Source organism: Bos indicus x Bos taurus, chromosome 11 (assembly GCF_003369695.1).
Source record: "Bos indicus x Bos taurus breed Angus x Brahman F1 hybrid chromosome 11, Bos_hybrid_MaternalHap_v2.0, whole genome shotgun sequence".
NCBI lineage: Eukaryota > Metazoa > Chordata > Mammalia > Artiodactyla > Bovidae > Bos > Bos indicus x Bos taurus.
The window spans coordinates 6,643,998-6,695,401 of NC_040086.1; the positions used below are offsets into that span (position 1 = coordinate 6,643,998).

General features: G+C 47.3%; 1 protein-coding gene across 2 annotated transcripts; it reads left to right on the top strand.

The window, feature by feature from the left end:
- Nucleotides 1-4,283: 4,283 nt before the first annotated feature.
- Nucleotides 4,284-43,364, top strand: IL1R2 (interleukin 1 receptor type 2). 2 transcript variants are annotated; one of them, XM_027554751.1, is made up of 9 exons: nt 4,284-4,585; nt 23,676-23,803; nt 24,743-25,001; nt 26,977-27,157; nt 30,607-30,778; nt 33,710-33,772; nt 37,425-37,560; nt 39,105-39,247; nt 42,620-43,364. In XM_027554751.1, the coding sequence occupies exons 2-9, from the start codon at nt 23,737-23,739 to the stop codon at nt 42,799-42,801; spliced, it is 1,203 nt and encodes a 400-aa protein (XP_027410552.1). In that variant the 5' UTR covers nt 4,284-4,585; nt 23,676-23,736; the 3' UTR covers nt 42,802-43,364. The 2 variants fall into 2 exon arrangements, with proteins under 2 accessions (XP_027410552.1, XP_027410551.1); XM_027554750.1 differs by having other exon boundaries at nt 4,285-4,606.
- The last annotated feature ends 8,040 nt before the right edge of the window (nt 43,365-51,404 follow it).

Below are 51,404 nucleotides of genomic sequence, written 5' to 3' on the forward strand. Positions count from 1 at the left end.
ACAACCTGGACCCATAGGTGTGATGGGAACCGCGTTGTTCCAGGCCACACGTGTGCAGACCAGTGTCCCACACTGTATAGCGTCATCAGGCACAGACTCTGAGAACGGAAAGGAACCTTCGAGCTTGTTGACGGTGAGCCATGGTCCCCAAAACACGCCAGCATCCTCCTCCCTGGGACCTGTGATTTTGATACCTTCTATAGCAAAAGGGATTTTACGGGTGTCATTAGGTTGTGGACTTTCAGGTGGGAAGATTATCCTGGATTATTTTAGTGGGCCCCCAATAGAGTTGGGGCTTCCCAGGTGGCTCAGTGGTAGAGATCCCACCTGCCAGTGTAGGAGATGTAGGAGACTTGGGTTCTGTCCCTGGGTTGGGAAGATCCCCTGGAGAAGGAAATGGCAACCCACTCCAGTATTCTTGCCTGGGAAATCCCATGGACAGAGGAGCCTGGCAGGCTACAGTCCATGGGGTTGCCAAAAGTTGGACACAACTGAGCCACTGAGCATGCACACACAAATAGGGCCGAGAGAGTCCTCAAAAGTGAGAGAGAAGGTCAAGAAAAATGGCCGCCTGCTGCTGGGAGCAGGGAGGAGACGGTGATGTGCTGGGGAGAAGTGAGGACCACTACGGAAGATGGGAAAGGTGAGAGAAGGAGCGTCCCCTGGGCCTTCAGTAGGACCGCGGCACTGCTGACCCCTTGACTGCCACCTCCTGGAGCCCACCGTGGACTTCTGACCTCCAGAGCGGTTAGAAGATCAGATGGTTTTTTTTTAGCCATAGTTGGTGATGACTTAATATAGCAGATGAAGTAAACTAATAACAGCACTCACTGAACTCAGCCCTCTCTTTTTGTAGCAGAGGAGGCGGAAGCCTGTTTGCAGTATATATTTTCATTTTTAGTTTGCTAACTTGTAAAGTATTTATCGGAAGGGAATGACTTTTCTCCTGCCTCTGTGAATAAGACATAGAGTTTTTTATTGTCCCGCTGACCAGAGCAGGCCTTAGAATTTTCAGTTTTACGGGGTCTGATTACTAAATCAATCCTGTGGATTTGATGCCCGTATTTTCTTGAATCAAAATGAAAGAACTCTGATCTGATAGGAATGAGTGAGACTCCCCTGGTGGCACAGTGGGTAAGAAGCTGCCTGCCAATGCAGGGGAAATGGGTTCGATCCCTGATCTGGGAAGATTCCACATGCCGCGGAGCAACTGAACCTGTGTGCCACAACTATTGAACTTGTCCTCTGGATCCTGGGAACTGCAACTACTGAGCCCATGCACCACAGCTACTGAAGCCCGTGCACCCGAGAGCCTGTGCTCTGCAACAAGAGGAGCCACTGCAATGAGAAGCCTGTGTGCCACAACTGGAGAGGAGCCCCTGCTCACTGCAACTAAAGAAAGCCCTCACAAAGCACCGAAGACCCAGCACAACCCAAAATAAATGAATAAATAAAATTATATAGAAAAGAATGAGTGGGTCTATGGGGATACTATAGCAGAGGCTGTCCCATTAAACTGGGGACCAGTAGCCCATGTTGTAATACACATCACAGTGGCCAAGCCACAGCATCCTTGCCTGCAGCTCCCCTCTCATCACCTCCAACCTCTGCCTCCACATCATTGTAAGGAAGGAAGAAAAGGGAGGTGGGGGGGAATCTTGCTGCTAGGTTTGCAGAGGACGCTGCTGATTTCTGAACCAGAACGGACTTTGAAAAGTCCTCCTGAGTCTAAAAAGATGAAGACTCATTGCTTCAACCCTTGCAGTAAACATCCTGGGTAACCTTCACCTCAAACCTCAGAGGTTTCGAGATGGCACAGAACATGCTGTGCCGTGTTTATTTCCCATCACTTGGTGGAGAAACTCTGCACGGGAAGGAGGAGGCAGAAATGAAGCCCTGGAGGTACTGCAGGGTGGGTTCCAGACCTCCGCAATAATGTGAATCTCGCAATAAAGTGAGTCACGTGGATTTTTTTTTTTTTTGGTTTCGCAGTGTATATAAAAGTGTAATACACTCTACTGTAACCTGTTAAGCATGCAATAACATTATGTCTAAAAAAAAGTACATCCCTTCACTGAAAAATACTTTCTTGCTAAAAAATGCTAACCATCATGTGAGCCTTCAGTGGGTCATCACTTTTTTGCAATAGTCCTGTCAAAGATCACCATCACAACTGTAATACTAATGAAAAATGTGAAATACTTGTGGAGAATGGCCAAAATGTGAAACAGACACAAGTGAGCAAATGCTATTGGAAAAGTGGCACCCCTAGACGTGTCCGAACCCAGGTTGCTGCAAACCTTCAATGTGTAATAAAAGCAATATCTGCTAAATAAAACAAAGTCCGGTAAAATGAGGGCAACCTGCACTGCTGCGGCCCCTGCAGACTGGCTTGAATGGCTGTGAGTCTGAGGCATTAGTTTTTTTGTTTTTTTTTTTTTAATTTTTGGCCACAAGGCATGCAGGATCTTACTTTCCCAACCATGGACTGAACTTGTTTTCCCTTGCAGTGGAAGCCTGGAGTCACGCAGGTTCTTTACCATCTGAGCCACCAGGGAAGCCCCTTAACCACCCAACTGCCAGGGAATTCCCTGAAGTATTAGTTTTTTTAAAAGGACTATTCAAACAGTTCTTGTGGCTTGAGGATCAAGGTTTCCCATAGAAAAACTGAGGTTTGTAAATTCCTCTTTATGGATCATAAGATAAGCAGTTACCCTGCAGCATGGCCAAAGAAAGACACATGGTCTGATTTCAGTTCCTCTCTTCAGCACTATTCATGTGGGCTGCCCTGTGCTATTCAGTGACTAGGATCCCGAAGAGGCGGGTCAGCTGGACTCGTGTGTTTGGCTAACCACAGTGGCAATATGGAGAGGATTCAGTTCCTGACGTGCCTTTCATCCGGGGGTGATGATGGTGTTTGGTGAGATTTACCTGCTGGGGTGAATGTACACCCTTGGAACTTCTTTGGCTGGACTGCAAATTTATAGCATACTTTTTGATCTTACCATGTTAAAGTTAAGGGACAGAAACAAATATTCTCCTTTCAACTGGTCCTTGGAAAAAGATTAAACAGGGATACAGTGTAACATTTACTCTTTGCCTAATAAACTCTTTTGGTGGGTATTCCCAGCTCCCGGAGACCCAAGTTTGATTCTTGGGTTGGGAAGATCCCCTAGAGAAGGAAATGGCAACACTCCAATATTCTTGCCTGGGAAATCCCATGGTCAGAGGAAGCTGGTGGGCTACAGTCCATGGGGTCGCAGAGTCAGACATGACTGAGCAACTCACACAAATAGACAGCTTCCATAAGAACCTCATCATGAAGTTATACAAACACTAAGTTAATCCAGTAAGCTCACCTGTGGTACCCCATATGCCTGGACCTCAGTTTGTTCTGCTTTAAACTGGAGGATGGATTTGACCATCTCAAAGTCTCTGTCTTGCTCCAACATGGTGTTTTTCTCAGATTTTATTTACCCATCTGAGTTGAGACCCCCGAGAATTACCTTCCTTGTTGTTGTTCAGTCGCTAAGTCATGCCCAACTCTTTTTGAGACCCCATGACTCCTCTGAGACCATGTCAGACTCCTCTGTCCTTGGGACTTACCAAGCAAGAATACTGGAGTGGGTTTCCATTTCCTTCTCCAGCAGAATCTTCCCAACCCAGGGATCAAACTCACATCTCCTACATTGTCAGGCAGATTCTTTACCACCAGGGAAGCCTTACCTTCCTTGTCAGCAGAAGAATCAAACTAGGGTCAGTGGGTGCTTTTGACTCGGAACCATTTGCTCTGAGTATGAAATTCCTAAGATTTCTCTACAAAGGTTTCTGTTTCTGCATTTTCACCTTTAAGAACATCAGTATCTGAATAAATCAGACAGAAAGTATCCGTTAGGATAGTAACAGGGATTTTTAAGGACATTTGGAACGGTGTTTTTCCTTTCCACCCCCCAGCACCAGCCTGGGTCCAGGCTCATCCTCTCCCTGGGACTCCATCCTTTCTAGCTCCAGGAACTGCTCCTAAGGGGAGAGTTACCGCCATCTGTCTTGCACAGACATGAATTTCTACCTCCAGGGTACAGATTACTCAGCCAAATCCCACAAACTCTAATAAATATTTGGAAAAACCACCTTCTTCCTTCACTAACAGTTAAACATCACATAAGACTGGGGGTGGGGGTTCTCTACCCCCGGACACCATGGGGGAAACAGCAACTCTGTCTCTGGTTAAAGTTCCAAAGTCCTCTTTTTCCTCTTGAACAGAACTGTGGCCGGGCAAAATACACATCCCTGTAAAATCACCTCGCAGCTGGAAGTACGCAAGTTTTAGCGAGTCACAAAAAATAGGGAAACTCACAGAGTTTCCTTGCCACTTCCCCATTTGAGTGATCACACACCCAGAGCTGCAGCTCGGAGGGCGCTCTCAGTGAGAAGGGAAAAGGTGTGTTCACAGCCACCCAGTCGGGGGAGGGACGCAAGCCCGATTGGGAAATCCCTGGACAACGAGGATATAAATTCCTGCCCGACCGCTGAGCTTCCACTGAAGGTGAAAGGCCTGGCAGCCTTCCCAGGAGACAAGCTCCAGGTGAGCACTGCAGAGCAGCAGGTAAGGGGGTGGAGGGCTCAATCTGGGAGTCAGGGTGCCTGGGCTCCATCATTTCTCCAGGGAACCTCAGGAAGCTTCCCTGATGTCTCTAGACTGCAGATGGCTCCTTCAGGGGGCTCCCCTCTCTCTGTGACCTTCCCCACCCATGGGAAGGTGACCTGGACCTTTTGCGGTTTCAGTTTCTCTATCTGTCAAGAAAGGGTCTGGATCAGAGGATTTCCAAGGACTTTCTACGATTGGAGTGACTGAGTGAAAGTCGCTCAGTCCTGATTCTTTTGTGACCCCTTGGGCTGTAGCCCGCCAGGCTCCTCCGTCCATGGGATTCTCCAGGCAAGAGTATTGGCATGGGTTGCCATGCCCTTCTCCAGGGGCTCTTTCTGACCCAGGGATCGATCCCAGGTCTCCTGCATTGCAGGCAGATTCTTTACTGTCGCTGTGATTGGAGTGACAGGCAAAACTGCCATGGAATCAGGAATAGGGGAGGAATGCCTGAGAGGGTCTGTCTGGCTCAGGGGAGGCTGTGCCTCTGGGACTTAAACTGAGCTTAGAGGCTTTCCTCTTTGGAAAGATCACGGGATGCTTTCTTTTCCAAAGTATGAGTAACTTTTCTAACATCTGAGCTCTCAGGGTTGGCTGAGCCCCAAACCTTCTGGCCGCCTTGGAAGAGCAGCAGGCAGAGTGTTTAAGTGCCAATCCCAGAGGTTGAAGGGCCCAGGTTCAAGTCCGGCTGTGCCTGTTATAACTGTATGACATCATGCGTGTGTTCCTATGGTGACTGTCTTTTAAGAACCCTGTACTTGAATGAATCCGGAGTACCATCAATAGAGATGGTCCACCCAAAGGCCAGCAACTCACCAGTAATCCGCAGTCAGGAAACGTTAAGCTTACCTTTATCCCTTGCTCTATTCCTGTGATGTAATGATAAAACTGGGCATGATTTTCTATAAAGTCATTTTTACCTTCAATTATCATTAAGTAACCCACGCAGTTTATTTTTACCCTTCTAGCTCCTGCTGTGTCCCCACCTGTAAATCGTAATGCTAGTGGTGAGATGTGTGCATTCGTGCCAAGTGGCTTCAGTTGTGTCCGACTCTTTTGCCACCCCATGGACTGTAGCCTGCCAGGCTCCTCTGTCCATGGGCTTCTCCAGGCAGGAATACTAGAGTGGGTTACCATTTCCTCCTCCTTTAGGGGATCTTCCCAACCCAGGGGTTAAACCTGCATCTCTTATGTCTCCTGCATTGGCAGATGGGTTTTTTACCACTAGTGCCACCTGGGAAGCCCAGCAGAGTATGAATCCAACCCACATGGAGCTTTGGTGCAGTGCCAGGCACAGGGGGTGCCATCTGAATGTTTTCTCTCTGTGTTAACTGTCCTCCTTCTCAAATCCAAACTCCGCTTTGGAAGCCTGTCCTCTCCTTGGCTCCCAGCTCCCTCCCTGGGAGCCCCTGGCCCCACTCTGCCTCTAATGCTGTGTGATCCCGGGTCAGGGCTTATCATCCTTCTGAGTTTCTGGTAAACTGAGGCCGTTGAGTGACCTGCCCTTCGGAGTTCCTCCTGCAGCTCACTGTCTGCGGTGGGGTGATGGGGCGCCCTCCATGCCCCCCAGTTCACCCTTCCCTGAGCTCTGCCTTCCAAACAAGGCAGGGGTGGTGAGGCGGGCTCCTCCCGCATGCATCATAGAAGGTGTACCTTCCTTCAAACCTCATAACAGTCTTGTCTGTTTTAATTGTATTTCCCACTTTTTGACCTGTCTGGTTATCCTAATGGGCAAGAAGGGAGTTCAGGTGGAATGGGGCAGGGGGCTATGAAGACAGCTACTGCCCCATTTGTTCCCAGCTGGTCTGTGACCCCCCTTTCCATGCTGCCAGCCGACCTTCCCCCTCTTCCCCCCTGTGTCTCTACTCCCACCAGCCCCTCAAAACCGGGCTGTTTGACAGTCAACACCTGGGTGATCAGGAATGCTCAGAGCTAGGATGGCAGAGGTGGCAGCTAGCAATAGCACAACCGAAGTAATGCAAGCATGCAGTGCAGCTTCCGATGGGCTTTTTTTTTTTTTTTTGAAGATTTATTATGTTCGGCTGTGCTGGGTCTTCATTGCTGCATGCAGGCTTTCTCTACTTGCGTGAGTGGCGGCTACTTTTCGTTGCAGTATGCAGGCTTCTCGTTGCAGTGGCTTCTCGTTGTGGGGCACAGACTGTGCACACGGGCTTCAGTAGTTGCAGCTTCCGAGCTCTAGAGCACAGGCTCAGTGGTTTTGGCACACGGGCTTAGTTGCTCCGTGGCATGTGGGATCTTCCCTGACCATGGATCGAACCCCGCATTGCAAGGCACATGCGTAACCACTAGACTATCAAAGAAGCCCCAGGCGGTCTTCTTATGTCACCATCACCTGCTCTGTACATGGGGGATACTTGTTCATGACAGTGCCTTTGACAGGAGGTTCTCAAACTTGAGCTTGCTTCAGCATCACCTGGAGGACTTTACTCAAATGATGGCTGAGCCCACTCAGGGTTCTGGATTCAGCAGGTGCCAGGGAGGAAGGGGGCTGAGGACCTGTGCTGCTCCTGAGTTACCAGGTGGTGCTGAGGTGACTGGTCTGGGGACCTGGAGAACCACTTCCTTAGGAGGTTAAGAGATCTCGTGTCCAGAGGCGAATCAGCTGTAACAAGTGAGTATATCAGTGTCGAAACCAGACCTCAGGTTCCTCTCAACTTTGTTCCCCACTCACGAAGGCATATTGCTTGAAGGAGGGAAGAAGAGGACAGCGAAAAGATGAAAGGGATATGGAAGTTGCCAGTTGATGGGGTCACAAGAAAAATAGTGATTAGGGTGGTGTTGATTCTGTAGCTTCTCAGACTACCTGCTCCAGTGTTCTTAGCCCGGGTTGAGCGTTAAAATCACCTGGAGAGGCTTTGAAACTCTCTGTACCTGGGACCAATTACATCAGGACCTTGGAGGGGGTGGGGGCTCGGCATCTTTAGTTTTTAAAGCTCTCCAGGCACTTCTGATGTGTAGCCGAGGCCGACATCCACTGCTCCGTTCTGCCTGCTGTGTTCCTCACTGCCACCCTTGATTAAACTGCTCAGGGGCTGCTTTTTCTTTAACGTTTATCTGCTCATTTGCCTGCACCAGGCCTTAGTTGTGGCACGCGAGCTCCTTAGGTGCAGCGGGTTGGATCTTAATTGTGACATGTTGGATCTGGTTCCCTGACCAGGGATCAAACCCAGGCCCTCTGCACTGGGGGCATGGAGTCTTACCCCCTTGCCCACTAGGGAAGTCCCAGAGGAGGGATTCTTAATGTGGGGTCCACTGAAGGGGCTTACAATTCTGGGAGTCTGTGAACTCAGATGGGAAAAAATTACATTTCTTTTTTCACAAACGTCTAAGTCTCCCCTCAGAACCTGGGTTCTGAACCTGTTATGTATCTGATTGACTCTCATTAGCTAAATGGGCATTTGCTTCACCAGGAGCATGAACAGAGAGAAATCTGAGAATCTGTATGGAACTCCATGGAAACATTTCTGGAGCATACTTGAATTAAGAACCTCCTATGAAACATAAATAATTTCCTAAACATAGGAGGTCAGTTATCATGGCACTTGATTATGGGCCAAAAAAGCCCCGTTTAAAACCGGGATATTATCTTGCTATGTGACTTGGACATATAACTTTATGTTTCTGGATGTTTCATTTATTTGATGAAATGGATGGATTAGAGAGCAGGGGTTCTTTTGTTATTTTAAAAATGGTTTGGGATAGTACCCATTTCATTCAAATTTTTCATGACACGTCAAGAGGAAATTTAAGAGTGCTTGGGCTTAATTGGGGATTGCTAGTCTGAGTGTCAGAGAAGGCAAAGGCAACCCACTCCAGTACTCTTGCCTGGAAAATCCCATGGACGGAGGAGCCTGGTGGGCTGCAGTCCATGGGGTTGCTAAGAGTCAGAGATGACAGAGCAACTTGACTTTCACTTTTCGCTTTCATGCATTGGAGAAGGAAATGGCAACCCACTCCAGTGTTCTTGCCTGGAGAATTGCAGGGACGGGGGAGCCTGGTGGGCTGCCGTCTATGGGGTCGCACAGAGTCGGACACGACTGAAGCGATTTAGCAGCAGCAGCAGCAGCAGTCTGAGTGTGTTCAGGGGCCAGGAAGTAAGTCAAATCTGTGAGGTTGTGAGTGACAGGGCCTGTGACCCACTGCAATGAGTCTGTCCCTTGGAAAGACATTTAACGGAAGACAGTGCCACCACTCTGACTGGAAAATACACACCCACATGTTGAACAGGCCTGTGACCCCCAGTCTGTGATTCCCCGTGTAGCTTTGACACCTTGTGACAATCAGATCACATCACCCTTAAGTTAAAGGGACGAGGGCCAAATCCTGGCTCCACCACTTCTGTTTGTATTTCCTTGGAGGTGTTATTGAACATCTGTAAGCCTCAATGTCTTTATCTCTAAAAGGAAAATAATAATATCTAGTTTGTAAAGTACTGGGAACATTAAAAGAAATCACACATGTCAAGACTTCACCCAGTGCCTGGCACATGGTGGGTGTTCAAGAAATGTTAGCTGCCATCACCATCCTCACCATCGTTACCATCCGATTACGAATCACTGACCTCAAAACTTCAAAAACCACTCTGAAAAAGAAAAAAAACAAAAACAACACTCTGAGAGGGCTGGCACGATCAGAGGCACAGGGACTTAGCATTATCTCTGCTCCTAATTCCTGTGGGTATCTGCCTACTTTGTTTAAGGATAAGCCAGGCCTAAATATCAATGCTTCTCAAATCACATGAGAGTCTTGGTGAAGCACAGCCGATTCTGGTTCCCTGGGTCTGGGCTGGGGCCGGAGATTTTGCATTTCTCATAAGTGACGTATGTCCATGCTGCTGGTCCAGGGACCACAACTTGAGTAGGAAGGCTTTAGAACATTTGAGACAAAGTTTTCTTATCTGGGAGCAAGGAAGTTAACGTATGGCTTTGGACATGCCCTAAATTTTCTAGAGCTAATAGTCATCAGAATGTTTCCTTAACTGTGTGTGGTTGGCAGAATTATAAGACACCCCTCACTGATCACGCTTTGTCTAAGTGCCTCCCCTTGAATGAGAGTGGGTTATACAGACATTATGGGATGGCTTTCCCACAATTAGAGGACCATATGCAGCGAAGGAGAGGGAATTTTGCAGATGTATTTTAGGTCTCCAGTCAATTGACTTGAAGTTAATCGAATGGAAGACCAGCCTGGCACAACCAGTTGGGCTCCTTATTTATTATTTTTGGCTGTGCTGGGCTTTCGTTGCTGCGGATGGACTTTCTCTCGTTGCGGGGAGTGGGGGCTCCTCTCTCGTTGAGGTGTGTGGGCTTCTGTGGTGTGAGTGGTTCACGGGCTTAGTTGCCCTGCAGCACGTGGGTTCTTCCCAGACCAGGGATGAACTCATGTCCCCTGCAGTGGCAGGTGGATTCTTAACCACTGGACCACCAGGGAAGCCCTTAGTTCTTTAAAAGAAGATCTGGGGTCAGAGTCCAGAGTAAGAGAGACGTGAAATAGAACCGAGATTGTCCCTTGGCTCTGAGGAATCAAACTGTCCTGTTGAGGAAAGGGCCCTGGGGCAGGAAGCGGCAGCGGCCTCTAGTTGCTGAGAGTGGCCTTGGCTGAGAGCCGGCAAGAAAGTGGAGACCCCAGCTGTAGAGTTGCAAGGAACTGAATTCTGCCAACAGCCCCAGGCAAGTGGGCTGGGACCCCAAGCTTTGATATCTGCCTGTGGGGCTTCCCTGGTGGCTCAGCTGGCAAAGAATCCGCCTGCAATGCAGGAGACCCGGGTTCAGTCCCTGGGTTGGGAAGATCCCCTGGAGAAGGGAAAGGCTATCCACTCTGGTATTCTGGCCTGGAGAATTCCATGGACTGTATAGTCCATGGGGTCGCAAAGAGTCAGACACAACTGAGCGGCTTTCACTTCACTGTGGAACCCTGAACAGAATCTATCCGAGCAGGCAGACCCACAGTGATGTGAGCTCATAATGGGGCTTGGTTTCACGTCACTGAGTCTGTGGTCTTTTGCTCCAGGGCAATAGAAAGCAAATCCAATGTCCTCATTCTTCTCGTGGATTGCTGTGCCTAAAGAGAACTTTTGTAGACAACATTGGCCTCAGATTATCTCGACACAAGTGCTGGGGTGAAAAATTGGTATTTCTATTTGTTGTTGTTCAGTTTCCAAGTTGTGTCCAACTCTTTGCATCCCCATGGACTGCAGCACACCAGGCTTCCCTATCCTTCACTATCTCCCTGAGTTTGCTCAGACTCATAGCCATTGAGTCAGTGATGCCATCCAAACATCTCATCCTCTGTTACCCCCTTCTCCTGCCCTCAATCTTTCCCAACATCAGGGTCTTTTCCAATGAGTTGGCTCTTCACATAGGTGGCCAAAGTATTGGAGCTTCAGCATTAGTCCTTCCAATGAATATTCAGGATTTATTTACTTTAGGATTGACTGGTTTGATCTCCTTGCTGTCCAAGGGACTCTCAAGAGTCTTCTCTAGCACCACAACTTGAAAGCATGAATTCTTGGGCACTCAGCCCTGTGTATGGTCCAACTCTCACATCCGTACATGACCAAAGGGAAAACAGACACTCAGGAACAAGGGAATGGACCCATGAATAGAAGTAAATCTCAGCCTCCTATCAGGGTGTCCTGACTATCCTAGGTGGCCGCCATCCAGCAACAAGGGCTCAGGGTTCACCATGGTAGAAGAGAGCTGGGGCGGGGGGAGCAACCAGAAATAAAACTCCTGGGGGTGACCCATGTCCTTCCTGCTTCCTTCTTATGATAACCAGTCCTGTGACCATGCCTAACGTCAAGGGTACAGAGAAGTGAAATTCCTTGTGCGCCTCAAGGTAGCACCGGTCCAGATGTTGGGAACCTGAGTCTGTCAACCCCTGTGTTGCCAGAGAGGAGGCAGAATTTCAGATAGCTCAGCTTCAGGATGCTTGTCTCACACCAGGGATGGATCTGGCTGTCCTGGCCGCCTGGGAGAAGCCAGAGGGAGCACATGTGTGTGAAGGGAATGCTGCCAAAATCTTGGCTTTCTCTGCCCACCGAAGTGGAATAAAAAAACAGAGGAAATAGAAAGGCAGCTTTATTCCTCAGCTGGCAGAGGGGGAGAACATGATAGGCTTGTGCCTCAAGAACTGTGTCCCCCTTCCATGAGGAACCTGGGGGCTTATATTAGCTGAGGGCTCACAGTCAGGGCTAGGTGATGAGGAACGGAGGTGTAAGGATCCTGTATTCTTTCTCTTGCATTGTTTTAAAGACAGTCATAGGCTGGCATCAGGGAGTCTGTTAATTGAGGCCGGCAGTCTGGTAGCCTGGTAGTTGGGTCTACTCTCTTTTGTGTGTTGTACTGGGGCCTTCTTTCTATAATGTGAAAAAGAGAAAAGCTACAAGGGGTGATCTGTGGGGAGAGTGCTGTAAAGATGAGCAGATACAGGGTGTAATTAGCATAGAGTCAAAGGATAACAGGTGCAAAATGTGAGTTGGGGGGCAGAAACGCAAACCTAGTTACAGACTACAGATTAGGAGCAATTAAAGTAAAAACTAAGAGTGGCCAGGCCTGCTCACTGTTCTCTTTATCTTCTTCCGTCTCAGGAAAGAAAAGAAAAACTCATTCCTCTTTTTTCCTTTTCCCTCCAATAGAAACTCTCCCTCTGGGCCCAGAAGAGAGTGAAGAGTTTCTTGGTGGGGTTTCCTGGATTGGTGGACAATCCAATCAGTTCTGGCCTGTTTTCAGGCTAATGACTGGGGATTCTTGTGCCAAGGACTTTCCCCACACCCGATAGACCAGAATTGCTTGGGTTTCCTAGCATGATTGGTTTATTTTGGCTTGATTTTCACCTGCTCTCTTGTCTGTGCTGGGCACAGGGCTAGGGGGGAATTATGCCTTCTGTGACCCTTAGGGGACAAGCCATTCTGGGTGGGCATATTTTCCAGGGAGTAAGAGATGATCTTTTGAAACATAAAAAGAAAAATCTCCTCTGTTCTGACAGCTTAATAACTTGGGGAGAAAATATTTCTAAAATATATGTATGGGGGTGAATATTTGTACTCACTGCAAGCTGATGTCACAAAAATGAGCTTTTAATAATTTTTCTAATAAGAATCTCATTTGGTTCCTGAGGCTTCTGTCAACTTAAAAAATAGTCACAACCTAAAAGTTGAGAGCTATGTTTTATTTGACGGGAATTTTTTAGGACTTCAGGCCTGGGAGACAGCATCTCAAGTAACCCTGAGAGAATTACTCTGAGGAGGTGGTGGGGAGGAGTTAGGTTGTATATGAGTTTGCAACGAAGGGTAGGTAGTCTGAACATCAAAGTATTTTTGTGAATTACAGAAAACCAATCTCAAATGAAGGAATTCAGTGCCCTCCTGTGTATGGTAAGATGCAAGAGTCTGGGCTCACTGAAATCATTCCTTTCATATGCATCTCAAAACACACAGCCAGTATCCTGTGTTTTTTTCACATCCTGAGTTCTTCAGGGCTCACTGTAGAGAGTGGCTGCATCCCAATGGTTGCCAGGGCATGAAGGTGTTCTTCCTGAGTGCCCTGGAGGGCTGGAAATGCTTATGACTGTGACATCCTTGTTCACTGATATGGCAGGAAATACTCCATTTCTCACTCCTATTAATGAGTAAAGGGGAATTTAAGCTGCCAGCTCATGTTATTCTGGTCTAGGTTGGTCTAACTCTGCCTTTCTGGGTTTTATTCAGTCTCTTTTGGGTATATAGCTCAGATGGCAAAGAATCTGCCTGCAATACAGAAGACCCAGGTTTGATCTCTGGGTCAGAAAGATCCCCTGGAGAAGGAAATGGCAATCCACTCCAGTATTCTTGCTCAGGAAATCCCATGGACAGAGGAGCCTGGCAAGCTACAGTCCATGGGGTTGCCAGAAGTCAGACATGACTGAGTGACTAACGCTTTGGGTAGATGCTCAGTCGTTTAGAGTTTCTGACCTTGCCACCTACTTCTTGCCAGAGTCTGAGAACTGGGGCAGCCGTGTCCCCAGGGTGTGATGGGGAGGGTGGCTGGTCCCCATCTGCTGGCCTGGGGGCTCCTCACTGGCTTCTATGAAGATGCTCCTGGGCCTGGCTGGTCACACAGTGTCCCTCTATATCTTCTGCTGAAGTTTGTGGCTGGGAAACCCAGGGTCTGGTCTTGCCTGGGAGTCAGAGCCAATGCATTGGCTGACATGGCCCCACTGTGCCCCTTGATGGCCCCATGGTTTCCTGTGCCCCAGCCATGGCCTTGGCTCTCCCCTGGCTTAGACTGCTACCTGTGCAGGTGATACCCAAACCATGTACCAACCAGCAGGGCAGGAGCACCCATCAGTCAGAGCAGGTGCTGCACTAGGCTTTGGACCATGAGGGTCTCGGGTGCGTCTCTGGAAAGGCAGAGTGTAGAGAGCTCAGGGCTTAAGTAAGTGGTTATTTACTAGCTGGTCAGGACGTTTCTGGCTTTCCCAGGTGGCACTAGTGGTCAAGAACCTGCCTGCCAATGCAGGAGACAGGAAGGACATGGGTTCAGTCCCTGGGTTGGGAAGATCCCTTGGAGGAGGGCATGGCAACCCACTCCAGTATTCTTGCCAGGAGAGTCCCACGGATAGAGGAGCCTGGCGGGCTACAGTCCATGGGGTCGCAGAGAGTCAGACATGACTGAGGCAGTTTAGCACACACGTTCGCAGGAACATGTTTGCATAATCGGCTGTACTGCTCCCTATAGACTGAGTGTCCCGCAGCCTCTAGGTCCTCTTGTCCTCCATCATGGCAGCCCCATATCAGCTCAGATCTCAGCTTGCCCCAGTTCTCCACTGGAAGCACAGGGGGAGCTGTATTTCCTCCCCATCAGCAAAGAACTGAGACTCACAGGTAACTAACGCTGCCTCCCTCCACCTTAACATGCCAATGTCTCCGTCCTCCCTGGGTGCTGCCGTCTTGATCAGGGCTCCCTACTTTACCCTGGTGGGAATTCCTCGAGGGATCCAGTTGGAAAGCAGAGCTGTCCCTCTGCACTCAGATTTTGAGCCTGGAAGTGGGGGCAGAACCCACTTTCCCACCTTGGACATCCCCTACGTTGTGTCCACTTCCTGCCCTCCTTACCGAGCAAGCCTTTGCTCTTCCCCTCTTTTAGGGCCATAGTGGCTGAAGACTCAGAGGAAACAGGAAGGGAAATACACTGGTAGATAATTCGCTGTTGTCCCCACCACATGCATAATGCACCTCCTAAGCTTGAGAAAGAAGGTCCAGAGAAAATACATTCATTTATATCATTTCTTTTTAGATTCACCAATAAGGAATCATATGAGATTTCTCTTTCTCTGTCTGACTTACCTCACTCAGTAAGACAATCTTTAGGTCCGTCCATGTTGCTACAAATGACATTATATTCTTTTTAATGACTGAGAGCGGGATTTAAACTGTTCTTCATGATTCAGGGGAAATCATTACAGACACCAACTGTTTTGTGCTGGAACACCTAGATACTTTCATGAAGCATGGAGAGGTGGAGCGGGACAATTGTGTCTGCTCTTACAGGGCTCTGTTGTGCTGTTTGGTTCTTGCACTCTTCTTACTAGTTTTTCTTCTCTGTCATTGGGCAATCAGCTGCTGCATCTTTGTGGGTGTGTTTTCTTCCATCAGCCCTCCCTCTTTTTCTGAGTAGCTGCCTCTTCTATGTCTAGGCTATGACAAATCTAGATAGCGTATTAAAAAGCAAAGACATCACTTTGCTGACAAAGGTCTGTATAGTCAAATCTGTGATCTTTCCAGTGGTCATGTATGGATGTGAGAGTTGGATCATAAAGAAGGCTGAGCACCTAAGAACTGATGCTTTTGAAATGTGGTGCTGAAGAAGACTCTTGAGAGTCCCTTAGACAGCAAGGAGATCCAACCAGTCAATCCTAAGGGTAATCAACCCTGAATATTCATTAGAAGGACTGATACTGAAATTGAAGCTCCAATACTTTGGCCACCTGATGCAAAGAACCACACTCATTGGAAAAGACCCTGATGCTGGCAAAGATTGAGGGCAAGAGGAGAAGAGGGCAGCAGAGGATGAGATGGTTGGATGGCATCACCAATTCAGTGGACATGAACTTGGGTGAACTCTGGGAGATGGTGAGGGACAGGGAGGTCTGGCATGCTGCAGTTCATGGGGTCGCAAGAGTTGGACACAGCTTAGCAAATGAACAACAACCTCTTCTCTGCTTCTCATTGAACAATCTGGTCACCTTTCCCTGACCCTCAAGGCTCTTGGAAGATACAGAAGGACTTCTTATGAGCTTCCCCCAGGATGGAATCTGGCCATTGAGTGGAGCTTAGGGGTAGGCAAACCTGCATCCTGAAATGACAGATGTTTCCGATGAGGAGTTCTAAGACTGGAAGTGTCCGTCCTAAGAGGTGCCAGCGTGGCCATCTGTGGAGGATGCTAGTTTGGGAAGACTGTGTAGGTGGGCTGCTAAGCTTGATGGCTCCTGGAACCCCCTCCGGCTCCAGGTGCTGGTGCTTCCACAGAGCCGAGATCCAGTCCCAAGGATGAGGATCGTGTAGGTCGAGGGTTACATCCTACTCCATCACTCCATCAGCTCTCTGGCCTTGGGGAACCTGCTTAATGTATCTGAGTCTGTTTCCATTGTTCATGTTTACACTGGGGATGACACACTCTTACCAGACCCATGAGCTTTGCTCTGTGGAGTTGTTCAGAGTACTGAGTCCCTTCTACACAAACCTCGGGCTGGGAGAATTGGAAGCCTGGTGGGTCTGTACTGTAGCTGCCAAGGGCCTCAGGGGTCCAGCTTCCATGTCTGTCCCGCTGGCTGACTACAGGTGACTATCCTGAGCTAGAGAAGGGCTTGTTGAGGGTTGGCCTATGGGAGGGGCTGATGCAGGAGGAAGTGTCTTTGCTTGCTGGTCCAGAACCCCCAGGGGCTCTGAACAACTGTGCCTTGCTGGGAATGAAGCACGTGAATGGAGTATTTGAGTGGCGGGATGAGCTGGGCTGATTTGCTGAATCTCTTGGGTAATAGTTCCTGGGGCAGATGTTCGTCAAAGTTCAAAAAGTTTGACAGGGAATGAGTGATTTTATTTACTTTTTTAATTTAATTTTTAAAATTTATTTTTGTTAAAAAATTTTTTTATTGGCATATAGTTGATTTATAATGTTGTGTTAGTTTCAGATGTACAGCACAGTGAGTCAGTTATATGTATATACACATATTTGCTCCTTTTTATTTTTGAGATTCGTTTCCCATATAGGTCACTACATAGTATTGAGTAGAGTTCCCTGTGCTGTACAGTAGGTCCTTGTCGGTTTTCTGTTTTATATGAAGTGGTGTGTATTTGTCAATCCCAATTTCCCAATTTATCCCTCCACCCCCTGGTAGCCATAAGTTTGTTTCCTCCACCTGTAACTCTACTTTGTTTTGCAGATAAATTCATTGGGAAAGGGTGATTTTAGAGAGAAAGACACTTACTGGTAGACAGTAAAATAGAGAGTGTGTAGCCCATGGTGGAGCTGAGTCTGAGCCTTACCAAGTTCTCCCCTTGGAGATTCCGCTGAATGTGGCCCAAAGGCTGGTTCTACCAAAGATGGGTCTTCCTGTGCCCTGGCTTCCAGTTAGCGCATCTGTCCCCCTGACCCCATTAGGGTCAAGACTTGCCGCTGACACAGCCACGCAAACCTGAAGGAGTCCTACCATCCTGCTCCAAATTCTCTTAATCCCAGAAGGGAGGGAAATGCTAGCTTCTCTTTTCTACAGGACAGAAGTAGTGTGTGGACATCTCTCAGGGATTTCGCTCTGAACCAACACGTTTGTCTGCCTCAAACCTGTCTTTTATTTCTCTGCATCTGAAGTTAGAGAATCTCAAATGCCTAACATTCTGTGCTTCCTAGAGACCTAGTTCCAAATACTTTTTATTTGGCTTCAACATTGAATTAGTAATTGCTTTTCCAAGCTTAATTTTGATGTAAATATTTATTTCCCCATAGGTTTCAGGGGCTTTTGTATCACATGCCTGAAACGCCCTGTTTAGATTTTTAGGAATTTGCAAACTGGACGTGACTCAGTGGTAGGTGTGAGGCTGGAGAGCTATTTGACTTCATTGATAGTCAAGATCGGTCACCTCATCTGTGTTCTGGGTGACTGTACTTCCTGACTCACAGACAGAGGCACTTGTAATGGCTTAAAACCTTCCGGGAACAAGGTGAAGGTAGAAATAAAGAAAAGTTTCATCTTCTAGGTGAATTAAGAGAGATACTCAAATACACTAGAGAATAAAATTTTTGCTCCTTTTAAATGCCTGAAGATTTATCTCTGGAGCTAACGTTTGCTTATTTACTCTCAATAAATGTTCAGGTGTTCAGGGGAAAGTGTGTGTGTGTGTGTGTGTGTGTGTGTGTGTGTATGTGTGTGTGTGTGTGTGTGGCCCAGCTGGGATTGGGGTGGGTCCAAGCAGGGCTGGGGGCCCAGGCCCCACTTCTGAAAACTATGGGAAATTACTATTTACATCAAAATTAAGCTTGGAAATTTTTTCTAAATTAAAAGCTGAAGCAAAATGAAAAGTATTTGGATCTAAGTTTCTGAGAAGCACAGAGATCATGAGGGGTCATGAAGAGCTCAGGGGCCCAGAAAGAGAGACAGACAGAAAGACAGAGAAGATGAGGATAAACCAAAATTGGTGACTCTGGGTAAGATACATCGGGCCGCCCAGGTGGCTCAGTGGTAAAGAATCCGCCTGCCAATGCAGGAGACACAGGTTCGATTCCTGAGTCAGGAAGATCCCCTGGAGAAGGCAGTCACAACCCACTCCAGTATTCTTGCCTGGAGAATCCCATGCACAGATAAGCCTGGCGGGCTACAGTCCGTGGGGTCTCAAAGAGTCAGACATGACTGAGCAACTAAACAATAATAACAAGATAAGATGCATACTGGTGTTCTACTTTTTAGTATATATAACTTCCTGCAACTTTTTAGTCTGTTGGAATTGCTTTCTGCAACTTTTTAGTCTGTTGGGATTGTTCAGAATTAAAGGTGAAGTAAACACCTGCACCGCTGTAGGCTGCACGTCCCTCCTTGAGCAGGAGTCAGGCCCAGGGTCACCGGCAGCTACAGTCACCTGGGCCTCAGGGGGCCTGTGGTGGACGCTGCTCGGGCCTCCGCCTCCTTCCCGCCCCTTCCCCTCCCTGGCACCCCTGGCTTAGGTTGAACCATCAACAGTTTCCACCTTACTTCATTCTTTTTCTTTTTTTCAATTTTTCCCACATTTTTGGTCGTTTTCAGAGTCTGGCCCTGCTTTGCCTCCTATTCCTCTCTACTTTACACTGAGTTCAGCAAAACAGGTCATTTGACAGAAGAAAAAACTAAAGCTAGAATTGTAACTCAAATACTGGAACAAAATGCCTTTACAATTTCTTTCTTCCAGTAAGAAGGTCATCTCAGATTCAAGCAGAAATGTCAAACTGCCTGTAATTTAAAGACACATTTAAAGAAAGTAGGACAGGAAAACGGCATTTTGCTGCAAAGTGAATTCTTCTTTCTCGGGGCTGCCAAAAACTGATGTTTCCCACACTGCGGCAGCTCCGGCTCCAGCCTGCTTCTGAGGTTTAGATGATTGAAAATGATCACGGCTATGTGTTTGTGGTTTAATTGTCTGAAGCCACTTCCTGAAGAGGTCACAGGGAAGCTGCTGTTTTGCCAAAGTCCACAGAGAGGACTGGAGACAGCTGCCTTTGGCTGGGGGCCCAGGCGGGTCTGGGGGTCCAGGCCAGGGAATGGGGAGCCTTGGGGGTGCTGGGTGCCCAGGAGGGGATCCGTGGCCCAGAGGTGGCTGGGGGTCCAGGTGGGGGGTCGGGAGCCCAGGTGACACGGGGGTTGGCACGAGGTGGGGCTACGGGGGCCCTAGTGGTGGCTTGGGGAGCCATGGTGGGGCTGGGGGTCCAGGCAGGGCCTAGGTCCATGTGGGGGTTGGGGGACCCAGGTGGGACTGGGGGGTCTAGGTAGGGGGTCAGGGGCCCAGGTGGGGCTCAGGGTCCAGGTGGGGATCGGGGACCCAGGTGGGACTGGAGGGTCCAGCTGGGGTCAGGGATGGATGGGCAGAGGCTGGTCTGGGAGGAGAGCAACAGTGTAGAATTTTGTTCCCCTGGAACAGGGTGTCCTTGTTGGGTCAGCCCTACTCCTCACCCCCACCAGATGTGGTTTTGAGAGGAGGGTTGACGAGAAAGTGATGGTGCGAGATTTCTTGGATCCCCTCCCAGCTCCAAGGCTTCAGCAGGCAGCCACCCCAGAGTGGACGCAGCCTAACTCCTGGAGTCAGAGTGACTTTAAAAGTGGTTGCAAACCTTCTCCCCATCAGAGGAGGCTAAGCCTGAGCCTTGGGGGTGCTTTCATCCCAGGAGAGTTGATGACTTTTTACGGTCAACGGGCAGAAATGTTTTAAGAGTCAGGTCTCAGAAAGAAGAGCAGAGAGAATGTTATGTGTGACAGATCCCTGAGGGGCTCCTTCCCTGAGCTCCTTGAAATTAGGGGTTCAGGATAAGGGTGACAGGAAGCCTGAACAAAGAGGGCAGTCGGGGTAGGGGTGGGGGCAGGTCCACGAAGGCGCTGAGGACCAGGCTCCTTCCACACATGGTCTGCACATGGCCCCATCCAGCCACCGTATCCACACTGAGCTGGCAGAAGGCAGACTTTGGAGCTGAGACTTAAGTTTTTCGGATACTTTTAAGTTGACGTCCGGGAGGATAATACGTTTCCACTTACATTTCATTGGCCCAGATTTTGTCATGTGGCCACTGCTAGTTGCAAGAGAGGCTGGGAAATGTAGTCTTTGTGTGGGATGGGAGGTGTTCAGTTAAGAGTTGGGGGGTTTCTGTTATTGGGGAAGCAGACCCTGGAGAAGGAAGTTAGCATCTGTCGTAGAAACTTTGTTTCTGAAGACTAAGGGCTTTGGAATCACCAGTCCTGGGTTTAAACATCAACCCCATGTACTAGCTGTGGCCAAGCTACTTCACCTCTTTAATCTCTTCTACTCTATCATCCACGGATTTGGAACGATACTCACATCATGGGCAAAACGAAAGAATCAACACTCAGTATTTAGCACAGCAGCCGTCACTGGTCCCCTGGTCTCTGTGTCAGTATCTTTGACTTCATTCATTTATTCAGGTGTGTGGTATTGATTGTTGTTGTTCAGTCACTAAGCTGTATCTGACTCTTTGCAACCCCATGGACGGCAGCACACCAGGATCCCCTGTCCTTCACCATCTCCCAGAGTTTGCTCAAACTCATGTCCATTGAATCAATGATGCCATCCAACCATCTCATCCTGTCACCCCCTTCTCCTCATGCCCTCAATCTTTCCCACCATCAGGGTCTTTTCTAATGAGTCGGCTCTTCACATCAGGTGGCCAAACTATTGGAGCTTCGGTTTCAGCATCAATTCTTCCAGTGAATATTCAGGGTTGCTTTCCTTTAGGATTGACTGGTTTGATCTCCTTGCTGTCCAAGGGATTCTCAAGAGTCTTCTCTAGCTCCACAGTTCAAAAGTATCAATTCTTCAGCCTTCTTTATGGTCCAGCTCTCACATCCGTACATGACACTGGTATTGATTGTACGTGTGTTTAATTCCTATTTCTTTCAGTCCTCGCTAGAGATCTCATGAATCTGGCTAGGACCAGGACAACTAGGATGTGATTAGCTGCGTGTGTTAGTCACTCAGTTGTGTCTGACTCTTTGTGACCCCTTTGACTGTAGCCTGCCAGGCTCCTCTCTCCACAGGATTTCCCAGGCAAGAATACTGGAGTGGGTTGCCATTTCCTTCTCCAGGGGACCTTCCTGACCTGGGGATCGAACCTGGGTCTCCCACATTGTGGGCAGATTCCTTACCGTCTGAGCCACCAGGGAAGTCCCTGTCCAAAGAGGATAAAGCAACATGGTCAATGTTGGGGTGACCTTTATGCTAAGTAAATGGCCTGGTGAACCTTGGGTGGGGTTGGAGGCAAAGTTACAGGAATAGAAGCAGGATGAGCTGATGGTGAGACAGCCCAGGGTGGACACCCAGCTAAGGGGAAAGTCTCAGGTCCTCCATGTCACCACTTGTCACCGGCAGGAGAGCTCGGGACACAGCTCTGAGCCCCCATCTTCTGGTGGTTGCCCAGTGATGAGGTGGGGGAGGTTTCTAGAGTTCAAGGGTCACTTCCTCTGTCTGCCAACACTGCCCTGGCAAGCTGAGAGCCATCTGGGTTTACTATGAGCCATTCTGAATGATATCTGTGCCAGGAATGGGGAACAAGCCAAACTCCTTCAAGAATATGAAGGTGGATGCTGGCAATGGTGTTTCTGTCTGGATTCATTCATCACTCCCAGCTCCCGAGCTGACTTTCAGGTGTGCGCATTCCCTGGTACTTTCTGGGAGTGGGCACCACGTAGTCCGTGAAAACTGAATAAGATGGAGCCTGTGTCCTCATGGGCTTCCCAGGTGGCTCAGTGGTAGAGAGTCTGCCTGCCAATGCAGGAGATGTGGGTTCTCTCTTCCCCTGGGTTGGGAAGATCCCCTGGGCGAAGGCATGGCTACACACTCCAGTTTTCTTGCCTGGAGAATACCATGGACAGAGGAGCCTGACAGGCTACAACCCATAGGGTCGCAAAGAGTGGGACACTGAGCCGCTCACACAGTTGTCCTCAAATCTGTCCCCACCCCTGGGGTCCAGAGGTGTGGTCCAAGGCCTGATGGCGCCCACTTCATTCCCTCCTGGGGAAACTCCTCCCTCTACAGGTGGGGGTATTTACCTGCCCCACGGATGGCAGGTTTGGCCACGTGTCTTGCTGTGGCCAATGGAATGTGGGCCAACAAGAGTGAGCTAGTTCTGAGCAAGCAAGGCCTCGCGTGCTTTTGCCCACGTTGTTTATGTGTTGCCATCACATGAGAACATCACCTCCCAGAAAGTCACTGGTCCAAGGAGAGCGAGACATCCATGGAGCTGACTTGGGTCCCACCTGAAGCTCGGAGCTGAGCCTAACCCAGCGTAATCTAGGTCGGCCAACCTCCATCTCACCCACAGACCTGTGAGCGAGAACGAAAGACTGGTGTTCTATGGCACTGGTTTGGGGCTGGCTTGTTAGCAGTATGGTTGTGGCAGTGGCTAGCGATACAAGAGGCACCTGTGATAGAGTGAGACGGACCAGGGGAGATGTGGATGGTCCAGGGGGCAGGTGCGGGGGCCCCACGGGGGAGGCGCGGGGGGCCTGGGGGGAAGTACAGGGGGCACCTGATACTCCAGCTTTGGGGAGGTTGATGGGGAGGAACGCTTCGTGAACTGGTGTAAAATATTCAGTTTTTGGCCCTCATTTTGCTTTTTCCTCTGGGATGCTCTAGACCACAGATTATATAGAATTCCTCAGGTTATGTCAGAATTGTGTGTAAAATAAGAGTTAATCCATAAGGACTGTGGCAAAAGTTCTCTGACAAGTTAAATATGAGGGCCTTTGGACTTTGTGATTCATTCACTCATCCCTGACTCAACAGACAGGAGTTAGGAAATGGCTCTGAACAAAATGAATTAGAATCCTGAGCACCTGAAGCTTACATGATGGTGAGAAAAGACAAGGTTGATGATAAATGTCAAGAGAGCAATAGAGCTGGAAAGGAAAGATGGAGTGTTGGGGCAGAAGGGGGTGCAATTATGCGGGAAGGTCGGGGAAGACCTTGTGAAGAGTGGTGTTTGAGCCAAAACATTAGCAGTGGCCTTAGGTGGGGAACGAACCTCTTGGGCCGAGGAGCTGGGAGTGCTAAGGCACATTTCAGGAGACTTAGGGTACAAAACTCCTATTTCAAGTGAAAATTGCCAGAGAGGAAGAACAGATTAAAATTTTTTGAGTTTTCTTGTTAAAAAAAAAAATCTAGGCTACAAGATTTCTGTTGTCAGGTAAAAGCTCCAGAGACCAGCCCGGGACCACCCTTACGGGTCCACTCTTCTGGTGTGGTGGCTCCTGGTGATACCGTTCCGTCTGTCTCCTCCGCTAGGCTCTGGTGTGCTGGACTGGCAGCCTCCCCTTCCTGTGTCCTCCAGAAGTTTCTGGGAGCCATGTTCCTCTTGTCCGTATTGATAATGGGTGTGTCCACCTTCGCCGTGCAGTCTGAGGAGCACTCGGGTAAGTAGTGACTCTCAGCTGGAAGGGCTTGCCTGCAGCTTCTCTGGGGATGGTGTTGTTTAGTCACTAAGCTGACTCTTGGTGACCCCATAGACTGTAACCCGCCGGGCTCCTCCGTCCATGGGGTTCTCCAGGCAAGAACACTGGAGTGGGTTGCCATTTTCTTCTCCAGGGGATCTTCTTGACCCAGGGATCAAACCCACGTCTCCTGCATTGGCAGGCGTATTCTTTACCGCTGAGCCACCTGGGGATAGGAGTTGCTTTTATCTAGGGAGATTTTGTTGTTATCGAGAAGCAAGGTGTGGCCATCCATGCCTTGGTAGGAGACACAGTCTTCTCTTGCCGGTCTCGTCTGGTGGATGAGTTTGCTGTGGGCGTCAGTCACTCCTGCCAGAGGAACAAACCAAAGAGACTGCTTTTGCCCTTGATAAAAGGTGGCTTTGGATTTTTACCATCCAATGTGTTGGAACTAAGCTAAACTCAATCAGGATCGACTTTGAATGGCCAGCTGTCATCAAATAAAAAATAACGCCAAACCTGAGACTTCCCTGGTGGCCCAGTAAGGTTAAGAGCTTGCCTTCCAATGCAAGGTCTGTGAGTTTGGTCCCTGGTCAGGGAGCTAAGATCTCACATGCCCCACAGCCAAAAATCCAAAACATAAAACAGAGACAGTATTGTAACAAACTCAGTAAAGACTTTAAAACTGGTCCACATTAAAAAAAAATTCTTAAAAAGACCAAAATTTTTTTTTATCTTGTGAACCTAATTTAACTCTTCCCACCAGATGTAGATGGACCTTGTTAGCAGCCCTAATGTCATTATCTGGGAGCTTTGAGAGCATTGTGAGCTCTCAGATTTGTTGGTGGGGCCCCACATCGTCAGGGCACGTAGTGCGCCTGGAGAGACCCAAAACCTGACCGTGGATTCTCTGTCCTTCAGTGGCCGCAGGAAGCTGCCGATTTCATGGCAGGCACCCCAAAACAAGGTTCAAGGTAGAAGGCGAGCCTTTGGTCTTGACGTGCCCCCAAGTTCTCCACTGGGAGTCTACCAGCGCCCATGTCAACGTGACTTGGCGTAGAAATGACTCCGCCGTGGCGGTCCCAGGGGAAGAAGAGTCGCGCGTGTGGGTCCGAGACGGAGCTCTCTGGATCGTGCCAGCCTCCAAGGCAGACTCGGGCACCTACATCTGCACTGTCAGGTCAGCCCCTTGGGGACAAGAGGGGAGGGGGCTCCTCCACAACGGATGCTTGCATGGCATTGCCATAACAACCTGGACTTCCGCATCCGGCCCATAGGTGGGAACCTACTTTCCGTCTGCCTCACTGTTCCTGAAATGCCTCCTAGCCGGGAGCCTATCCCCAGACGTCCTCACGGTGCCCGTTCTCCCCTTCACTGAAGTCTTTGTCTAAGTGTCAGCTCTAGGAAGAGGATGTCCCTGGCTACTTTGTCTAGAGCGGGATTCCTGTCACTCTCTCTCCTTTGTCTCCATCTGACACACACGTACTGGTTTGATGTATTTAAGGACTTGTCCACCCCGTTAGAACATACGCTCCGGAGCGCAGGGGCGTGGTTTGTTTCGTTCACTGCTGAATCCACAAGGACTTAAGGAATACATGCAGAACCCTGAGTCGGATTGGAGACGGGGGAGAGACTTTAGGAAGCAATTAATCCAAATGCTTATGGGGCGGGGAGAGCCAGGCTCATAAAGTTCTCCCAGGTGGTGGGTGTGGAGCTGAGGCTGGAACCCGCAGTTCCTGACATGGGACTTAGTTCCCCCTTTATTGTCCTGTTGCCTTTTTTCCTCTTTAATTGTGGCGACACAAGGATAATATAACATTTACCATTTTAACCTTTAAAAAAAATTTTTTTTAATATCAGCTGAATTTATTTTTATTTGTTTCTAAATTTTAACTGGAGTGTAGTTGCTTTAGGGCTTCTCCAATGGCGCGGTGGGTAAAGAGTCTGCCTGCAGTACAGGGGACACAGGAGACGCGGGTTTGATTCCTGGGTTGGGAAGATCCCCTGGAGGAGGAAATGGCAACCCACTCCAGTATTCTTGACTGAAAAACCCCACGGACAGAGGGGCCTGGCAGACTGTAGTTCAAACGGTCGCAAAGAGCTGGACATGACAGAGTCACTAAGCACACGCAGCTGCTTTGCGGTGTTGCATCGGTCTCTGCTGCACAGCAGGGGCAGCAGCTGTGCTTATGCATGCATCCACTCCCTTCTGGGCTTCTTCCCATTCAGGTCACCACGGAGCACTGAGTATGCTTCCTGTGCTATGCACTGTGTTCCCATCAATTGTCTACTTTACACATAGCATCAATAGCGTATATGTGTCAACTGCAGTCTTCCAAGTCTCTGTTTCCATTAATACCACCATTTTGCCTCTGCCTTTTCCCCAGTTCTAAGGTTTTGATAGAATGATGATATTGAGATTATTGTTAGACCAACCAAAAACCCAAACAAACTTACCAAGCTCATTTCCCCCATGCAGTATTGAAAAAAATACTTCACAGATCTTATCCAAAGATCGTAACAGTTTCCTGATATTTGATTTCAGTTGATACATGATTTCCAAGAGAAGTAAAGGGGATATTCTTTCTGTGGAAACAGTGGCTCTTCAGAAACAGCCTCTCCATCTGGATAAGGTTTCCTGGGCTAGGGATTTGGAGCATGCTGGAGCTGTGCTGAAGCACCCCCCAGAACCTGGGAGGGTGTAGACCCCTTTGAAGAGGACTTGGAGTTTCTTGTACGTGTGCTAAGCCACTTCAGTCGTGTCTGACTCTTGGCAACCCATGGATTGTAGCCTGCTGGGCTCCTCTGTCCCTGGGATTCTCCAGGCAAGAATACTGGAGTGGGTTGCCATTTCCTTCTCCACTAAGACACTGGAATTTCTTCTTAGTGGCCTCGATGGCCTTGAAAGCAGTCTTGTGAAGGGTCCTTTGAGAAACAAGCAGAATACATCACCATTCCTATATGACAGTTATGACACGGTACTTCTTTTGCCCCCCAAAGATTTGAAAGGACTAGGGACAGAAATACTACAATACTAATGAGAAAAATACAGAATGAAGTATTCACTGAGATTGGGGTAGTTATTCTTCATTTCATTTAGTTTTACTTTCATTCTGCCTTGCCATTTAGTATTCTTTTCTCCTCTTTTCAATCAGAAATGCCTCTTACTGTGACAAAATGTCTGTTGAGCTCAGGGTTTTCGAGAAGACAGACGCCTCCGTGCCTCTCATCTTCTATCCACAAATTATACCCTTGTCAGCCTCTGGGCTACTAGTTTGTCCTGATCTGAGCGAATTCATCGGTAACAGAACTGACGTGGAGATTCAGTGGTACAAGGTACGTCTCTAAAAGTTGCCATTTAATGAATACATGTTTGAAGAGCCATAGAAAAGACATAAAACACCCATTCTGAAGGCAATATGTTCACTCCTCTATTTCTATTTTGTTAAAAAGGACCGTGATTAGTATATTCTATGCATCTTTATAAGCTTGAGTAAGCATCCTCAGATAGTTATTTGAAAAGACAGAGTGTGAAATGAATGCAGAATAAATAAAACCTGAAGAAAATAGCTTTTTACTCTATGCTGTGTCTATAGAAATTTAGAAAGAACTGTTTAACAACTTTATATACATGTTAGTAGAGTTTTTGTAAAAGCACATGAAAGTCAGCCTTTGGGTTAAAGGAGTAAATATTGATGTAAACACGATTTCCTATCTTGTTTGATAAATACCATTGTCAGCTCCCTTGGGTAGACCAGGGGTGGGCAAAAGACAGCCGTGGGCCAGTGAGCTGCCGCTCCTTTGTTTGTTTTTTAACTTTTTATTTTGTATTGGAGTATATTTAATTAATGATGTTGTGATGGTTTCAGGTGGACAGCAAAGGGGCTCAGCCACACATACACATGAACCCATTCTCCCCCAGACTCCCCTCCCCTCCAGGCCGCCACATCACATTGAGCAGAGTTCCCTGTGCTGTACAGTAGGTCCTTGTTATTATCCATTTTAAATATTAGCTGCTACTCATTTTTGGATGTTAACTATCCAGTTAAGGATAGTTTTCACATTTTTAAATGGTTTAAAAAATTAAAAGAAGACTATTATTTCATGACCTGTGAAAATGATATAAAACTCAAATCTCAGTGTCTGTAAGTAATGTTTTACTGAGACGTGCTCATTTGTTTCTGTGTTTTTATGGGGCAGCGACAACTGAGTTGAATAGTTGGACAGAAGATATGTGGCCTAAAATATTTACTTGCTGATTCTTTACAGAAAAAGTTTGCTGACCCCTGATATAGACTGTTAGTTGATACTGAAAAGTACAGTTACTTGTTTAAAAATGGATAGAAATGAACACTTCAGTAAAAAAAATAGGTTGACCAATTGACAAGCATTCTAACTGCAAAATAGCCAGAGTATGTCAAGTTAATATTGAAAACTTTTAAGTGATTTTCAGAGAAAATATTGAGTTGGCCAAAAAGTCTGTTCAGTTTTTTGTATAGGGTGGCATGGCAAAGCCTGAACGACCTTTTTAATGAACCCAGTAAGTAGCCAGCTCTTATGAATTAGTCCGCCCAATAGAGGAACTCTTGGTTTCATGAGTATAAAAAGGTCAAGTGAGAGATTTTACCATAGAGGAAAGAGCACCGATTCTGGGGGTGACCAGTCTGGATTGGAAACCCTGCATCTTCAGTGACCTGTTGTCTAGCCTTGGTCAGCTTTTTTCCTTCTTTAACCTGTTTTCTCTGCAAGAGGGCAGTTCATCCCTCCCACCACCTGGGACTGTTTCGAGTTGACATGGAGCAAGTGTGTGAAACACCCTGGGAAGTGCTTGGTGTGTAAATGTGGGTGGACAGGGGCATCCTGGTAGCTCTTAATGATGTCGGTTCCCGTCCTAAGAGTGCTGACCGTCGCTGAGCATGACTGTGTCCAAGTCTGTTCTCAGGTCCCCGACATGAGCCCAGTGCAGTAGGGGCTGTTAACATCTCCATTTTATGGATTAGGAGAGGGAGACACACAAATGCGAGTACTGTGCCCAAGGTCACTCAGCTGGCAGAGGGTGAAGTCTGACCTCTGATCGTGGAGGCCAGAACACGCACATCCCTGGCACACAGGGAACCCTGGAGACTTGTAGACCCTGGAAGAACCATGTGGCTCTGCCCTGTTTTAACTTTTTAAACTTAATCAACACACTAGAGACTGTCCACATTTCAAGTACACTAATCAGAAACCCACACTCTGTGTGTGTGTGAGTCGCTCAGTCGTGTCCAACTCTTTGGGACCCCATGGACTGTAGCCCGCCAGGCTCCTCTGCCCGTGGAATTCTCCAGACAAGAATACTGGAGTGGGCTGCCAGTTCCTGCTCCAGGGAATCTTCCTGACCCAGGGATCAAAACCGGTCTCCCACACTGCAGGCAGATTCTTTACCATCTGAGCCCTGTTTGGGTTTGTTCATATTTGATAACATGTGTCGGGAATGATGAAATCTGTTTTTAATTAAGTATATTGTTCAATTAGACTTAATGAGTCATGTGGCTGACAAACTCTTCCAGTTATGCCCATGTTCTCATTCAGAATAAGTCTGTGAACTGACTCAGGGTTCTATCTGACGATTGCAATCGTCATGGTTTTGAAAGAGATGTTCCTGAGAACATTTTGTGCTTGTGAAGTATTTCCCCTGCTCTGCTCTGCAGTACCTTTGTCCAAAGTGCGGCTTCATGTCTCACACTCAGTTTTCTCTTACAAAATTTTCTCCATCTCTCCTGACTCTTTAACTAGAAATGATTCTTAATGTGATTACTGCAACATCAACTCTTGGGGGGCATTCACCATGACTACATCACAGCACTCCTTTCTGGATGTTTCCCAGGGCCTATAGGCAGCAGTTAGGTCATAAATATATCTATATTTTAATGGCCTACTTTTTCAAAGAAGATAGTTTCTTTTTTTCCCATTGTGCTGAAGCAAACGTGCTTTAAACCTTGTGGTTAAACAGACCCAGCCATTTATTACAAACTTTTTATTTTGTATTGGGGTATAGCCAGTTCACAAAAATCTTGTGATAGTTTCATGTGGGCAGCAAAGGGACTCAGCCATATATAACGTGTATCCACTCTCCCCTAAACGCCTCTCCCATCCAGGCTGCCACATGACATTGAGCAGTTCCTTGTGTTAAATAGTAGGTCCTTGTTGGTTATCCATTTAAAATATATCTGTGTGCACATGTCCATCCCAAACTCCCTAACTATCCTTCCCCCCATCATTCCCCCCAGCACCTATAAGTTTGTTTTCTAGGTCTGTGAGTCTATTTCTTTTTTGTAAATAAGTTCATTTGTATCATTTCTTTTTAGAATCCCCATATAAGCAATGCCATATGATATTTCTCCTCTTTCTGACTTACTTCACTCAGTATGACAATCTCTAGCCCCATCCATGTTGCTGCAAATGGCATTATTTCATTCTTTTCAATCCAGCCATTTTATTTTATATGCTAACAAACTCCCTCTCCTCAAAATACAGATAAAACCACGCCTCAAAGGACAATATTTGCGAAGTAAATACCAAGGTGATTCTTGGGTTGCAAATTCAATAGTGATGCTCAATACCAATGCTGTTCATAGCTTTTGAGATATCAGTTAGAATATAGTTTAACTTATTAAAAAACTTATAATTTTGCATTGGGATATAGCCGATGAACAATATTGTGATAGCTTTAGGTAGACAATGAAGAGATTCAGCCATACATATACAAGGATACAGTGTAACTTTGAAAACCATTTTCCCTTAAGGATTCTGTCCCTTTGGATCAAGACAACCAGAAGTTTCTCAATGTGAGGGGAACTCGCTTACTCGTAAACAATGTGTCCATGGAGGACGCAGGCTACTATACCTGTGCCATGACGTATGCCCACAAAGGCAGGCAATACAACATCACCAGGAATATCAAACTCCGAGTTAAGAGTGAGTACTTGCCGTCAAGAAACCTCTGTACCCTGGTTCAGCAACAAGCATGGAAGGAAAAAATTAGGGCTCACGTAGAACTCTTTTTTACCCCCAGGTTGTTATTTCTTGATTGATTTTTTTAAAGAAATATTTGTAATTGAGGGAAAATTGCTTTGATTTCAATTGGTTTGGTTTCACGTAGAATTCTTTGAGTGTCTTTGGTATGAGAGGAAAACAGATATGGCAAATCTCTTGGCACCAGGCTTAAAAGACACTTGGAAGGATAGAAAGCTGGGTGATGTTATGAACAGTGAATCCCTGGGTAGGTGACAGGGTTCTAAGTCTGAAGTTAAAATATACACCACTAGAGGGAGCCAAACAGGAGTTCACTTGGAAGGTCCCTCTGCAAGGTCGGTTTGGAAGGCTTGCACCTCAAGGGCCAGTCATCAGAACCCAGTTGCCACAACTTTGTGTCTAATTCTAGGATGTGCATGCATGATCACTTGGTGGGTCGTGTCCGACTCTTCGTGACCCCATGAACTGTAGCCCACCAGGCTCCTCTGTCCATGGGATTTCCCAAGCAAGAATACTGGAGTGGGTTGACATTTCCTTCTCCTAATTCTAGGATACTAGGATTTTTTGGAGTTTTCAATGAGAAGTCTATACACTGGTATAGCTGGTGAAAAAAATCTCTCTTTTTTGATCTTCCCCAAGCATGTCTAGCCTGAAGGCTCAGACGGTAAACAATCTTCCTGCAGTGCAGGAGACCCAGGTTCAATCCCTGGGTTGTGGAAATCCCCTGGATTTGGAAACGACAAGCCACTCCAGTATTCTTGCCTGGAGAATTCCATGGACAGAGGAGCCTGGTGGGCTACAGCCCAGGGTATCGCAAAGAGTCGGGCACGACTGAGAAAACTAAGCGACTAACACACAAGAGTGTCTCGTGGCTCTTGAAACCAGGGTTTGAAATAGCAAGGGTGCGCATTGGTTTACATGAGTTCTACCTGAAAATAATGTGTGAACAGCACCAAGTAGCAAGTCAAGTTTGTTCACTGTTTCTTCCACGCCTCCTACGTGCTGGGCATCAAGCTTGGTGCAGAGGCACACGAGCGGTGAAGTCCTGGCCCCTGCTCTGGACAGTGTGATGCTTCTCTTAATTTTATACGCTGAATAACTACACAGTCGGGGTCTTTTCAGGGCTTCCCAGGTGGCACTAGTGGTAAAGAATCCGCCTGCCAATGCAGGAGATATACGTGATGAGGGTTCGATCCCTGGGTCGGGAAGATCCCTTGGAGGAGGGATGGGCAACTCACTACAGTGTTCTTGCCTGGAGAATCCCATGGACAGAGGAGCCTGGCGGTCTACAGTCCATGGGGTTGCAAAGAGGTGGGCATGACTGAGCAAGTGAGCAGACACACACACACACACACACACACACACACACACACACACACGGACTGTTCAGGCATATAATTAGTCTACGAAGGGAAAAGATTTTCTTCTCCCAGAGAATACAGAGATCCAGTCTTATTACAGGGGAAATCGAGTCTTCCATGAATGGAAATCTCTGTGTCTGGTGAGGATTCAATCGCATCAGCCCCTTGCTCCCCCGCAGAGGGGATCCCCTAGAATCCCACCCCCCTCCACCGTTATCCTGTTCATGTGATACAGCACAGGAACACGAGGGGGCGCCAACCTACCTATTATCCTGTGTCTCGACCACACTATGTCTCAGCCGTTTTCTAGGGTGGTCCTCCGCCAGCTGCGGCATCACTTGGGTACTCATTAGACACGCAGACTCTCAGGCCTCCTCCCAGACGTACTGAATAAGAAACAATGAGCAACCCATGTTTAATAAGCTCCCAGGTGATCCTGACATGCCCTGGAGTTTCGACCCACGGATGTATCTCGTCCTTGGGGCATCTTTCTCCCCTATCTGCCTCCCTGAAGCAGCCCTGTGATCTTGGAGGGAGGCGCAGGCTCCTGGTCGTGATCTCGGTCACAATGGAGAAGCCGGCTGCTCTCTGGGCTCGCCGGGGATGCTGCCTAAAGCTTATCCCACTAGGGTTTCAGATGCTCTTTAGTGGAAGACGCGAGGATAGAGCCGTGGTGGACATGGGCAGCCCTTCATCCACCCTTCGCTGTCCTTTCTGCCCCAGTTTAGATGCCCAGTTTCTTCAAGCTGCAGGGAGAACTGCCTCTTGGGGAGCTGGGCTCTGATTCCTCCACAAAGAGTCGATTTCCTCAATTACAAGCAGGTGGCCAAGCTGGGCTACCCCGTTTCTCTCTCAGTGTGGGGTTAACAGACTTCCCAGGTGGCCATTCCCAGCGGCACCCAGCTGCCAATGCAGGAGTCTCAGGTCGGATCCCAGGGTCAGGAAGAGCCCCTGGAGGAGGGCATGTATTCTTGCCTGGAAAATTCCATGGACAGAAGAACCTGGTGGGCTACAGTCTATAGAGTCGCACAAAGCCACCCACACACGTGGGGTTAGCATCACGAACAGGTGGTTCTGGATGTCCTGTGCCTTTTTTATTTTTCAGAAGTGACTCCAGGACTCTAGTGGCAGGTGTGGAGGGGGCTACTTTAGGGTGAGGAGCCTTTGAAGTAACACCCGTCCCGTGGACATCGAGAACATTCCTGTTAAGGGTTCATTCAGGAAGCTGGGGAGTGGAATGGTTAATTGTTATCGCAGAGCATAGAACATCTGCGAGAGGAATGTGTGTATAACTGCGGCTTCTTCCAGTAATCTCTCTTCTGGGAAAAGCGTTGGCCAAAGAGCCTCAATTTTGTGGCTAGCCGGTTTCCTTTGCCAGACAAAAGCCGAGACTCACAATGTCTGGCTCTGCTGCAAAAGAGAATTTAGCTAATTAGCTAAACAATAGACCCTGACCCTCAGCTCGCAATGAAGTGCTTCCTCATTGAATCTCCTTTCCTCCTGTCTTTCTCAGAAAAAGACGAGGAGACTATTCCTGTGATCATCTCTCCCCACCAGACCATCTCAGCCTCACTGGGTAAGGACCATGTGACCCATGGGGGTGCCTGCAATCTCAAACCTGGGGCCCCGGGACCCCCGTGTCACCCACTGTGCCTGCCCTAGGGGATGCATGTCTCGGGTGGAGACCCTCCCTGCAAGAAATAACAATGTTGTTACCCCAGCGCGAATTAACAAGTGTGAGGGAACATTTCTCTTTGTCAAATGTTCATAGAAATGGCATTGTTGAGAAGCATGCATATTTAACTTCTTGAAAACTCTACCAACAAAAACACTCAGTGTAAAAAATCAGAACATTTATTGGCCATTGTTAACTACACGAAAGAAATAATTGATGGCATGATGTCCCAGGCAGCAACTGAGGTGTATTTAAAATATTAATAATTCACTTCACCAACATGTGGCTAATGCTAGCATTACACCCAAGGCTCAGACTGCCCTGCTGGCTCCCTGGAGACAGTTTCTTGTCGCTTCCTATCAGGTCAGTGGGTCAAGGGAGGTAATGCTTGTCAGAGGTTTACGTTTTTCACCCTTTCACTGTTCCGGCCAGCACACACTTTCTTTTTTTTTTTTAATTTAATTTTATTTTTAAACTTTACAATATTGTATTAGTTTTGCCAAATATCGAAATGAATCCGCCACAGGTATACCTGTGTTCCCCATCCTGAACCCTCCTCCCTCCTCCCTCCCCATACCCTCCCTCTGGGTCATCCCAGTGCACCAGCCCCAAGCATCCAGTATCGTGCATCGAACCTGGACTGGCGACTCATTTCATACATGATATTATACATGTTTCACTGCTATTCTCCCAAATCTCCCCACCCTCTCCCTCTCCCACAGAGTCCATAAGACTGATCTATACATCGGTGTCTCTTTTGCTGTCTCGTACACAGGGTTATTGTTACCATCTTTCTAAATTCCATATATATGCGTTGGAATACTGTATTGGTGTTTTTCTTTCTGGCTTACTTCACTCTGTATAATAGGTTCCAGTTTCATCCATCTCATTAGAACTGATTCAGATGTATTCTTTTTAATGGCTGAGTAATACTCCATTGTGTATATGTACCACAGCTTTCTTATCCATTCATCTGCTGATGGGCATCTAGGTTGCTTCCATATCCTGGCTATTATAAACAGCAGCACACACTTTCTTATCAAACACTGTGAAGTCTAATAAGATGTCTTTCAATGCCAACATCAACCCTGTGGGATGGTCTTATTTCTCCCATTTTCCAGAAGAAAAGATGCCTGGGGTGAGGGTGGTGGGGGTCATTGGCTCAGCGTCTGTCAAAAAGTCTCAGTTGAGTCTGACTGGGGTTCAGACTCAGGCCTGTGTGTCTGTGAGGCCTGCACCTTTTGTGTGTGTTTGTTTTTATATAATCGTTTTTTAGGTCTTATGCTCATTTATTAAACCCTGGCTGCAGAGTTCTGTCTATCTATCCATCTATCAATCACATGTCTATTGATCCATCAATCATTTATCTATCCATCCATCCATCCATCCATTCATCTATCTAGCTACCTACCTATCTCTTCTGTTTGGTCTTAGGCTTATATTTTAAGGGCTTTCCTGGTGGCTCAGATGGTAAAGAATTTGCCTGCAATGCAGGAGACCTGGGTTTGATCCCTGGATTGGGAAGATGCCCTGGAGAAGGGAATGACTACCCACTCCAGTATTCTTGAGGCTTCCCTGGTGGTTCAAACAGTATTCTTCAGTGTTCTTGCCTGGAGAAGCCCAGGCATGGAAGAGCCTGGTGGGCTACAGTCTGTGGGGTTGCAGAGTCGGACACAACTGAGCAATTAGCATTTATATTTTAAACTTTAATTGGTGACCATGGAGCCTAGGGGGGCTCTTGCAGATGCTGGGGTTGTGGCCTGACACCTGAGTTGCAGCTCTGGAAGCCTCAGCTATCTTGGGTCTCAGAAGAGCTTTCTGGAAGCCTGGGGATGTGGGGACCCAGGTCAGCGCTGACGCTGGCTCCTCCATGTTCCCCAGCCCACAAAACTTTACCTCCCACCCCGTTGCTTTGCACGCATGGATATGCCTGGCAGAGTCACCTGTGGCCAGATTGAATGGGCTGCTGCTGCCTGAGAAATCTTTTAAGGTCAGAGGGGTGTGCAGGAAGAACAAAAGCAGGCTTTCTGAGCCTGAAGTGGGGCCAGGGGGGCTAAAGGCCATGCCCCAAGGAGGCCCATCACTTGAGGACGATACGCATGGGAAGGATTTCTTCTTTTGTTCCCCACTTTGGTGACTAAAAAAAAAAACTTAGAGTGATTGAGGCAAGGGACTCAGGACCATCACATCGCACAACTGTAGAAGGCACCCTTCATGTAAAACGTAGTGGCTTTTTCTTTTGAAAGAAGTTTTGATTTTGTATTGGGGTATAGTCAATTAACAATGTTGTGATGGTTTCAGGTGAACAGCAAAGGGACTCAGCCACACACATACATGTGTCCATTCTCCCCCAAACTCCCCTCCCCCCCAGGCTGCCACATGACATTGAGCAGAGTTCCCTGTGCTGTGCAGTAGGTCCTTGTTTGATCCATTTTAAATATCGCAGTGTGTACTTGTTCATCCCAAACTCCTTAACTGTCCCTTCCCCTGCTTCTTCCTTGCAGGCAACCGTAAGTTCAGTCTCTAAGTCTGTGAGCCTGTTTGTGTTTTGTAAGTTCATTTGTATAATTTCTTTTTACACTCCACATATAAGGGATGTCATGTAATATTCCTCCTTCTCTGTCTGACTCACTTCACTCCGCATGACAATCTCCACGTCTATCCATGTTGCTGCAAATGGCGTTATTTTGTTCTTTTCTATGGCTTAGTGATAGTCCATTGTATATATGTGCCACATCTTTGGGCTTCCCTGGTGGCTCGGATGGTAAAGAATCTGCCTGCAATGCAGATTCAATCCCTGGGTCAGGAAGATTAACCTGGAGAAGGGAATGGAAACCCACTCTAGGATTCTTGCCTAGAGAGTCCCATGAACAGTCCGTAGGGTCGCAAAGAGTCAGACACGACTGAGCGACTCACACACACACAATATTCCCTTGTATATATATACCACATCTTCTTTATCCATTCCTCTGTGGACAGTTAGGTTGCTTCCATGTCCTGGCTGTTGTAAATGGTGCTGCAGTGAACACTGAGGTGCGTGCATCCTCTTGGACCATGCATGTAGAACACAGTGACCTTTGAAGGGGTTAATCCCAGATGAGCACGACCTGGGTGGAGAGCGCCCTGGGCAAACAGGAGAGCCGGGACCAGCAGTGGGCAAAGAGAATGCACACACACACCCGGATTTTTGGAGGCAGCGAGAATGAACTGTGGAGGAAGGTGGCCTGGGACTTCAGAATGCTCTGTAGGAGCCCAGTGGCCTTGGGAAGCTGTTTGCTTCTGGCTTTCCATCTGCCACGAGGAAGGAGCTGGAGATGCTTAGTAAATACTGACGCTCAAGGTGAAAGCTTAAGGGAACTAACATTCCTTCTAAGAAAAAATAATAGTGTGTTGAGGGTGTCTGAGAAGAAGTGAAAGGCCCACTGCTCATCCACATATAAGGGATGTCATATAATATTTCTCCTTCTCTGTCTGACTTATTCACTCCGCATGACACGTGACCCCTGTCCACCAGCTGGGTTCTGACGTCTGATGCGCTGTCTTGCTGTCACAGGGTCCAGGCTGACAATCCCATGTAAGGTGTTTCTGGGAGCCGGCATACACACAACCACTCTGCTGTGGTGGACAGCCAACAACACCTTCATAGAGGATGCCTACCACGGGGGCCGCGTGACCGAGGGCGAGCGCCAGTAAGTGATGGGGCGGATCTTCCTTGTCCCCTGGGCACAGCTGTTTGTGACCCTCCGCAGACGTCACTTCCTTGTACAGACGGTGTCCTAGCCAACCCATCCTATATGACGTACACACACACACCACAGGACAAACCTATATATATATTTTTATTCTAATCTGTTGGATCTTTAGCATGTTTGACATTGAGCTTTGCTAAGAATCACGAACTACTCTTGAGAATCAAGGCTTGTAATGCTATGAGTTGAGTAGCAGCCTAATACTTGGTTGGTGTTGCCTCTTCTAGTTGTTTAATTAAATCTTTTTCTCTCGAGTGTTGCAGTTTTCAAACAAATACTTTGAGCTAACATGTGTCCATTCCTGACTTTGCAACTTAGGAGTCCAACATTTTCATAGCCCTTAAAGAGACCCTGAGATGTAGCAGCTGGATCTGAGCCCCGCCTATTTCTCAGGAAACCGTGAGCTACCACAGTCTCTAAGGAAGGATGCTATGAAAGAAAGCGAGAACTCTGTTCTCATAAGCCTTCTCTGGAAAACGTTTTCTCCCTCTGAACGCAGAACAGTCACGCCTTGTAAATGGGAACCATTTTTTTGTGTGAGGAAGGCAGACCCTTCCATATTCCAAATTATAAAGGATTTTAATTTATTTTTAAATTTTATTTATTTTTTATAAAGGATTTTTAAATTGTAGTGTCAGTACTCTGAATTTGCCTGAATTTTTGCCTGCCAAATTCTTGTCTTTTTGGAAAGATCTATCCAACATGACCTTTCTAGATGCAGTTTAGTGGATAGAAATTAGGTGTGGTTAGCAGGACCTTTTGCTTGTGGATCCTCATTGCAAGAAGTTTGGGCAGGACTCACATGCCACGTGCCAGCTTGCTCATACTATCCATTTACTTAAAGGAGCCTATTTTTTCCCCCATAGATGAAAAAAGAAAATAGTCCTAGTGGACCCACAGCCATGATATTTTTATTTGTACTAATAAATAATGTGAGGCATCTTTGGATTCCTGTAACATTACAAATGGCAGTGATGTTGACTAGAGCCCTCCCCCACGTCTGCTGCCCTTGGTTCTGAACTTGAACTTCCAGAGAGCTGGCAGTGAATGGTGATGAGAACAGACGCAGAGGAGGATGGATTCCTGGAAACTCCCTCCCTCCCTTCAATATGCAAATGATTGGCTGGTCATGCAGTCCAATTTCCCCAGACTAGACATTTCTGTTCCCACCAATGGTTCATTGTTCATCAAGAGCCTTAAAAAGTGAGCCCCCCTACCTGTTTATCCAAAGAAGCTGGCTTCTGTAAGTTCGCATTGTCACAAGCATCCTATCACAGCTACCAGCATCTTGAGAGTTACTCTTATCTTCAGGAATAGGCTTAGAAAATCTCCCAAGTAAATAACAACTGTAATGGCAAGTCGCCCTAACTTGGTAAATCGTGCCGTCAGTTTAAGTCCAGCGGAGCTCTGAGGATGTGTAGGTGTCTGCATTGAGAAGACAAGCCGGCCTTTGACAGCGGATGTTGCACTGTTTTCTCACTCAGGGCATACTCAGAAAACAATGAGAACTACATTGAAGTGCCACTGATTTTTGATCCTGTCAGAAGAGAGGATTTGCACACGGATTTTAAGTGTGTTGTCCGTAATACGATGAGTTCCCAGACGCTTCGTACCACGGTCAAAGAAGGTATGGATTTCGGGGGCGGGTCATGAAAGGGAAAGACAAGTGTTGGGTGCTCTGTGGATGTGAAACAAAGGTCCTGGTTCATCAGGTGGTTACTTAGGTGAATCTGTGAGTTTTCTGTTAGTGGAGCTCAGAAAACACATCTCTCCGTATTTGTGAATGTTTTTGGTAGGGTGGAGGCTGGCTTTGGGAGATTATACTCAAAGGAAAATTTAAAGAGGAAGCTGATTTTTTGGAAAAAAGACAAAATGGTTCTGTGATAGGTTAAAAAACAAAACCAAACCCTGTGTTTCCTGTGGTTCTGCCGGATCAGCAGGGCCAGTGTGCTTCCCTGACCCCTCGAGGCGGGTAGGAGGTTTTTCATCCTGAGGTTGAGAAACTTCATCCTCCCAGGACTGGGGATTGGGAGGTACCCAGAGCTCAAGTGGGTTTAGGGTTAAAGCCATCAGTCACCAGGAAATAGGGCCTCTCTGGTTGCTTAGTGGTAAAGAATCTGCCTGTGATGCAGGAGAAAGGGGTTTGATCCCTGGGTTGGGCAGATCCCCTGGAGAAGGGAATGGCAACCCACTCCACTATTCTTGCCTGGAAAATCCCATGGACAGAGGAGCCTGGCGGGCTATAGTCCATGGGGTCACAAGGAATTGGACAAAACTGAGTGACTAAACAACAACATTAGGAAATAAAGTGCAAGACTGTAGCTAGATCAACTCACTGCTCATGGAAGAACATTGAAACAAGGAGGAAAGAAAAACCTGATTTATCCTTTTGACGTGGCTCAGCTGGTAAAGAATCCTCCTGGAATGTGGGAGACCTGGGTTTGATCCCTGGGTTGGGAAGATCCCCTGGAGAAGGGAAAGGCTACCCACTCCAGTATTCTGGCCTGGAGAATTCCATGGACTGTTATAGTCCATGGGGTTGCAAAGAGTCGGACACAACTGAGCAACTTTCAAAATTAAAAAAAATCACTTTGAAAGATCGATTTCTTCTCAGTGTTTGAGTGCTGAGCAGAAAAGGGAGGTGTAAGTGATGTAGTCTGTCAGCTGCTCGAAGGACAAGAAGGGAAGAGACAAAGTGATTCCCACTGGGGACCTTACCCTGACTTCATCACAATCAGTAAACACAAGCCCCCCTACATTTGGGTGTTTGCAGAGGAGGCAGCTGCGGACAAGTTTTTTTTAAGTTGAGAGTTATTTCTGGAGGGCACCCAGAAAGAACAATACCTATGATCCAGGCCCCCACCAGGCTGCACCCACTTCCTACAGTGACCATGGAGGAGCTGGGGGTGGGTGGGGGGAGGATGTGAAAAACCACCAGATACTGGCCCCAGAAAGCTGAGATGTATAGGAAAGGATGGTTTTAGTTAGCCCAGACTCTTGCATCTTCCCATACAGAGAAAAGCACTGAATTCCTTAACTTGAAACATCAGGAAAGCTTTTAATGGACAGTTGAGGATCTGGATAAGCCTTAGGGCAGGAATGACCACACAGTGTAACTTCTCTGCAACCATTCTCTGTACACACCAGCATGCCCTGCTTGAGCCACTGGTTGACAATGCAGAATCCTGGGTTCACCCCCAGACCTACCCAGTGAAATTCTTTCAGGGGGAGGCCAAAGCCTGACTGACCACAGAGCTCACAGCTGAAAGCTTCCACCAGGGCTCAGAGGTGCCTCCCAATAGTGGCTCCAAAAACGAAAGCTTCACTCGGTTTGTGGAATTTTAAGATGCAAGAATCATCTGGAGAAATTGCCTGAGAATGTGTTTTTTCCCGAAAATCGGCAGAGTAGGATAAATAGTATCTCAGAAATGTAGAATTCTGGCCTCCTCATCCATGTGTGATCAATAATCAGAGCCTCTTTTGTGAATCTAACAAGTAATATACTTATTAACCTTTTCATCAATTTTTATTGGAGCATAGTTGCTTTACCATGTATTAATTTCTGCTGTACAGCAAAGTGAATCAGCTATATGTTTACATTTATCTCCTCCTTTTTTGGATTTTCTTCCCTTTTAGGTCACCACAGAGCACTGAGTAGAGTTTCCTGTGCTATACAGTAGATTCTCATTAATCATGTTTTATACAGTGTCAATCGTGTATATATGTCAATCCCAACTTCCCAGTTCATCCCCCACCTCTACTGTTCCCTCTTGGTATCCATACATTTGTTCTCTACATCTGAACTACACCTTCTCTAATTCCATCTTTACTCTTTTTTGTGCTTTTATATTTATTTTATTGAGATATTATTCACATACCACAAGTCACCATTTTAAAGTGTTAAAATATACTTGTTAACTTTCTAAAATTTAATTTTTATTATATTTTGGAGTATAGGTGGTTTATGGTGTTGTATTATTTTCAGGTGTACAGCTCAGTGATTCAGTTATACATACACACGTATCTATTCTTTTCTGGATTCTTTTCCCGTATGGGTTATTGCAGAGTATTGGGGAGAGTTCCCTGTGCCATACAGCACGTCCTTGTTAGTAATCTATTCTATATAGTGTGTATATGCCAATTCCAACCTCCCAATTTATCCCTCTCCTGCAGCACTTGTTAACTTTTAATCAACACTTGCTTCCTATATTTTCATAACACAGAGCTGCAAAGGAACAGAATTAAAAACAGCTGGATCCAGGCAATAATCTTGACACCTAAAGCTCCTTTATCCCAGATTTTTCTTTTCCTTTGTTACTTTACTGACTCTTCCTGACACCCAGGCTCCCTGGAAAAGGACATATTATACCCTGGTCACATCACAGTTAGCCAGCAAAGACCTCGATAGACCCCTTACTGCATACAGTCCAGCAGGTGGAACAAAATTAGACCTTGACACATGCCCCACCCCCGCCGAAATCCACACTGCTTCTCTCTGCTGGATATTTGTTCTACCTGACTTTGTTGTTGTTGTTATTTATTTTTTTACCCACTGTGGGGCACATGGGATCTTCCCCAACCAGCGATCAAACCCATGCCCCCTACACTGGAAGCTTGGAGTTGGACTGAACTGGTTGTTCAGTCACTATGTCTGACTCTTTGTGACCTCACGGACTGCAGTACGCCAGGCTTCCCTGTCCTCACCGTCTCCCAGAGTTTGCTCAAACTCATGTCCATTGAGTCGGTGATGCCATCCAACCAACTCATCGTCTGCCATCCCCTTCTCCTTTTGCCTTCAGTCTTGCCCAGCTTCTGGGGCTTTTCTAGTGAACCACTGGATTGCCAGGAAATTCCTGTTTACCTTCCTTGTTTCCATAATGCCGTCAATATCATTCTCAGTACTCTTGATCCGGGCGTCCTTCTCTGTAGAGTGCACGGCAGTGTCCCATTTGGCCACAGGAGCTTGTTCACAGCTCATGTGTCTCTGTTCTTCCTACAGCTGCCACGTTCTCCTGGGAGATCATGCTTGCCCCGCTGTCCCTCATCGTCTTGGTTCTGGGGGGCATATGGATGCACAGACGGTATAAACGCAGAACTGGAAAAGCCTATGGTTTGATGGAGTTAAAGACTGGCCATCCAGATTCGCAATCCTATCCGAGTAAAATAAAGGAAATAAAATAGTTCAAATCAAACCATGTCCTTTCCAACGGGAGCGGCTCAGCTTTGTGAAGGATGCTGTTCTTTTCCTCAGTTATTTACCAAAGCTACTGTGTGTATAGTGGGTTTGTAGTGAAAGACTGAAATGTCCACGTAATGTTTACTGTGAAACCAGATCACGGGAACCAGGGTGCGTGTGGGTGGGTGTGAGGCGCTCTTTGAATAAGAGTTGAAAACATCAAAATGAGTTTTGAAATTCATTTATTCATTTCATAACAGTGTGTTAAAAGTTCTATGTCGACTATGTTCTATGGCAGATGTTCTAGATACAAAAATAGTGAGGGCGTGGTTTTCCTTTTGGAAGGGTGGGATTTTATCTCGAAACTGGAAAGGATGATTTAGAAATACTAAAGAGGAAGAATCCTCAAGAACTGGTAAATGCTTTTTAAAAGGATGGTCCAGAAAATGGTAATTTCAAATAGATGGTCTGAAAAATACGTAACGTACCAGTAAATGGAGAAATGGATTCAGCTTTCATAATTAAACTTCTGAAAATAAAGAGGAAGAGTGTTGAGATGGTTTATACACATTGTGGGGAAAAAAATCACAGCCTCTTTTATATAATATACCAAAAATAAATTCCTGCTAACTTAATGAGTTAAATTTAAAAATCAAATTGCAGAAAAATTGGCATGACTCACTCCTTTACCTATTCAAGTCTTTGTTCAAATGTGATCTTCCCAAAGGCCCTTATAGTTCAGTTCAGTTCAGTAGCTCAGTCGTGTTCAACTCTTTGCAACCCCATGAATCCCAGCACGCCAGGCCTCCCTGTCCATCACCAACTCCCAGACTTCACTCAGACTCACGTCTATTGAGTCGGTGATGCGATCCAGCCACTCATCCTCTGTCGTCCCCTTCTCCTCCTGACCCCAATCCCTCCCAGCAGCAGAGACTTTTCCAATGAGTCAACTCTTTGCATGAGGTGGCCAAAGTATTGGACTTTCAGCTTTAGCATCAGTCCTTCCAAAGAACACCCAGGACCGATCTCCTTTAGAATGGACTGGTTGGATCTCCTTGCAGTCCAAGGGACTCTCAAGAGTCTTCTCCAACACCACAGTTCAAAAGCATCAATTCTTCGGCGCTCAGCTTTCTTCACAGTCCAATTCTCACATCCACATATGACCACAGGAAAAACAATAGCCTTGACTAGATGGACTTTTGTTGGCAAAGTAATGTCTCTGCTTTTGAATATGCTATCTAGGTTGGACATAACTTTCCTTCCAAGGAGTAAGCGTCTTTTAATTTCATGGCTGCAATCACCATCTGCAGTGATTTTGGAGCCCCCCAAAATAAAGTCTGACACTGTTTCCACTGTTTCCCCATCTATTTCCCATGAAGTGATGGGACTGGATGCCATAATCTTCGTTTTCTGAATGTTGAGCTTTAAGCCAACTTTTTCACTCTCCTCTTTCACTTTCTTCAAGAGGCTTTTTAGTTCCTCTTCACTTTCTGCCATAAGGGTGGTGTCATCTGCATATCTGAGGTTATTGATATTTCTCCCGGCAATCTTGATTCCAGCTTGTGCTTCTTCCAGCCCAACGTTTCCCATGATGTCCTCTGCATATAAGTTAAACAAGAGCCCCTCTACTTCCATCCTTCTGTGTCCCCCCACCAGCTGTGCTTTGTGTCATTTTTGCTCTTACCCACACCAGACCTTCTGTTTTATATTTGCTTGTTTATTTTATGTCTGTTTTCCCCACCAGCATGGGAGATCCTTGAGGGCAGAGATGTTATTTTGGTCTCAACTATACTCCCAGTACCTAGAATCAAGCCTGCTGTTCACTGGGCATTTAATAATTATTTGTAGAATAGAAGAAAATAGGATGAATTCTCTTTATAGCAATAGATGGACAGGATTCATTATGTTATGATTTCTGCGTAATAGAACAATAAAAGCAAAATGTCAAAGAAACTGCATCAAGCAAGATCAAGGCATTAATAACTATAATTTTCAGAGGGATTCAAGGTTTTAAGAAAGGTGTCAGAACTGAACAGATGAAAGAACATGAGTAAAGAATTGCAGAGGAAACAAGCACCGAGGAACTGTGGTTTCCGTAATAATCAGAGATGAATTAAAGAAACACTCACACACTTTTGCTGTCGTTCAGTTGCTAAGTCCTGTCTAACTCTTTGTGACCCCATGGACTGCAGCACACCAGGCTTCCCTGTCCTTCAGCATCTCCTGGAGTTTGCTCAAACTCATGTCCATTGAGCTGGTGATGCCATGCAACCATCTCATCCTCTACTATCCAGTGTTAAAAGGTGATACCAAGATCATTACAAAACAGTCACCCTCACACGCTGTGATACCGTGTATACATTGGTACTGGGAGGTGACAAGGTATACCCGCGATGCCAGTGGGGTGCTGGGACCAGCTTCCAGTCCTGTGCGTGTGGGTTCAGTCGCATGTGACTCTTTGCGACCTCGTGGACTGTAGCCCTCCAGGCTCCTCCATCTGTGGAATTTTCCAGGCAAGATTACTGGAGTGGGTTGCCATTTCCTACCCCAAGGGATCTTCCTGACCCAGGGATCGAAACAGAGTCTCCCGCATCTCCTGTTGGCAGGCAGGTTCTTTACCACTGCACCACCTGGGACCAGCTTGCACCTTCTTAAAGAGCCAGTGTGTCATCTCTCTGTTCAGTGATGTCATCTGTAGCTTAAAACCAACTCTGGTGGGAGAATTTACATCACAGAAATTGGCAAATGCCACAAGTTTCCCCTCTGCGGTACCCCACTATGAGGACCATAGAGATGCCCAGTACTGCTATTCCTGGGAACTTAGGACCTGATTCAGTAAAATAGGAGATAGCGTTCAGTGAAACTTACCACCCTGATGATGAAACATTATGCCTCAGTAATAAGTGATAATTATCAAGATTCTGAGACCAGGATATTTATAATATTAAAGTAAGTTTGTATGCAAAACAGAAGTTGTCTTATACAGTTGGACTGCACCCCACAGGTCTGCAAGCCTTGTAATTGCCCAGCCTGGAGACCCAAGAAAGCTTGGAAACGGTGGCAGAGACATGAGTGGCTTGTTGGATGGGGCCAAGTGGCCTGGATCCACCGCCCACCATGGCTGGCTAGCAGCACAGGGTGGCAGTCTTCACTCCTGGGGGAGCAGGAAGTGTTAGTTGCTCAGTCGTGTCCGACTCTTGGCCACCCCATGGACTGCAGCCCACCAGGCTCCTCTGTCCATGGGATTTCCCAGGCAAGAATACTGGAGTGGGTTGCCATTTCCTTCTCAGGGGATCTTTCCAACCTGGGGGTTGAACCTGAGTCTCCTGCATTGCAGGCAGATTCCTTAAGCTGAGCTACCAGGGAAGAGTAGGAAGCTACCGGTTCTAAAAGGAACTGATGCAGATTGGCTTATTGGTTACCCGAGAAACCAGCTTCAGGCCTGACCTCACAGGCCCTCAGGTTAAAGACATTTCCCCTTAATAAGCTAGCAGGTGGAGCCCTTCTGGCCTAAGGATCAGAACAGTCTTGGGCCTGGAGCAGAGGGAGAGCACTCTCGTGTGAGTGGGCATAGGGGAAGTCCATAAGATTCACGTGTGGGACGCACAGAGCGCAAGAGAGGAGCCACTCTTTCATCCTGGGCCCATGCAGTTTAAATGGTTGCAGTGATGTTAAAATTTGTTTGCATTGAGACAAGGAGAAAAACAAAACCCAGAGACTTTGAACACATGTTTCTTAGGTTCACGTCAAGCTGCCTTCGTGATCCTGCACGAGCCCTTTCATCTCATGGTAGGTCAGTCTTCTTATCTGAAGAATGGGATAGTAACAGGCCTGACCCTGGAGTCTTTAATAGAGTCTTTTGCTCTTTTTGTTTATTTATTTATTATTATTTTTTGAGTCTTTGGCTCTTTAATAATCAAAAACCATAGTGGGAATTCCCTGGCAGTCCAGTGGTTAGGACTCCAGGGCTTTCATTGCTGTGGAGGTCGGGTTTCACCTCTGGTTGGGGAAACTAAGATCCTACAAGCTGAGTGGCAAGGCAAAAACAAAAACAAAAACAAAAACACCTAGGAATAGACAGAAGTAAATATTTAGACCATTTACTTAGAACCATTACTTCTAAACATTTAGAAGTAAATGTTTAGACCAAAGGTCAGCAGATGAGTTTTCTGGCCAAATCCAACATGGCCTCTGTTTCTATAAATTCAGTTTTATCAGGACACAGGAAGGCCTATCTGTGGATGGACCGTCCACGGCTACCCTGGCTCTTTGAAGGTGGGGCTGAGTAGTGAAGTTCTGGCTGGAGAATTTACCCTCTGGCCCTTTACAGAAAAAGTTTGCAGATGGCTGGTTTAGACAAGGAGATGATGGGCAGTTTTGACCCTTCATTTTAGATTCCCTGTTACTATCATCTCTCCCCTTCTTTGCCTGTTTTCAAAGCTGGTGAAGAGAGAGACGTGAGATGGAGCAGGCAGAGGTCTTTTGCATCCATCAGGAACTTTCACGTGAAGGAGTGGAAAGTGAGGTTGGAGATGGTGGACAGGTGAGAGCCTTGTGAACGGCTGCTCCAGATGTTTCTCCTTTGCTGGGTCTTCAGCTCGGGGGCCACGTGGCATTCATCCTGCTTCCCTCCTGGGGCCCCTCCTTGCGGGCTCTTCACCCCACCTTCAGATCTGGGCGGCTTTAGCCATGACCCAGAAAAGGAGCAGCCTGCAGCCAGGAGAGCCACCACTACCAGACTCTACCTGACAGCTCCCTTACGCATTTCCTCTCCTCTCTGAAGATTTGAAGTCTGGGTCACGTTGTCAGAGAAAGTGGGAGACACTCGGGGAGTCTGGGGCACTGATTTATGATCATATCCAGGGGTAAGTGGGACACCTGGGCTTCCCGGGAGGCCTTAGTGGCAAAGAACCCGCCTCCCCGTGTAGGAGATTTAGGAGATGTGGGTTTGATCCCTGGGTTGGGAAGATCCCCTGGAGGAGGAAATGGCAACCCACTCCGTATTCTTGCCTGAAGAATCCTTTGGACAGAGGAGCCTGGTGGGCTTCAGTCCATGGGGCTGCAAAGAGTGAGACACGACAGAAGCGGCTTAGCACGCATGCACAGTCTAGCGCTGGAGTGGGAGTGATGCGCGTGGAATAAGACTGGCCGTGTGCTGACCGTTGCTTACACCGGTCATGTGTGCAGGACATTCCTTACACCAATCTCTCTATAAAAGTTTCCGTCACAACCTGTGAAACTTTTATAGAAACTTTTATAGAGAGATTGGTGTAAGGAATGTCCTGCACACATGACCGGCGGATTCATTTTGATATTTGGCAAAACTAATACAACTATGTAAAGTTAAAAAAAAAAAGTTTCTGTCAGAGCGTAGAAGCAACGCAGATACCCACTAGACAAGACAATGGCTACATAAACTGAGATGTCATAGCACAGTGCAATCTTCTGCAAAGGTTAAAATGAATAAAGGACAGCTACCTGCAGTTGACTCTTAGAAAGATATTCTTGAAGAAATATCAAATCCCAGAAACATTGATTTGTAGAATGATGTCCTTTTATATGATCTTCCCTGGTGGCTCAGCGGTAAAGAACCTCCCTGCCAATGCAGGATACCTGAGGTTTGAGCCCCGGGTTGGGAAGATCCCCTGGAGAAGGAAATGGCAATTCCAGCATTCTTGCCTGGGAAATCCCATGGACAGAGGAACCTGGCAGGCTACATTTTACGGTGTTGCGAAGAGTTGGACAAAACCGAGCACGCACATACATTCTTTTATAGAAAGTGGAAAACAACTAAAACTAAACTCTCTAAATACATACATGCACATATATTAACATACATTCAAATTTGTATCTGAACACATACGATAAAACTATTTTAACTGTATGTGAATGTATCTGTATTTAAAGAGCACATATGTGATTTGAAGCATTTAAAATTGCCTGTACTTTTAAGAAAGCAGGCTTCCCTGGTGGCTCAGCTGGTAAAGAATCCTCCTGCGATGTGGGAAACCCAGGTTTGATCCCCGGGTTGGGAAGATCCCCTGGAGAAGGGAATAGCAACCCACTCCAGTATTCTGGCCTGGAGAATCCCATGGACAGAGGAGCCTGGCGGGCTACAGTCCATGGGGTCACACACAGTTGGACACAGCTGAGTGACTGACACTTAAGAAAGCAGGAGATGAGAAATGTAAGTTTCAGGATAGTGACGTCATCAGGTGACAGGTAGGACCAGGGTGGAGATACGGAGGGAGGTGTAAGTTTCCTCAAGTGCTGGCTGTCACACTGTTGTTTAGTCACTAAGTCAGGTACAACTGTTTGCAGCCCCATGGACTGCAGCCCACCAGGCTCCTCTGTCCGTGGGATTTCCCAGGCAAGAATACTGGAGTGGGTTGCCATTTCCTTCTCCAGAGGGTCTTTGTGATTCAGGGATCAAACCCACATCCCTGTATTGCATTGCATTGCAAGTGAATTCTTTATCACTGAGCCACCAAGAATGCCCTGGCTTTTATACTGAGTGGTGGGCTTTTATTTTTATCAAACAGGTCAAGAAACAGGCCGCTTAAGAGTATGTGCCCTGAACCAAAGATTCTGATTAATCTAATTCTGAGCCCCTGAGTCCAAATTAAACAAAAAGAAACAAGATGGTTTCTTAATGTGGCTGATCTCATCCATTTTACTTTGATTCCATTGGTTTCACTTTCTTAAGGTGAATTTTTTCACCTCCTCCTACAAAATGTGGGGGCGAGGGGAGATAGCATCTGACCACCTTACACTTCTCTGCTGCCCATAGGAAAAACAAGCCCGAGGTCATCCCATCCCACCAGCCCAAGGACTGCCTGAGGATGACAGTGGACACAATAATTTCTGCGTGAGAAATGAAATTTGATGTCTCAAGCATTTCAAATGCTTCGGGAGCAGATAGGTGCTTCTCGGAGAAGGCTGGGTTGTCTGTCTACCGTGATGGCGAGGTGTTCTTGCTCTCTGATGTATCCCCAGCTCCCACAGGCACTGAGGAAGTGTCTGCTGGGGGGATGGATAAATTGTGTGTGACCTGAGTTCTCCGGGGACTCGTGAGCCTGTGTGAACAAACGGGATGGCCTCAGTGAGACCCTTCGATTTTCCCTTTTCCTGATCCTGCTCCCAAACTCGCTGTGGTTGTTTCCATGGCTCTCACCATGGCTCACTCTGACATGAAACGGGTCTTGAGCTTTTGTGGTTTCTTACCTGTTCTTGTCTGCCCCTCCATCCTCACTGGCACCTGTCACTCATGCCATCTTGTCGGGGCCCCTTGTTACAGCTGCTGGCCTCTGAGAGCGCTGTCACCCTGCAGAGTGTTCTGGGGTGACCTGACTGGGGAGCAAGCGGCCCAGCTGCCCCCTCCCCGGGCTGCAGCCTCTGTCAGCTATGGTGTCAGGAGCCGCCTCGTACTGTTGTAGGGCCCCCTGTTCCAGGCATCACAACGGTGGTGCTGGTGGCCTGATAGCCTCTCTCCCACGGGTCTGGCCATGGAGCCACCCTCCTCCTCCCTGGCTGCCTGCCGAAACCACTTCCTCATTCTTTGGCAGACAGAGAAAAACCAGATCAACCCTCCTGCAGAGAGACTCCCAGGGGTGCTGACCACTGCTTCTTCAGAAACGGCTTGGCTGTAAGCCCTGAGGGAGGCCCAGGACTCGGGCTCCGGGAGGCCAGGAGCTGCTTGGCCAGAGGCAGGGACTGGGAGAGAAAAACTGTTGATGTGGGAGAGAGAGGAGAAAAAAAGCAAGAATGGACAAGGGGAAACAGACATTTAAGCGTCTGTAAATGTGCAAGGTTTTCTATGTTTTACCTAATTTAATCCTCAAAAAAAAATCTGCAAGGTGGATACTGTAACTCATGTTTGAGAGATGAGGAAACCAAGGAGTTTAAATATTATTTCCCAGAGAAGGTGGCTTAGATGTGCAGCCACAAAGGGTTGCCTAAGACTGGATTCCAGAACTCGGCACAGTTGAGAACAGCTGGGGGCAAGTTCTTTTCAAGAACGTGGGAGGAAGGGGCAGGGCAAATATTTGTCTTTAGGGGTGGGGGGGGGAAGCACAGCCTGGCTGCCGAGAAGCGCTGAGCTACGTGTGTCCAGCTCCTCTCCCCACTCATCTAGAATCTGTGAGGGGACCAGAGTGACTCATGGGGGTACCTCCACACGGGAGGAAGCACCAAACCCAGACATGGGAGCCAAGTGGTCCTGTCGCCTTCGCTGGGGCTTGTTCTCCTGGCTCATGGGACTCCAGCCAGGGCCCTGCTTACCCCACGGGGATGGAGGTGAGCAGCCCACCAATACAGTCCTGCTCAGTCCTGGAAATACAGGTGTACTTTCCAGATCATTCTGAGCCTGCTGTCGGACAACATTCATTTAGCCTCCAGAAGGCTCAGAAATGATTCAGAACATGATGGGAATGAGATTAGCAGCAAAACCACGATCTACTCAGAGCTGGAAATTCACCTGACTGTGTTTCCTGTCCCCAGTAACCACATGAAAATGTAGGTTTTATTATTATTCAGGGCTGGTGAGGCCAGCAGATCAAGAGATGAGTGTCACTGGAAAGATGGCGTGTTACTCACAGATCCCAAGAGA

Excerpts from the sequence above, each read along its gene's own strand:
- IL1R2 (XM_027554751.1), top strand. The coding sequence starts at position 23,737 with ATGTTCCTCTTGTCCGTATTGATAATGGGTGTGTCCACCTTCGCCGTG. Across the intron at positions 30,779-33,709 it reads TATCAAACTCCGAGTTAAGA|AAAAAGACGAGGAGACTATT; the intron begins GTGAGTACTTGC and ends TGTCTTTCTCAG. Across the intron at positions 37,561-39,104 it reads GTGACCGAGGGCGAGCGCCA|GGCATACTCAGAAAACAATG; the intron begins GTAAGTGATGGG and ends TTTCTCACTCAG.